We start from the raw sequence: 72,089 nt of genomic DNA on the forward strand, positions 1-72,089 counted from the left end.
GACACGAGGTTTCGACGCAATGAGGGTACAAATAAAACATTGGTGAGAGCAAGTGTTTTCCCCGAGGTGAGTTTGAGAAAGATCTTGCCTTTGCCTGTGATCATTGCAGATGAAGAATTACCCATGTAGACGCATTCCCCATCAGCTACCTCCTCGAACTCAGCAAATAATCCCTTATCAGCACAGAGATGCGTGGAAGCTGTAACGCCCCGTAATTTCGGACCGTTAATATATTGCGGAAGTAATTTATTAATCGAGTAAAATTTGATATTAATGTATTTGAAGTAAAAATAATTCAAAGAAATATAATTTTATTATATTTTGAAGTAAAGTATTTATTTCGATAGTTTCGAAACGTTTAAAAATAGTTTAAACCGTGTAAAAACTTTTTATTTCGAAATAAGGGCATATCGGAGAAAAATGACAACTCTATTGAAAATTGGGCAAACGATTATGGAAATGGGTCGTATGAGTATTCAATTTTCTTGTAATCTCGTGTTTAAGAACTTTGGTCTTGCCGGAATTTGCATTTGACAAGCGGTTCTAATTATTATCGAAACGAGCCAAAACCGACTCGTAAAATCCCGACTAAAACCCGCTCCCTTCCTCCTTTCCTTTCCTTTTCCCGCGGCACCTCCTTCCCCCTTCCTTTCTTTCTGATTTTTCCTTACCAAACACATCTTCTTGAACCTTCAACCAAAAACCACCATTTTCATCAAAATCCAAGCTATTTTCATCATAATTTCCTCATTTCTTGTCGGATTTTCACAAAATTTATATTTCCGGAATCCTCTCTTCGAGATCTACAACCTAGTATGTTTTAATTTCAGATTTCTTGATGTTGGTTTAAGACGATTTTGGCATAATTTCGGTTTTTTATACTTATTATTGTGTTTTTATTGTTTATTTAGGTGAAGAATTGGAAGACGAGTTTGGGGACTCGTATATTGTTGAAGATAGTGGCTAGTGTATATTAGGGTTTGGTATTCAAGGTGCTATTTGCTCATTTTCTAGCTTAAGGTAACATATTTCGAGTTACTCGACGAATAATCGTCACATTCTTTGCTTTTTGTATGTTTTTGTGATTTGTATTTGAGTAATTTGTTTCACATGATAAAATGGGTTGCATGCATGTCTTTTGTTAGTTTAAATTCTCATAATAGTATAGAAATGGAATGGGAACGATTAAGTAATGCTTAAAACGGAGTTAAAATGAACAAAAACGGAAAAATGGAGGAGTGGGGGTGACGGCCAGCAGGCCGGGCAGGCCCGTGCAGGCCCACGGCAGGCCCACGGGTGGCCCGGGTCAGCCCGTTGCTTATTTCGCGGTTTTTCATGCAATATTGGTCATTTCGGGTTAATTAATGTTATAGTTAGTATAAGTCACATATGAGTACACTTTTGAATTGAATCATATTAGTAGTAAAAATTATGTTAATGGTAAAAATTATGTTTGTATTGGTAGTTGCACATGTTAGTATAGGTTATAAAATGAAATTGTAATGAATAGGCTCAAAATGAATTTTATAGCAATAATTGCAATGTTTTGATGATTGTCTTAAAATCGAGCCTTAGTCCCTTTGATCGATTCGATGTCATCAATTGTGTGATTGGTCACCGCAATTTAACCCGCACTGCCGCAGATGGGGTTGCGGGTAAAAATTCGGTTGGATAAAATTTTATATGAATTGGATAATCGGCCTTTTTCTTGTTTTAGGCCATTTATTAAGTCTTAGTTCACATGTGTTGGTTGAATTTAATAGTTTCTTATATTGTAGAAACGGCCCTAGATTCCCTGAAACCTTTAATATTGTTAATAGTGCTAGAAATGGTATTGGTATTAAATACTTTTTGCAGGTTGTTGTGTTTGTCATAGATAGGTCTTTATAGTCTCTGACGAGTATATGTTCACTGCTTAATAGCCTTTGTGTTCCTGACTTGGTGGGTTTATATCCAAGTTGGGGCATGACCTCGTTACTTATTTTGATAGTAAGTGGTCAGCTTAAGTACTAGCCAACCCTTTGGTGGACTCCTTAGGGTACTCACTTTGTTTTAGAAAAATTGTGGGTCTTGGGTGCGGTGGTGTGTATCCGCATGTCTAGGTCTGCGCAGATTATGGGCTAGGGTTGTGTTGTGTCTTGGCCATGTTTTGATAGAACCTCTGAGCCAAGATACCGGTTCGATTACCTTCCCTACCTCGTGGTATAGACTCGAGTTACAGAGTGACTATTGACGGGACTAAGAACTTATGCCTGTCTTTGATATATTGCCCTTTCTTGTATGGTGATTTTATGAATTGTAATAGGTGAGATGTAAGTCGGTTACAATTGATAAAGTTTGGATTACTACTTGTTATATGTTTCACATGATAGTTTAATTTGGTCAGTTTAGTACTCATATGTTAGGATACTTGGTAATTAGATTATTTATCATGTTGTTACATGTTACACTACATGTTACATTAAAAATGACATTTCGTGGCTGGGAGGACTCGAAGTTACTCCCCACTGAATTGTGGCTTTCGTGTTTGTATAAAATGCGATTGACAGGTTGATGATGCTTAGTTGGAGTACACAGACGAGCTAGTGAGCAAGAGAACCTTGGACCTAGTTTGGCTATTTTTGTAGTAAACCTTTTAACTTATGGTTGTGTATATATATTTTGAAGGGACATATATCTCCCTCATTTTCTTTGGTTTGTATTACTATATCCCCGCGACTTTAGTTATGTTATGTAAATTAGGTTGTTAGTCCTTGCAGGTTTTGGCACTTTTCATTTCGGAATGTTTGTGAATGGTTTAGAAAAGTTTTAAAAATTACAGGTTTTATCTAGTTGAACCAATTACAAACATATCCTGTCAGTTTTTCTGTAGAATTTACGTATATATTTAACGCAATTTATAAGGGTGTCACAGTTGGTATCAGAGCTTGTTGCTCCCGACGCACGTTTGTGCACCCTACTTAAAAGCACTTGACCTTTAAATAATAAACTTGAGAGATGGGTAGGATGGGTAGATTTAGGATTTTATGTGGTAGTCTGTTTGTGATTGCTAATTGTTAGGTACTAATTAATTTTCTCTTTTGAAAGATGGCTCCGCCAAGAAGAATTGATGATGCTCTTTTACTAGTTCTTACTCAAATTCTCCAAAACCAACAAAATCAGCAGAATCAACAAGCTCCTCCTCCCCCGCCTCCTGAGGGTACTCCAGGCACCTATACCTGGGTGGCTAATCAATTAACCCGAATCAACACTCCCACTTATGGTGGAGAGATTGATCTAGTTGCTCTTACAGGGTGGTTTCGGGAGTTGGAGAAAAGCTTTACGTTGTATGATGTTAAGACGGAACATAAAGTGAAGCTGGCATCTCACTTCTTAGTACGAGAAGCAGATCGATGGTGGTCCATGACTGGGCCTACCGTTTCATCTGAACCGGGATTTGACTGGGAACGTTTCAAGGAACTAGTGGAGGCCCGATTTTATCCGCAAGAACTTAAACAGTAGAAGTTGAAGGGGTTCATGGAATTAAAGCAAGGAAGCCTTCCTGTTCAGGCCTTCACCGATAAATACAACGAGTTGGCTCATTATGCAACTAGATTGGTGAAGGATGACAATGAAAAAGCCTTCTTTTATCTTGAAAAGCTCTCTCCTAAAATCAAAAGTATGGTCCGACGGGATTCCACCAGCTTTGTTTCAATTTACAATGATGCTTTATGGGCTGAGAATTCCCTGAAAGACATTGAAAATGAAGCTCGTGCAACTAGTTCTAATCTTGGCAAGAGGCCTTTATATCCATCTTCTAGGCCTTACACTCCTTCACCTAGGTTCATCTCTTCTCCCTCTGACTCAAACAAGAGGAGATTTGTTTCTAATGTGCAAGTTAACCGGGGTGGTCAATCTTCAGCTCTTAACGACAATAAAGGTACTAAAGACCGAGTGTGCTATAACTGCAAGAAACCAGCACATCCTGGTAAATGCTTTGTTGATCCTATCATATGCTTTTCTTGCAACAAACCGGGCCACAAGGCTAATGTTTGCCCGGAGAAGAAGGTGACGGCTCCTACTACTCCCGCCGCCCCAAAGTGAGGCGGTGAGGCCGAAGGGTCGGATTTTTGTCATGAGCCGAGCGGCCGAGGCACATCCCGATATCACTTTGGTACATTTTCTATTTTTGATGTTCCTTGTTTGGTACTATTTGATACGGGTGCCTCTTTATCTTTTATTTCAATAAAACTCTCCGATAAATTATCACTTGAATCCTCACATGAAGAAAGCACATCTATATCCTTACCCTCTGGGGATGTCTTTTCCTGTTCTAAAATCTATCCGGAAGTCCCTATTTCTATTGTGGGATCTATATTTCCAGCAAATCTTTTCCAATTTCCGCTTGAAGAATTTGATGTCATTTTGGGCATGGATTGGTTACATACTTATCATGCTCGATTTGAATGTCGATATCAGAAAATAATTCTTACAAGCCCTTCAGGTCACCGTGTGTCTTATCAAATGGTTAAAAGACAAACCGGTACTAAATTAATTTCTGCTATGAAGTTTGTCAATGCGATAAAAAAGGGTCATCAAGCCTTCTTGTGTATGGTGACTACTTCTGATTCTTCCTCTCTACCTCCTAAAGAGAACATTCCTGTAGTATGTGAATTTCCCGATGTTTTTCCTGATGAGCTACCGGGAATTCCTCCTGAAAGGGAAGTTGAATTTGCTATTGATCTTATTCCGGTACCACCCTATTGCTAAAGCTCCTTATAGGTGGCACCGTCTGAAATGAAAAGAGTCAAGGCTCATTTGGATGATTTGATTGCCAAAGGTTTTATCCGACCTAGCTCTTCACCTTGGGGTGCTCCTGTTCTCTTTGTAAGAAAGAAGGATGGATCTATGCGATTATGCATAGATTATCGTGAACTTAACCGGGTTACTATTAAGAATAAATATCCTCTTCCTAGAATTGATGATCTTTTTGACCAACTCCGAGGTGCTTCTACTTTTTCTAAAATTGATCTTCGTTCGGGTTATCATCAAATTCCAGTCCGAGAAGCTGACATTCCTAGGACCGCCTTCAGCACGAGATATGGTCATTTCGAGTTTACGGTGATGCCATTCGGTTTGACCAATGCTCCAGCAGTATTCATGGATCAGATGAACCGTACTTTCAGAGAACACCTTGACAAATGCGTTGTAGTGTTCATTGATGACATCCTGATCTATTCTAAATCTGAAGAAGAACATGTCCAACACCTTCGTGCTATTTTGGAGATTCTGCGCCGTGAAAAATGGTATGCTAAATTCTCTAAATGTGAATTCTAGTTACCTAAAGTGACCTTCCTTGGGCACGTCATTTCGAAAGAGGGCGTTATGGTAGATCCTGCCAAAATTGAAGCCGTTGTTGATTGGAAAAGTCCGACCAATGTTTCTGAAATCCGTAGTTTCCTTGGCTTGGCGGGTTACTATCGGCGATTTGTGAAGGATTTTTCAAAGATTGCTAGGCCGATGACTCAGTTGCTGAAGAAAGAGTCTAATTTTGTGTGGTCTGAGGAGTGTGAAAATGCCTTCCAGGAATTGAAAAAGAGGTTGACTACCGCTCCGGTGTTGACCTTACCTGAAGAAGGAGTGGACTTTGATGTTTACTGTGATGCTTCTAAGCATGTTATAGGTTGTGTCTTGATGCAAAAAGGGAAAGTCATTGCGTATGCCTCTCGACAGCTTAGAGTTCATGAAGTTAGCTACCCGACTCATGATCTTGAATTAGCTGCGGTGGTGCATGCTTTAAAGATTTGGAGACACTACCTCATTGGAGTCCATTGCAACATCTACACCGACCACAAAAGCCTGAAATATCTCTTTACCCAAAAAGAGCTGAACATGAGACAAAGAAGATGGTTGGAATTGGTGAATGACTATGATGCCAATCTAATTTATCACGAAGGAAAAGCTAATGCGGTGGCTGATGCTCTTAGCAGAAAATCCTGTCATTCTTTGAATTCTTTTCAGGAATTACCTCCTGAACTTGCTTTAGAACTTCAAAAATTAGGAGTAAGCCTTGTAAAAAGGGGCTCTCATCATCTTGATGCCATGTCAGCCGAACCTGACTTCCACCGTGAGATCCGTGCTTGCCTTTCTGATGATCCTACTTTCAAATCCATTCAAGCTAAAATTCAACTTGGGCAAGCTAAGGATTGTAAGATTGATGATGATGGGTATCTCCGTTATCATGGTAGAATCTATGTTCCGAGTGCAGCTGATTTGAGAAAAAGAATTCTTGATGAAGCACACCTCTCTCCTTACTCCGTTCATCCGGAGCTACCAAAATGTACAAAGATTTGAGATTGCAATTCTGGTGGCCTAGGATGAAGATTGAAGTTATGGAGTATGTCAGTAAATGCCTCACCTGCCAGAAAGTAAAGGTAGAACATCAAAAGCCCGGGGGTTTGCTTCAACCCTTGGATGTTCCTCTTTGGAAATGGGAGTCTATTTCCATGGATTTTGTGATGGCTTTGCCCAAAACTTCCACTGGGAAGAATGCTGTTTGGGTGGTTGTGGACCGATTAACTAAGTGTGCTCGGTTATTCCCATTAGAGAGACCTGGGGTTTAGAAGTTCTAGCTGGTGCCTATGTGAATGAAGTAGTGCGCTATCATGGGGTTCCTAAAGATATAGTTTCAGATCGAGACCCTCGATTTTGTTCTCGTTTCTGGACTGCATTACAGAGAGCCTTGGGTAGTAAACTATTAATGAGCACTGCTTTTCACGCCGCCACTGATGGTCAAACTGAGAGGACAATTCAAACTTTAGAGGATCTTCTTCGTGCCTGTGCCTTAGATTTCCAAACTTCCTGGGAGAAATGTTTACCTCTGGTTGAATTCTCTTACAACAACAGCTATCAAGCCTCCATTAAAATGGCACCATATGAAGCTCTGTACGGTAGAAAATGCCGTACTCCAGTCTGTTGGGATCAAACCCAAAATGTTCCAATGTTAGGACCTGATTTGGTGACCGAGTCCATTGAACAAGTTAAGATCATTCGGGAGCGGATGAAAGCCGCTCAGGACCGTCAAAAATCATATGCTGATGTCCGTCGTCGACCACTTTCTTTTGAGGTTGATGATCAAGTATTCCTTAAAGTGTCACCTATGAAAGGGGTGAAACGGTTTGGCGTTAAAGGGAAGCTGAGCCCTAAATATATTGGACCTTTCCGGGTGATTGAAAAGATTGGTCCGCCTTTGCTTACCGTTTAGAATTGCCCCAAACCGAGCAAGGTTCACAATGTCTTTCATGTTTCTCAATTGAGGAAGTACATTAGTGACCCTAGCCATATCATCCAAGAAGAGATTCTTGAATTGGAGCCTAACTTGGTGGTTGAAGAAAGGCCAATTCGGATTCTTGAAAAAGCCAATAAACAACTTAGGAGCAAAGTTGTACCTCTAGTCCGTGTTCTTTGGCGTTGTGGAAATGTCAAAGAAGAGACTTGGGAGACTGAAGCTTCTATGTTAGCTAAATATCCTGAATTATTCTCGTAAGGTATTCCTTTTCTTACTCTTTTTCCTAGTTACTAAGCCGTATTTAAATCATAATTAGTAAAGATATTATTCTTAATATAGAATTTTAAACTAGAAGTTTGAAAATGCTTTTATGATTTTCAATGGTTTTAACATTAATGAGTGTTAAATCTTGTTATTGGAGACGTCCCAATAATGGGTTTTCTCATTTATTGGTGTAGAAATATTTTTATATCTTGATATGAATGTGGATGTTCTTGTCTGATCAACGAGAGTATCACCGTTTCATTGAAAAGATACCCATATTTTCTTATAACTATATTGTGAAGATGTTGTTTACTATAATTTCTCCTTCTAAGTTTCGAGGACGAAACTTTTTAAAAGGAGGGGTGATTGTAACGCCCCGTAATTTCGGACCGTTAATATATTGCGGAAGTAATTTATTAATCAAGTAAAATTTGATATTAATGTATTTGAAGTAAAAATAATTCAAAGAAATATAATTTTATTATATTTTGAAGTAAAGTATTTATTTTGATAGTTTCGAAACGTTTAAAAATAGTTTAAACCGTGTAAAAACTTTTTATTTCGAAATAAGGGCATATCGGAGAAAAATGACAACTCTATTGAAAATTGGGCAAACGATTATGGAAATGGGTCGTATGAGTATTCAATTTTCTTGTAATCTCGTGTTTAAGAACTTTGGTCTTGTCGGAATTTGCATTTGACAAGCGGTTCTAATTATTATCGAAACGAGCCAAAACCGACTCGTAAAATCCCGACTAAAACCCGCTTCCTTCCTCCTTTCCTTTCCTTTTCCCGCGGCACCTCCTTCCCCCTTCCTTTCTTTCTGATTTTTCCTTACCAAACACATCTTCTTGAACCTTCAACCAAAAACCACCATTTTCATCAAAATCCAAGCTATTTTCATCATAATTTCCTCATTTCTTGTCGGATTTTCACAAAATTTATATTTCCGGAATCCTCTCTTCGAGATCTACAACCTAGTATGTTTTAATTTCAGATTTCTTGATGTTGGTTTAAGACGATTTTGGCATAATTTCGGTTTTTTATACTTATTATTGTGTTTTTATTGTTTATTTAGGTGAAGAATTGGAAGACGAGTTTGGGGACTCGTATATTGTTGAAGATAGTGGCTAGTGTATATTAGGGTTTGGTATTCAAGGTGCTATTTGCTCATTTTCTAGCTTAAGGTAACATATTTCGAGTTACTCGACGAATAATCGTCACATTCTTTGCTTTTTGTATGTTTTTGTGATTTGTATTTGAGTAATTTGTTTCACATGATAAAATGGGTTGCATGCATGTCTTTTGTTAGTTTAAATTCTCATAATAGTATAGAAATGGAATGGGAACGATTAAGTAATGCTTAAAACGGAGTTAAAATGAACAAAAACGGAAAAATGGAGGAGTGGGGGTGACGGCGGCAAAGTAGGGCGGCAGTTCGTGCAGGCCACGGCAGGCCCACGGGTGGCCCGGTCACTGTTGCTTGTTTCGCGGTTTTTCATGCAATATTGGTCATTTCGGGTTAATTAATGTTATAGTTAGTATAAGTCACATATGAGTACACTTTTGAATTGAATCATATTAGTAGTAAAAATTATGTTAATGGTAAAAATTATGTTTGTATTGGTAGTTGCACATGTTAGTATAGGTTATAAAATGAAATTGTAATGAATAGGCTCAAAATGAATTTTATAGCAATAATTGCAATGTTTTGATGATTGTCTTAAAATCGAGCCTTAGTCCCTTTGACTGATTCGATGTCAGTCAATTGTGTGATTGGTCAGCCGCAATTTAACCCGTACCTGTCGCAGGACTGGGGTTGCGGGTAAAAATTCGGTTGGATAAAATTTTATATGAATTGGATAATCGGCCTTTTTCTTGTTTTAGGCCATTTATTAAGTCTTAGTTCACATGTGTTGGTTGAATTTAATAGTTTCTTATATTGTAGAAACGGCCCTAGATTCCCTGAAACCTTTAATATTGTTAATAGTGCTAGAAATGGTATTGGTATTAAATACTTTTTGCAGGTTGTTGTGTTTGTCATAGATAGGTCTTTATAGTCTCTGACGAGTATATGTTCACTGCTTAATAGCCTTTGTGTTCCTGACTTGGTGGGTTTATATCCAAGTTGGGGCATGACCTCGTTACTTATTTTGATAGTAAGTGGTCAGCTTAAGTACTAGCCAACCCTTTGGTGGACTCCTTAGGGTACTCACTTTGTTTTAGAAAAATTGTGGGTCTTGGGTGCGGTGGTGTGTATCCGCATGTCTAGGTCTCAAGTGATTATGGGCTAGGGTTGTGTTGTGTCTTGGCCATGTTTTGATAGAACCTCGAGCCAAGATACCGGTTCGATTACCTTCCCTACCTCGTGGTATAGACTCGAGTTACAGAGTGACTATTGACGGGACTAAGAACTTATGCCTGTCTTTGATATATTGCCCTTTCTTGTATGGTGATTTTATGAATTGTAATAGGTGAGATGTAAGTCGGTTACAATTGATAAAGTTTGGATTACTACTTGTTATATGTTTCACATGATAGTTTAATTTGGTCAGTTTAGTACTCATATGTTAGGATACTTGGTAATTAGATTATTTATCATGTTGTTACATGTTACACTACATGTTACATTAAAAATGACATTTCGTGGCTGGGAGGACTCGAAGTTACTCCCCACTGAATTGTGGCTTTCGTGTTTGTATAAAATGCGATTGACAGGTTGATGATGCTTAGTTGGAGTACACAGACGAGCTAGTGAGCAAGAGAACCTTGGACCTAGTTTGGCTATTTTTGTAGTAAACCTTTTAACTTATGGTTGTGTATATATATTTTGAAGGGACATATATCTCCCTCATTTTCTTTGGTTTGTATTACTATATCCCCGCGACTTTAGTTATGTTATGTAAATTAGGTTGTTAGTCCTTGCAGGTTTTGGCACTTTTCATTTCGGAATGTTTGTGAATGGTTTAGAAAAGTTTTAAAAATTACAGGTTTTATCTAGTTGAACCAATTACAAACATATCCTGTCAGTTTTTCTGTAGAATTTACGTATATATTTAACGCAATTTATAAGGGTGTCGCAGAAGCGCCGGTATCCAAGACCCATTCAGCAACATTACCCACCAGATTAGCTTCCACAACCACAGCAGCAATGACATCATCAGTCACAGCAACATTGGCTTCAGCAGTCTTCTTTTCAGTGCACTGGTAGGCTTTGTGACCAGGTTTCCCACAGACATAGCAAACAATGGGACCCTTTGGTTTCTGAATCTTAGCAACAGGTTTGGTATGCTTCCCTGGACCATTCTTCTTAGCCTGACCCTGGTTCTTACCTTGACCAACCTTGGCCTTACCCTTACCCTTGAACTTCTCAGTATAAGACGGACCACCAGACTCAACCAGATTAGCATCAACAGCAGCAACAGAAGATTTAACAGATTGACTAACAGGTTTGTCTTTAAGGCGATTTGCCTCTTCGGTCCTCATGTGTCCTACTAGTTCTTGGAGAGACAGGTCCTTTTTCTTGTGCTTAAGGTGGTTCCTATAGTCAGACCAGGAGGGAGGGAACTTTTCTAACAGAACATTAGCCACGAAAATGTCATCTAGTTTCATACCCTCATTCACGACATCAGCACATAAGTTCTCGTAGACATGAACTTGTTCCATGATGGGTTTCCCGTCAGCCATCTGAAATTCCAGCCACTTACCCACAACATATTTCTTTTTCCCCGCATCATCAGCCCCATACTTGGCCTCTAAGGACTCCCATATCAGTTTGGAGGACTTATGAACCATAAATAGGTCAAAAAGGGTGTCGGTCATGTTGTTTAGAAGCTGGCATCTAACAAGTTTATTGTCCTTATCAAATTTCTTAATATCCTCCTCGTTTGACTTAACAGCAGCTTTAGCAGGGGGGGTGTTCTCTACGGTCTCAGTAACAGCAGCCTCTTTAACAGGAGCAGGCGGGTCACTAAACAACACATAATCAATTTCCAGTTGTTCGAAAAACATCAACAGTTTCTGTGACCAACGCTTATAGTTATGACCGTCTAATTTCTCAAGTTTAGTCAAATCAGGAAGGGTTTTTGCTAAAACAGACGACATTGTTACAGCAATTAACAACAACAGATATATATATAGTTTTCAAATTGTTGGAGTAAAGAAGCAGCAACAATGAAAAGCAAAAAAACAGAAGAGATATAACCCGAATCGTAGTGCCGTGGTAATGGAGCCACTGCCTTGAAAACTATATTTCGGTACGACCGTGGTGGCGATCAGCTAGTGCCGGTAGTTCCCCAAGGATAACACTACAGTCTCCAACTCAGTTTCGCTCACTCGGAACTGTGAGACTTGGAACGAAAATAATTACCATTACCCAGAAATTTAAGAGAAGAGGAGGAAGAAGAGAGGAGAGTGATTGTTGATGTGTGTGCTGGAGAGATGCGAGATGATCTATTTATAGCGAAAAAAGATCAACAGCGGAGCCAAAAACTGCTCCACAAACGCAGCAGTCAAAACGGAATTAGTGGAGCATTAACAGCTCTTTAATCGCTCCCACTAACAGTCTTAATTGACTGACTGTTACAAGTTCCAGTACACTGAATGTGGACAGCCCACTACACACAAGCCCAAAAAAGATTAAAAGGGGGCCTTTGGCCCCTCTACCCGAGCCCGAGCCCGGGCCGGGCCGGCGCGCGCGCGCGTGTGTGTTTGGACCCAAACCCACAGGCCCAACAATCCCAACAAAAGCCTCCTTGGTCCACACAATTGGCTAGTGATAGACAAAAGACAATATAAACACATGGAGACCAAGCTAATCCACCGATGTGGGATATCAAATGGAAAGTTGGACAAAGCAACTTGGCTTTTACAGCCATCATTTCCAACAAAACGAATCCCTCCATTTCCCTCCTACGAGGCAAATTATTTCCCTACCAACATAGGCAATATTTAGAGGGAAAATCATCTCCCCCATTCTCCCTTCCCTCCCCTCCCCTTCCTTTCTCTTCCCTCCTTCCCCCTCCCCTTCCTTTCCCTCCTTTTTTCCTATCCAAACAAGGCCTTAGGGTTACATTAGAACATGGGAATGGTGTTGTTTCGGAGTTGAATATTAAGTATTTTGATACAATTCCTGTGACTTCGTCGTTGTGTGTGATGAAATCGGGTTTTTTGTTTGCTGAGTCTGAGTTTGGTAATCATGGGTTGTATCAGTTTCAGGTTTTTGGGGGAGGATCCGGATGTGGAGTCATCGAGTGCTAGTTTGATGGAGTTGGAGACAGAGGAGGGGTTTGAACCCGTTTTTTTCAAGCCTAGGAGGTTTAAGAATCTTGTTAGGGTTGATCAAGTTCAAAGCTTGATGCCAATTATGGATATGAAGGTGTTTAATCTCTTTGAGGAGGAGACCCCTCAGATTTTTACCTTATTTGGGCAAGGGCCTAGGTCGTCTGTTCGAGTTTTAAGGCCTGGGTTGGGGATTATGGAGGTCCACCGCAAATACATCTATGGTGGTCACATTGCTTCGTACATGAGGACATTGGTGGAAGATGAGCCCGAGAAGTATCAGTCTCATTTCAGTGAGTACATCAAGAAGGATGAGCACATTAAACTAAACTTGCGTGAAATTCATAGGAGGAGAACAACAATATCAAAGAAAAAGGTGCAAAAACAAGAAGATAATTCAAGATTGTGGGGAGCATATAACAGAAATTGGAGAACAAAGATTCAAGACAGTCAAAGATCTAATGGCAAACGATATCACACAAGACTTCAAGTATGGTCAAGAATGTTGGGATAAAATATCCACCACAAGATATTAAAGTTGCTAAGTGTTACATGTATAATATTGATGATGTACATGTAACTTTAGGTGTAAATGAATGAAACATTCACTTGTTTTTTACAAATACGTGAAAACACATGAATGTTATTAATTCATTCATGGATAACGTGAAAAAAAATTTATTATTATAAAATCTAACGTATTTCACTAGGCTATAAAAAGGTTGCAATTCCTTTGGAAATATTATCTCACAACAAATATCAAACAAGGTGACTTAGTTTGGTAGAAAATAGCAAGTCGGGTTTGAGGGTGAGAGGCAGTACACCGAGTGTTTTTATACAATAATTTAGGAGGTTACTCTAGGAGTTATATTAGTGGCATTAACTAATATCACTGGAGGGCTAGAGATCGTTATCTTATATTATTGTGGATTTCGGATTGGTATTAATTCGGGACGGTTACGTTGTACTGGTACTATATTATTATAGTGGATTCGATCTAGTCGATTTGGCTAGTGGGTTTTACTTTCGGTTTGAAAGGTTTTGCCCTGGGTTTGACCCTAAAATATCGTCTCATCTTATTATTGCTTACATTTATTTACTTTTACGATTTACTTGTCAATTGGTTGCTTCCGTTGCGCGTGGGTGATTGACGCTAATTTCCCAACAAAGAATTTTCAGATTAAGAGGAGTGTTAGAAATAATAATCTAGAAAATTCTTGAAAGATTAAGATAGTTGCATAATCACTAGAATAATTTAGAGAAGTGGAGAAATTAACAACTTTGTAGTTGCCTCTAGAATATTCTCATACATTACTATAAATATGGGTGTAGGTTCATTTGTAGTGTGTGTAGCCATGACTCCAACCATGGTCTCACCACCAATATCGTCTCCCCAAAATATATCATATCATGTACTCATACAAAAAAAAGTTGAAGATGAAAGGAAGATATTTGATCAACATTAGAGTGGCGCAGCGGAATGCAGTGGATATGATATTCCAATCATGGATGATTTTATTTATATTTTGAATGTGTTTGTATTACATGGTTTTTCGGGGAGGCGATGTTGGTGATATGACCTTCATAGCTCCATGTTGGAGCTAGAGGCTACACGTTCTTTTAACGCCCTCTCACATCTCTGTTTTTTAGATTCAATCCTCTGCCTCAACTTCTCATGTTGATCAAATATCTTCCTTTCATTTTCAATTAAAATCTGTTCCAAAGTTTTCAGTTCGTCAAAGCAAGATTGAGTTTGGAATATCATATCCACTGCATTCCGCTGCCAAAATTCCAACACCTAGGTCGTCTGTTCGAGTTTTAAGGGTTTTAAGGCCTCAAATTCAGATTAAATCGAATGGTCAAAACTGAAACTCTACAATCATTTACCAAAACAGTATGCACATCTTTAATCCCTTCTCATCTTTGTTGCTACCCAAACCCGAGTTGTCATCTTACACCATGAAATATTCCACCCAATGGTAGCGAGGAATGTTTGGACTTCTGATAAGAGTAATCGGACAGGAAAGGAAGACAAGCTTTCCAAGGTGCAGCAAAGCAACAACAGCCAATGGCTACGAGGTGCAAGGCACACCTTATGCACACAAGGCAGGTCGTTTCTACAACAAAATGAGGCCAAGGAAAGGGCAAAAATAGAAGAACTACAGCATTTCTTTTAGCGCCTTATGCACAAGCGCACCATGGCGTTCTAACTATTACCAGCGAGGCTTAAGTTTGAACCAAAATCATTCCTAACATGTGTGCCATCAGTAAAACCAGTAAAAACATATGCTGATCACAAATGTAAACAAATGACTGAGACGGGAAGAGTAGATATCAAGTGTATAACAATGCCATTAAATAATCATCAAGCTTTCGTAATTAACTACCAATACAAAGTAAAACCTCACACAAACATCAAAACTTAACCCTATTTCACTACTAAACAGAATTAGGGAAACGGGGAACGATACCACCAATGGAAAAACGTACTCTTGCACTCGTACATTATTTTAAATAACTTAACATTTCTAACGCGGTTTCATAGAGTACATTTACGAGTAACATTACGACCACCCACAACCCCAAATCAACTCCTAGATACCTCAAAATCCCATCTCTAACCCCTATCACCAACCTTAACCCTCTCATTTTCCGCCATTTGCGAAAAAACCTTAGTAGCAAGCATATTCTCATCAAAATACTGAGCATAAGGGTGTCCTTGAGGTACAAGTCTCTTATACTTCTCAAACTGTTTTTCAGCCTCGTCTTTCTTCCTCAACAATGTATAAATTATCCCTTGACACAAATACGGCCTAAAATCCCTCGGTTCTTCCTTAACCAATTCCTCATATATTCTCAATGCCTCATCGTAATTCCCATCAATAACCCGAATTTGCGCAACTAATAGCTTAAAATCTCGAACCTCGTCCTTCTTATTCTCCTTCTTACATTTCTCAATTGCGAGTTTTATCCTATCCGCTACTACATCCAACTCAGCACCACCTTCTTCGCCTTGCGAAACCGCCATTACTAACCCGTGATACGCCTCCGCACGAACCGGGTCCTTTTCAATTATTTCCTCAAACCCGGTTTTAGCCATCTCGGTTTCTCCCATGTATGTGTACATGTGTGCCCGTAGTAACATCCATTCTTTCTCCTCCGGTTCAAGCTCAATTAACCGGTTCAATACCTCCACCGCTTTCGCTAGCTTCTTGTTTTTGATTCGAACTTCCATTAGTGATTTCAAGACAAGCACATTATCAGGGTTTTCCGCAACGAACTCTTCGAGTTTCTTTTCCCTCTCTTCGTCGGAGATTTCGCTGGAGATTTCCTCGACCGCCGGAGGTGCGGTGGTTGCGATGGCGGGGAGAGGTTTGTGTGAAATTCCGGCGAGAAAAATTGCGGCGGTTGTGACGGCGACAGTAATTGGGGTTTTGAGAAGAGTGAAAGGGTTTAGGGATTTGGTTTTGGTTTTAGGGTTTTCTGCAATTGATTTTGAAATTGAATTTTTGGATGAGGATTTGATAATTAGGGTTTGAATTGGGGGTTTTGGGAATGAAATTGAAGTGGGTTTGGAGAAATGTAACGGTCGGCTATGGTGGAAGGAGAAAAACGAGGGTTGAATTTGTTGTTTGAAGGTGGATTTTGATAAGGTATCCATTGTTGAGTGTTGTTTGAGTTTTAGGGTTTGAGGAGTGATTTTGGGGGTGAAATTGATTTGGGGGAAAATGAGGGATTGAGTTGGTAAATTGGTGAGGGATTTGGGGGAGGAAGTGAAATGTTGAGTACTTGAGTGTGTTAAACCCTAATAAAGTCGACGAAATCAATGTTAGTCGATCAATGGCTGAGAATTTTCCAACTAAATTAATAGCACTAGATTTTATAATACCGTTTTATTATAAGTTTATTGAAAAAAAATCCATATAAATAAACTTTTTACCGTCATTTATTATATAGAAAAAAAATTCATATAAATATTTTTTATATAAAAATGAATTAAACTGAATTTATGATCATGAACTAAACTGAATTTATAAACCTGACACATATTAACAAAATCGTTAAAGAAATAATAATGTTCTAAGCACCATTTTTTCATGTATGATGCATTTATTTTTATAGGTGTATCACATTATATACGCTTAAATATTGCTCAGAAAGTTAATAGACACCTTTATTTTACCATTGCATCACACAAAGGTACTCGTGTTTTTGAGTTAAAACCTTAAATTTGTGTCTTATCGATGTCTCAAATAACTACGTCAAAACTAATTGATGTTAACTCAACTCATAATTATCATAAGATTTAGTTTGTTTTATATTCTCATATTAATTATTCTACCACATTACTACAAGCAGATTTCAATGACGTGATACATCACAATATCCAATATGAATTTCTATAGTTATTTTTAGCACCATAAAAAAGGTTTAAGGTGAGTCTAAAGTATAATATAACCTCCAAATTCCAATAATTCAATATCCAGTTGATGTAATAAAGGATTTGGTATAGTGACTATTTACATAACTACATGCGTAATCCAATTTCTACCCTATGTTATACTCTGAGTAGTTGTTTGCAAATGATATAAGCCAACTCGCCGAGCCTTAAAAACCGGTTTGATTCGTTACCCGATTTGCGCCTGGTTGAATCGATACCGAGTTAAAGCCTCATCAAATCGATACAGGGTTTGAGCTCGATCAAACCATTCTTGAGTCCAATCGATTCGAGCCTAACTCAACTCATATTGATCTTAAGCTCATTAAGGCTAGTCTGGAACTCTGTTTAGACTTTTTTTTTTTTTTTTTTTTTTAATATATTTCAATAGTTTTAATTAATTTTTCAATTTAAACTATGTTGTTGCATTTACATTTTTGAATTATATAATCATGCCTATTTTTCAAAACTGGTACTTTTAAGTTAAATTTAAAACGTGCGCAAATAAAAGGAACATAAAACCGGCCAAGTTCAGATTATTTTTTCCAAGTCACTCCATATTCCTAGCCAATCTCAGGATACCCGAACTCGAGCTCAAATTCAATATTCCAAGCCAATCTCGAGCCCATCCGAATGCAAACACAGCTCGTTTCGGTTACAAAAACTCATGTTTCATCTGAGACAACCAACCGTTCACAAAGGGTCACATACCTGAATAACTACACAAGTACACATCACAAAATCTAAGATGCTCTACATTGATCTTCACTGAATATTACAGAGAATTGACATTAATTAATTAATGGAAGGAATAACAGCAGAAGATTTATCAACAATTGGAGGAATTGCAACAGTTTCATTACTACATTCCTTCATCCCAACTCATTGGTTACCTTTTTCTATTGTCGGTCGTGCCCAAAAATGGACCCTTTCTCGTACCCTTTTAGTTAGTAAGCTTTTTTCCTTTATATTTTAATTAATTTTATTTCAATTTTTGTTAATTTGATTTGTTTTATAAGTTTGGATAATGGGTTATTTTTGTTTTAGCTGATTAAAGTTTGTAATTGATTGTTTGATTGATTGATTGATTTGTTAGGTTTTTTTTGGGTGAATTGAGCTTGTGATTTGGTAATAATTTGTGGGTTGGTTTTGATTCATAGAATTGGTATGTTTTTAGTGTGGATCTATGTGGGTTTGAGTGTTTTTTTGGTTTGGAAATTGTTATGAGATCATGGGATGTGAATTTGGTTGGATCATTGTTGTTCTGTTGTATGTTATTCCGACACTTCACTTTGGTCGTGTGTACAACACTTGGGAGTGTCCGGCACAACACGACACTTGTAGCTGAGTCAGAGTAACATAGGTCCCATTTACTGTTTGTGGTGATTGGAAGGGGAAGATAATGTGGCATAATTGAGCTAAATTGGGGATCTGGGGGTTGAAGGAATAGCCATTTTTCGATGTGTATAGATTTCTTTGGCGGTTATTAGTTATTTGGCTATAATCAATACCTCAATGCATTAATAAGTATAGGTATCGGTATTCATGTGAGCCGTGTAAAGGGTGTTGTGGGTTATGAATGAATGAAGTCAATACCTCAATGCATTAATAGGTATAGGTATCGGTATTCATGTGAGCTGTGTAAAGGGTGTTGTGGGTTATGAATGAAGGCTTCATGAAGCCTTATTTTTTTTTGGTGTTTTTCTTTTTCCATCGTTTTGTCAATTGTCGATGGTTGAGCTGAGTTTTCCAAATCGGTAATGTTAAATGAGATTTAGTTTGGGGGCATGAAGGTAGCTAACATTTTTCTAGTGAAGGTACATTTTTTGGTTTGTTAATAGATGATGGAATATAGAGTTTGCTGTCTAAGTAGTACTCGCCTCATCTGAGGGCCGGGTACCATTAAACTAGAGAGGTTTTTTCGTATCTTCAGTTCTGACTTCAACATGATTGCAGTTGGCACTTTGGCAGCCATGCTGCAAAAGGTCATTAGTCTTGAGAGATTCGAGAATAGAAATACTATTACCATATGGATGAAGGCTCTTTAACTTCAATAATGGCAATAGTGTGTATTTGAAGAACTGAGAACAGTGTGGAATTCTTTCGAGAATAGAAATACTATTACCATATGGATGATAGGCGTAGTTGAAGAACTGAGAACAGTGTGGAATTCTTTCCCCTTTTATAGGTGGTGAGTGGTGACACTAAAATTTTGTGAATTGGGAGAAAAAAAAGGCGTAATCTATATCTAATGAGTGTCTTGTTTTTGGGTGGAATATGTTTATGTGCTGTATATCATAACTGAAAGCATGTCCTGAAATGGGATGAGCCGTTTTCATTTTGGGAAGGCAAGGCTATGGCCATTGTCCGATAGTGGGAGTATATAATTGATACTAGTAACATTGAACTAGTTAAGTCTTCATTTTAGCTGCTTCGAAGCAGTTGTGGTGACCCTTACTGATTTTGAATCATATTCTTGTGTATTGAATCAAACACGACCGTTCTTACTCGTAGTAGGAAATTATTTGGGAAATGCGTCATGTTGCTAAAGGTTCACTTTCTGCATTTCTGTATCACTATGACCAAATAAGCCACGAGACTTCCTGAAAAAATGGTGATGAACCCCAATGCCTTGTTTTCACATTTATATGCTAAGTATATTATTATTCTTTGGATTCATTGACCAAAAAAGTAATTCATTTCTCATTGCGCAGCTGTATTTGGAGCGTTTTTGCATGTGTTTTCTACTTCACTTCTAGGTATAACAGCCATAACAATGGCAAATACCATTGCGGGGGAAGAGACCGTGCATAAACTTGCTTCTCTTTTACTTGTGGTTCTCGGTGGAAGTTACATTATGTTGTATTTAACCGGAAGGGGTGGTCATAGTCATTCTCATCAACAACCCATGGAGAAAATGGCAGTTGCTGGGCTTGTACTGGTTCCGGCATTATCACCATGCGCAACCACACTTCCAGTGTTCTTGGCAGTTGGCAATTCTAAATCAATGATGATCCTAGCCATCATAGTTCTGTTGTTCAGGTAATGTTTCATCACTAAATAGTTCCTATGTTGCTCCGACTCGGTTAGAATTATTCAACACGGGTACGTGTCCAAGTGTCGGATTCAACTTTTTTACGAAGAAAAATCATGTTTTGTTCTAAAATGCAATGTCCGAGTCTCTTGCTCATGTCTGAGTGTCGAGTGTCCAACACGGATACACGATGTAATATTTAAGCTTCCGAGCAACATAGTTAAGTACCCCCGGTAAAAAAAGCCAAATTTAGTGAGGTAGTACATTCTTAAGCTGTATTAGGGGATCCATATTGATTTTATCGAGTCAGCTGTCGGGCAAGATGTCTCTTTAGCGTTATTCACATTGGGTGGCGGGTGCTACCGGGGTCAACTCTGTTGCTTGCAGGAGAAATCAGTGATGTGTGATGAGTTGAGGGCACATTACGGTGGAATGTTATCTTTTGAGGTTCTAATAATCACGCTAGTGATCGGATCCCACTAAAAAATATTTGTAGTACATAATTATATAAAATTTGTACGATTTATGTTATTTGTTGTATAAAATTGGGCAAAATGCGCCAAAAAGAATGTAGCTTCCCAATGTTCGTGGACTCCAGTGATCTTGCATTCTACAAAATGCATCTACCACCGAGTCAAACCTATACTTCTAGCGAGGGATGGAATTCGTCATAATTGTGGGAGGAATAACTCCTAAGCTTCTCTCAGCCCATTCCTATAGCTCTCAATTTGATAAAAAAAGCTTAATAAACCTGGATTTCCCGTCATTGTTTTTGAGTCCTATGCTGGCGAATGAGCTTATTAGTGGGTGATTATGTTTTCGTGCAGCACTATAACCGTGATGACCTCGTTGGTAGCTCTCTCCTTCTACGGTGCAAGCCAGCTTAAGTTTCACTGGGTGGAGCGGTATGACAAGCTGCTTGTGGGTTCTGTTCTATGTTTGGTCGGAATCTTAACGTTACTTTTCCATGATCATGACCATCATCATCATCATGGCGCTCATGCTGCGGGTGAGCAACTCAACCGGAAGATTTTAAACCTTTAGTTTGGTTCTCCCTGTGAAATCTTGTGTATTAGTCTGAGTGTACTGCGAGGAAGTATAAATTGTTGTCATAAGAACGAAGAATCACTAGATGTAATCGACATTGCTGATTAATGGACGTATCATTCTACTTCCACACTAATTCTCGTATTCTTTTTTAGTTGGGATGTTATTCGCCTATTGTAGTATGTAGATGGCGGCCCCGGTTCATAGATTATACATCAGATGTAGTACCAATACTCGTATAAATCAGCCTATTTATAAAAATTCTTCAAAGAATTTTTAAATGGCCGTACTCGGTGAGGAAATTTTATGAATTTCTTGAAGTTTACCAGAAAAGTTGTTAGATTCATGAAATCATGAATTATCACCATCTTTAGACAAAAAGGTTTGAAGAGGAGAATACGAATTAAGCAAGTATTAAATTTCAAAATACAAATGATGAATATAAATATTAGAGTTATTTCATGGAAATAATCCAACCTAAACCTCATCCTCTCATATTAATCCATCCTAATGTTTAACTGGGAATAATCTTAGCTATTGCATCATTTAACTTGTACTGAACTTGGTCCTTTTTTGACCTGATACAACCTGTTTTCCAACAGGTCACATTTGGTCCACCACTTTTCTATTTTTTTCTGGCTCTTTCCTCATTTCTTTTTCCTTCTTCAATTCTTCATTCTCTGTGCAATTTTTTTTTTCTTGTTCTTCTTCTTCCTTATTGTTGAAACTCCCAGATTTCAAGAAAAAAAAAAAAAAAAAAAAAAAGAGAACATTCAAGTATTCAACCCCAAATTCATAAAAAATCCAGAAAACCCTAGTTAATTAATTAATTAACCTAATTGCCCAACACATAAACCCCAAGTTCATAGGATTTGCTACAATTGAAATAGCACTTGAACTCAGCATCATTTCCTTGCGAAGAGTTGATAAACAAGACACCCACCAGCATGTTTGTATACCTAAACATCTATACTATTCTCCTGCTTCCCTATTACCCACTCAGCATCATTTCCTTGCAAACTAAATTATACTGCCACATAAACGCCAGCACCATTATCAGCCACCACAAAACTCATTCCCTAACTTTCTCACCACATACAATTAGAGGTCGTTAAGGTTACCATGGTCCATGACTCTAATTTGAGCCTTTTGCGGCCATATTGGCCCCCATGGATTGCATATCAACCGACATCAGAAGCCTATAAAAATATCGAGATAGAAACCAAAATCGAGAGTATACCAAATCAGTATCCTTTGCAACCGTGCCAGCGAGAATGGTTTTGGTGGTGGTTGTTGTTAAGTGTTTGATATGACTGATGACTAGTTTGGTGATTAGAGGTAATATTGGTGATGAAGGGTGTTGTGGGGGTTTTGATTTTGGGTGTTTGGTGATTGATGATGGAGAAGATAAAGGAGTGAGAGCATCTCCAACGATGCGGATGAAATGCAGCGAAAAATTGAGGATGTGAAAAGTGGGGCTTCCAACCATGAGGATGTATCAAAAAGTGGCCTCATATTAACGAGGAAGAAAGCGCTCCGCTGTTTGTAGAGGAACAAAACGCTGCGCGTAGAAGGCCCACTTGCATCAAATTGCATTCCACACCATACTTTACAACTTGCATTTAATTGAACATATAACACGTATCAAAAAGTGAGTATTTTAGCAATATTTTAATTGGTGGGTAGGTTAAAGTAAGAGAGATAAATAATAAAATAGATTGAGATGAAGAATAAGAGTAAATTATGGTTGGAGGAGTAAAATTGAAAAGTTGAGGAATAGTGAGGTGGATGAGTAAGAAGTGATAAGAGAGAGTGAGAAGAGGAGAAGAAAAACTCATGGTTGGAGATGGTCTGAAGATTGAAGAGGATGCAGTTTAGCTAAGGTTGACTAGTTAAGGGTTACATAGTCAAGGATACCGGTTCTTCAGGTTTCCATTCCATGGGTTTAATAAAAGTTAAATGATGCAATAGTTAAGATTATTCTCAGTTAAACATTATGACGGATTAATATGAGAAGAGGGGGCTTAGGTTAAATTATTCTCATGAATTAACCCTAAATATTAACCTGGAAAAATTACTATTAACCTCGAAAAATACAACAAACTCCAAAATACAAATGATGAATTCTATGTAAAATGGATTCTTCTATAAAAGAGATCCTGAATTCATATATACAAAGGAAAAAATAGTTATTAAAAAAAAAAGAATCCATTTTTGAAATAATGGTCAAAAATAAAATATTTGTCGTTTTGGGTCGGTTTTGAAAATATTTGTCAAAATGGTGTCCACGTAGGCTCGGGATTTCTGGACCTAAAACACGCCACTACAAATGGCGTGTTTATAATGAGTAGGGAAAGAAATTTCATTAAAAAATGGACTAAAACAAACACGCCATTGGGAATGGCGGGTTTCGGAGGGGAAACACGCCATCCCCTATGGCGTGTCTTGTGTAATTTTTTTTTTTTTTTTTTTTTTTTTTTTTTTTAAGTTTAGTCAGTTGAGTAAAAAAATTGTTGTAAAGACACGCCACTACTAATGGTGTGTTTCCTTCACAAAACACGCCATTAGTAGTGGCGTGTTTCAGGTCTAGAAATCCCGAGCCTACGTGGACACCATTTTGACAAATATTTTCAAAACCGACCCAAAACGATAAATATTTTATTTTTGACCATTATTTCAAAAATGGACTCAAAAAAAAAAACGGTTTTATGCCCCGTATTCACTTGATCACTTGTGTAAAACGGTTTTATATTAGGGTTTTTTGATAACTGCTACCACGTATAATTCAGATTTTACCAACTGCTACCAAAGTAAAATTTCTTTAAAAACTGCTATCAATATTGTTGGTTCGGATTAAAACTAACTACTAAATCAGGTTAGGAAGCAAATAGAAATGATCTCAGCCATCCATTTCCAATTCTCATCTTAAGTTCTATTTTTTCTTCCTTTAATGCCCTTACCCCCTCCCTTGTGTGTTTCTAATTCATTCTTCTTTCATTCATCTTAAATTTCACTAATTTCAATTCTCATTCTCACTCACTCTCTCTTTTTTCAATTCATTTGACTTCATATTTCAACTTTTTCATCTTCAATTTCACATAAATTTTCTATCTCATCTTTTTTCTTCCTCCATTTCATATACCCATAGTAAATTATCAAATTAGGGTTCTTAATTTTTTCGTTTTCTAGATTAGCAATGTCGAATGGGGCAATGGAATTGACAATAATTAATTGTCAACTCCTCACTTTACTTGCTCTTCAATCATTTTCTCACCTTTCGCCGATATCCGTCTCCTTCTCTATTATGGAGTAACCTATTGCAGGTGAGGTGGGTAATATTGTTGCACATTGTTCCGCAATATCTCTTCACTTATTGAGTTTCCGCTCTTACTTTTATGCTTATTCTACTCATGCAAACACCACTCTAGCTTAATGAAACCCCGTTGCACCCATTTCCAGATACGTAGCCATTGGGAATGAACCCTTCCTTAATAGTTGTGGGGTGCCAACTGGAAAAAGGGACGAATTTGGGGATTCTGGGATTGGAAAACATTGGGTTCTTCAGATTGGATTTAACTCTAATCAAGGATTTAGCTGATTTGGAGAATAAGGTTTAGACGATTTTAGGTTGCAAAATCCCCAATTTAATTGGGAGTAAAATGAGAAGTTTAAAGGATTGTGTTTAGGTTGATTAATGGGTGATGAGTGAAGTAAATAAATTAAGTAGGTTAAAAGAGGGATAAGTTTGGGTAATGGGATGATATGAGTGAGGAGAGTGTAAAATATGGGTAGTATTGTCTTTTCATGCGTAAATAGGAGGTTCGTGGTTATTGGGTAGTTAGTTTTAATCCGAACCAACAACATTGGTAGTAGTTTTTAAAGAAATTTTACTTTGGTAGCAGTTGGTAAAATCTGAATTATATGTGGTAGCAGTTATCAAAAACCTTTTATATTATAATGTCTTATGTTTTTTTTTTTCAACACTAAACTAATTGGCGCCAAAATAACATAAAATCTAAAAACCTCAGCGCCAAATACCCAATTTACTTCTCTCCTTTACCCTTTGTCGAAAACTAGGGTTTCGAAAGCACAAAATACGATCGAAAATGCCGGAATTAAACTGGAAACACCACACTTTGATTCAATCTCTACTCTCTCGCGGTCCTCTTACTTCCATTGAATTTCACAAGGTTTTCGAAGGAATCACCGGAAGAAATCCAGGTTTTTTTTTTTCCTCTTCATTAATTCATCATTTTATCATCATAATTCATAATGTTCCTGTAATTTTGAACTATATGATTTGTAATTTTACAATTAATTTGAAGTTTAGAATGTGTAGGTTTATATGAGAACTTGTTCAATGATTGTTACCATAATGTTCCGTAATTTTCGAACTGCTTGAATTGTAATTTTATGATTAGTTTGAAGTTGAATTTGAAATTCATTGATTTCTAGGTTTTGCGATAATTTGTCCAATGATTATCATGTTTCTGTAATTTCGAACTACTGTATATGAATTGTGATTTTGTGATTAGTTTGAAGTTGAATTAAAATTCATTATTTTCTAGGTGTGTACGAGGATTCGATCAACGATTATCATCATATTTTTCTGAATTTATGATTATTTTGTTTTAAGTTGAGAGTTCGTAGTTCGTTATTGTGTAGGTGCATACGAGAATTTGTTCATGATTATCCTCCTAACGTTTCAGTAATTTTCGAACCGTATGAAATGTAATTCGTTATTTTCGAGGTGTGTACTAGAATCTGTTCAATGATTAGCATCATAATGTTTCTTTTGAACTGTATGAATTGTGATTTTTTGATTATGTATTTTAGTTGAATTTGCAAAATTGTTGTTGTGTATGTACCTACGAGAATTTGTTCAATGATTCTTTACTGAAGATTAACATTGAGCTAGGATTTGCTCAAAATGAATTGCAATTTTATGTTTAGTTTGAAGTTGAATGTGTTAAACGTTATTGTGTAGGTGAGTATGATAATTAGTTCAATGATTATTTACTCAAGATTAACAACAATGAGCTAGGTTTTGCTCAAATGAATTGTGATTTTATGATTTAGTTTGAAGTTGAATTTGTAAACCGTTATTGGTGTAGGTGCGAACAAGAATTGGCTCTTTGATTATTAACTGACTAACAACAAACAGCTAACGGGCGTGATTTTATTAGTTGTAAGTTAAAACTTGTAAATCGTTATTGCGTAGGCATGTACGGGAATTTGTTCGATGTTTATGTACTGAAGGATAAATGAAGAGCTAGCTTTGCTCAAAATAAATTGTGATTTTAAGATTACTGTTAAGTTTAATTTGTAGTCCGTTATTGTGTAGCTGTGTACGAGAATTTGTTCAATGATTAAACTGAATTGTGATTTTCTAATTAGTTTTAAGTTAAATTTTGTTAATCGTTAATGTTTAGGTGTGTATGAGAATTTGTTTCAATGATTATTTAATGGAGATTATGAAAGAGCTAGCTTTTGCTCAAAGTGAATCGTGATTTGATGATTAATTTCAAGTTGAATTTGTAAATCGTTATCGTGTAGGTATGTACGAGAATTTATTCAATGATTATTTGCTGAAGATAAATCAGGAGCTAGCTTTTGCTCAAATTGAGTTGCGAGCTTGTAGAAATCAGTATGATGGTAAAATTTATTATGGCGTTGTTAATAATGTTGCTGATGAACACTCGAAGCTCGGTACAAAGTACTCCGTTCCTCAGATTGCCTTCTACAAAGGCATTGTAAGCTTGTTCCTTCACTTATCTCTATTTAATGTTCAAATGCGTGTGTTTCAAATTAACGTGGACCTAGCCAAAATTGTGAACCTCATTACACTTGTGTCTCGGTATCATTTAGGTTCATGTCTTTATTATTGTGTGTGGTCCAGGTAGTTAATTTTTACCAAAAAAAATACAATTGCAGTCATTTACTGACCCGGATGTATATTTGTGAACAATTCTATGCTGAAAGCCAAAGCTAAGATATAGATGTTGAGGTGGTATAGAATGTGAATGCATCTTATGCCATCATCATTAATAGTGTAATACTAATGTTGGAAACTAAAATAAACCAGATAAATTTTTATATTTACGTTTCGTCAGTTTGAGATAAAATGAGCTGGTGAAAGGGTTATATGAAAAAAGCAATATAAGTAAGACGAAGGATAAACAACATGAAGTGAACAGTATTGTACAACAATTATTTGTTAGTTTGAAGGGTGATTTTTGTTGGTTGAATGTCTGGGTTGGTGGTTATGATTTGGTAGATGACATTTTGAATTGATTGATTGGCGTCAAATGTCAGAGGAGGATTGTGGTGTTGTAGATTTCTTAGAAATGTAATGTTTAGATTTGTTATAAAATGACAGATTGAAGCAATTGTGCAAGATGCTGCAGGACAGGGTTGCATAACTAATATTAGCGCTCTTCATGTAAAGTTGGACAACCCGGTGCGTGAACATTTCTTATCCTGTACTATCGTTCACAGTTTACACAGTAAAGTTTATAATTTCCTTCACACTATTGTCATATAGTCATATACACTTCATTGGAGTTGTGCACTGCATAATTTCTGGTACATATGCTGGCCGAGGGGTCATATATTGTCTTGGGATTCAGTTGGTCTAATGAACGAATGACTCGTCTTTTACCCTTTGTTTTATGCAAAAATTGTGAAGGTGGAAAGGATGGGGGTTGGAGAAGCGGGAAATGGAGGGAGGAGAAGGAGAGGGAGAATGAAGCAAGGGTGTTAGGGTAAATTGATCTTTCTCTCTATATTCGCTTTTAGACCAGTCTTAGAGATGGAAAATTTGTAAGAGAAGGTTGATGTGGACTTTTACATGGGCCTGATTTGGTGGAGATTCGTAACCAAAGTGAGAGAATGGCAAATTCATTTGTATGAACCAACAAGAAAATGCAGTGAACCAAACTCCAAAGTGAATAGATTATTACATTCCAAAAAAAATTCATGATGGTTTAACTTGATGGAAAATAAGTTCACATAATAGGCTAACCAGAACAGTCGGATGTCCATCTTCTGGAGTAGATCTTCATCACTATAAATCAATGTATATAATAGTACCCAAAAACAGGAAATGGATCCTCTCCATTTCCTGTCTCTCCATTTCCTCTCACAATCTATTTGAATAATAATTTCCCTTTCACTCTCATTTTCCCTTTATTTTTATGCGTAAATTTAGAACCGTTAGATGTTGTCAAAATGCGATCCAGGCCATTAGTAGGTACTTGCCTCTCCATTTCTTTTTAGGAAATGGAGAGAAAATGGACTCCCCAAAAATATGCATCTGCTGTGTGTGCAGTAGCATTAACTTTTTTTCAGTGATTTAAGTAGTTCAAGTGGAATTAGACGAATTTTTCTGTCGGTTATTGCTTCTCAGCGAGTCAGCCTAGTAATTATGATAGATTTTTATGTACTGGTTCTTCCTTTTCTAGTTCTGTTATATGCATGCTTATCCGGGATTCAGAGTTTTGACAAGTGTTATGGTAACAACTAATGAGCAGGTTGCAAGCAGTTCACAACCACAGCCAGGGTCTCAGTCACAGGAAGTACCTGCTGCACTCCGCAATTTTTCATTGTCGCAGAAAGAAAAGACTCTCGAGGAGCTTATCCGTGATGGATGGCTGTCCAATGTAGATGGTAACATTGGGTTCGGTGTTAGATCATTCCTTGATCTCCGAAGTTGGTTCCGCAATAATGAGATTCCTGCATGTGAGGTTTGCAACGAGGCTGGGGTGAAGGTAATTATCTTTCCTTATCCCTGCCTTTGTCCCCCACTCTTCTTTTTGTTTAGGAGTATACAACTGTAATGATTGTTGTTCCATCTACTCTAGAAAACCAACGATTTTTTTCTTTCTTTAAAAGATGTTTGATACTTTGATATTCTGACAACTTAATGAAGTAGCTTCATACTCTTGTGTCAGTGAGAGATAGTAAACCGATTACTCAAAAATCGGAAAAAAAAAAAGATCTGCAAGCTTACGTTGAAACTCGAAAATTGAAACTAATTTGCCTTAATGCTTGCATGAAACCTACATGCACTGTCTGACGTATAAGAACAACCTATTAACCTTATAATTGTGTTAGGAATATACAAGGATTTAGGTTGGTGTTAAGCATGAGACTGCCGCATACAAAACTCCCTGGTTTTATCATAACATCTTTGGCTGTTCTCACATATTTTGCATCCATATTAACGCAGGCCGAGTCATGTCCCAATGAAAATTGTACCGTCAGGATTCACAAGTACTGTCTCATCAAAAAGTTCTCCCAGAAAAAGGTGATCACATCTTGCTCTTGTGTAATTTGTAACTAGTGTGTGTGTGTGTTATAATCCCATAACTAACAACCAAGTCATTTTCCAGGCTCAAAAAGTGTGTCCTGGTTGCAAGGAAGCATGGCCATATGTAATTACGAAAGCAGAAGCCGTGGACGATGATGAGGATGATTCAAATGTAGAAACAGAGCAACCACGTCCGAGGAAGAGGGGAAGGAGCTCCCAAGCTAGCACACAGGTTTCCGATGCTGTTTCCTCTAATGCAGCGAAGTTGAGGAGATCTTCTCGATTTAGGTAAATGTCTCAATGGTAGTTGCAGGGATTTTTCGGATATTTTATTATTAGTTGCACCGTGCTGCGTGAATGCTAGTTTTCATTTTGGAATTTGGAGACCACCTAAACGAAACATCAGATTGTAGCGACCAGGTGGGGAATTAGCTAGGTAATGCTGTAAAAATTAGCGGGCATTAATCTTCTAGGCTGAACTTTTAAGGGATGACCATCCTAGATTCCTAGTGTATATTTAGTTGGTGTACTTTCTTTTGTGTTTTGTCTAGTTATTTCCGTGTTGACCTGATACCGCTCTCTGCGACACGGTCTTTTATGATTCTGGATCGGTAGAGGTGAATTAGATATTTAGATCCTGCAGGGCTTATTGATTTTGTAAAGGTCTGAAGGACTATGCAGTGTTAGTTTTGAATTTACTCACGTTTGAGTATCCTGAGAACACGTTAATGTCATGATGTTTTATTATTTTCCATTTATTGTCAGTCATTCATGTATTTTCCATAATGGATAGGAAAAAAAGAGGGAAATGAAGGGAAGGGGGAAGGAGGAGTGGGAGAATTGAGGAGGTGATTTTCCTTCCAAATCTTGTCTATATTGCGGGGAAATAATTTGCCTTGTAGGAGGGAAATGGAGGGATTTATTTTTCCTCCCCTCTAAAATTCTTCTTTCCCTCTAAATTTTGCCTATTGTAGAGAGATTTTGATTAGGCTTGAAGGAGAGAAAATGGGTTCCTCCAAATCTCTTCCCTTTCATTTCACTCCAATTTAAATACCCTACTCCCCTTCCTTTCATTACCTCCAAAACCCTCAATTTAAACACACCCTTGAATTCCGATTTGGTCACCATATTAGCTAGAACTTTTGACCACGAAAGTGAATTATGTGAAATTAAACGTGAAACCATGAAAACTACAAGTGCCTATGTTGACATTAATGTGGAAAGTAGTTTGATCATTATTCCGTATGCTTCTCTAGGGCTGATTTCGATAGATAGGAAAAATGTAGTATTTTTAGTAATTGTATAAGCAAGACTTGAATCCGCCGTGATAAATTTAAAGGAAAAAGAGTCTCGTAACTTCCGCACACTCTATCTCGTCATCCATTCTCACTTAACTGCAAAAATAAAATTTACAGAAGTAAAAGAAATTGTGGTTACGATCCCTCCCATTAATTTGTAGTATGAAACCTGGAATACTTGATCTAGAACATTGAGAACAGGTGAAAAAATTCTGAGACTAGTTATTTTCTCAACGGAAAAAAACGACGACCATACCGTCGGAAGACAATACTACCTATACAATCTATACACAGCAATTTTACACCACCACTCGAAACAAATTATTGATCATAAATCGAAAATAGATTTAAAGACAAATCATCCTCACTGCCAAAGACACAAATGACCATATATAGCTATCAACATACCAAGCCGTATTTAGACAACCTCAACCACTAGAAAAATTGACGTTGCCATGATAAGACCGCCTACAAAATCTTAATGCACATGGATAATCTGTCAAAAAGAGGCCATAGTTGGCATGCCATAGGGAAAAGAAGGCATGCCCATCCCACCCATAGGTGGTGGAGCAAATCCGCCACCCATTCCGGCACCACCTCCCATCCCTGGCATTGGTGGTGCTGGTAAAGCAAGAGGGAGCAGCTGTGCATACATGTTCTGCAAGTCACCATTTAGAAAAGCACGCGTTATTGGAAGTTACGGTATATAACAATGTAAAGTCATGGTGCCTTCTCCTTTCGGCTTTCTTGTTTAAGTAAAATCTCATACAAGGCGGCTTTACACTGAGACTGATCCTTTAATTTGTAATTAAATGACAAATAAATAAGTGTCCAAAGCGTGTGAAGCCGCAGACTCAACTTTTTTTCTTTATGGAATATACTAATGACTCAATGTACTACGAAAAACCGTACCTGCTGTGCAACCGTGTCTTTCTCCTCTGCCTCTTTTGCTTTGACATCTTTTTGCGCCTCAAGTTTGTCTTTAATGAGCTCATCTACCTTGCCCGTGTACTCCCGAATGAACTGCAAATGAAAATAAAAATAATTAGGAAAAATGTGAAGGCAGAAATATTAACAGCAGAATACGAACTCCATTCACCTGTAAGAGATACGGGAAGGCAAAATCGGTCATATTGTTTAGCCATCCAAGTTCCAGTACCACATCAGCTCTAATCAGATCGTAACAAACAAAAAGACATGATGCAAAACACTCTTTCTTTCCCTGCAGAGGCATTAGACACATTAGAACATGTTCCGACAAATTAAAAGCAAGCAACTCACGTACAAAAATCATTCACCAGAAAGACCAACTCAAAAGAAGATCCCACATGACTTATACCTGCTCAATGAAATATACAAGTAACTCTTCGGCAAGTTCACGATCACCAGATTGGGAGGCAGTCTCCATAGCATCTTTGTAAAGATTGTCTCTCTTCGACAATGCGATGGACTGCTTCCATCTGCCAGCCTTCTTGTAAATGTAAGCTGCAATACGTCTCATTTCAAGCAAGTCATGTTTCTCAACCTGTTTTACATGAACCGAATATTGTATTAGATTGACATTTGACATCAAGAGTCAACACTCAATTTCCCGAGGAAAAAAAAAAAAAAAAAAAAAGTCGTCGCCCCATATATATTCTCAAAATACAGGAAATCATCCTACCTTCTGAGCAAGGCCTATCTGGTCAAAGTTATCATGTAAATCAATTGACTCGTGAAGCCTGTCATAGTCCTCTTCTTCCAGATAGATTTCATTCAATGCTTCGTTCACTGCAGCTACATTATTGCTTTGGACAGCGACCATGTATGGCTTTACAAGTGGAAGTTGACCCGCCTAGAATTCGTGCAGTAAAAGAAAGGATCAGATAAAGTAAAACACGTAAATCAATGCCATTTATACTGTCACTCAACTTCAACTGTGACAATTTTTTACCCACTATAATAATAGCTACAACTTTAAAAAAAATTGGTAATATGAAAATAGTTATTTTGTTAAATCGAATTGACCAATAGTACATCGACAATTTAATGTGGATGTAGTAGCAATGGTCAAAGTTGAGCACTAAAGTCGGATGGGAACTAAGATAAATAAGACGTAGGTAGTAACAACTAACAACCAAAGAAACTACACAACGGAAATGAAAGAGAGGAGAAAAAAAGGCACCTTTCTCATGATATCCACGACACGTGTATGGTCTACACGAAGTGCAAGAACATTTAGAACATCATTAATAAGGTCCGGATGTTCTTGTAGGTAGAAGTGAACAGCCTTATAGTAAAGCTCCACATTTGCAACTTTAACAACAATATCTTTGAACTGCATATGATCCCAAGCCTCCGGAGAATGGTTCATCACGGTGGTAGCAGCATTGTCAAACTCATCATATTGAATGTACAAATAAGTAAGTTCCTTCCAGTGTTGTTGCTCATCACAAGCCCTAATCAGCTTGGGTATATTAAGCCTGGTTGCGAATAATTTGATATGCTCCATGAGCTTTTCGGTACGAAATCTGGCATATAGGACACCCAGCTCAGTGAAGATACCCATATGTGCACGTTCCAATCCCAGCCCACTCTCCATTAGAGATATAAGTTCATTAAAGCATCCTCTGTTCTGATAGTACTCGCTGACCTCTTCCAGATCATCCACCTACAATTAACAAAAATTCATGATTGAGAAAATTCAACATAAATTTGCTACTTAGAGTATATTCCCTCACGCGTTTTTGAGCTAAAATGAATGGAGAATAAATAATAAGGGAAATTTAAGGGTACGTTTGGATTGGGGGATTTGAAGGGAAAGGGAGGCGAGGGATTTGGAAGGATGAGAAATCCTTTGTTAGGTTAGCAAAATGAAGGCGGAGGAATTAGGAGGGGAGGGAAATTGGATCCCTCTATTTCCTTCCTCCAAGTCAAATTATTTCCCCTCCAACAAAGGAAAGATTTGGAGGGAAAAATGGCCTCCTCTATTCTCCCTCCCCTTCCCTCCTTCCCCCTCCCCTTCTTTTCCCTCCTAATTTAGTAGTATACAAACAAGGCCTAAATGAAAAATAAGCTACCTGTATGATTACATTAAGACCACAGATCTGAGCCAACCGAAACTCCTCTGCATCCACACAAGCAAAGCATACTTCCTTCCACGTCTTTGCACTGTTGGCCTTGCGAGCTGCATCAACAGCACCTTGGTATTGTTTCAGCTTCACTAGTGTAACAGCGAGCTTGGCCCAATTGGAAACAAAAGCATAAATTATCTTTGCCGCCTCGTATAGAGCTTCATCATAGAGGCGATCACCGACATTTTGGAGGTTGGCAACATTAGGCATAAGAATAAATTCTTCGACGTCACTGAGTCGATCAATTTTCGCATATGCATATATAAGCTCACTGTCAACCCTGGGCTCCTTGACGTTTTGCCTAACCATTAAAAGATATTTTACCAAATCATGGTAAACATCTGCGTCTCCAGCGGCTTTGATCACTACCAAGAATTGAGTCGAATCCTCAGCCCGTATAAATGACTCGATAGCATCACTGACTAAACCCTCCCTAAGCTGGGCCTTGGCAACCTGACTCCATACACCATCCTCTTCAACACGAAAAGCAAATTCGACGGCACGGTCAACACTCCGAACATTGTCTAATAGAACATCTACCGCCTGGACATTTAAGTTAAATTTCTTAAAGATGGCAAATGCTTCCTCAAACAGTTGTGCTTCCACTGCCACTTCTCCAACTGCAGGTCCATCAAAGTTGTCCAACCTATTGATATAATCCATAACTCTCGACGGATCTGCCTTAATGGCAGTAAGGATGAGCAGATTTTGCAGATTGAAATTGCCACTGAAAGCAGAGTTTTGAAGTACGATCTTTTCCAGAAGCTCAATAAGCTCATGGGGAAGATCAGCAGTCATGAAGGCTTTAACGGCAGCAGAAACCTGCTCAGGGCTCTTGCTTTCAGGCAAAGCAGTTGAGACAACTTGATCAATTAACTGTCTTTTGTACTCGTTCTCAGGACTTAGAACTTTTTCCCACAGCTCACCATCCATTCTTTCCACCACATACCTGGAGGAAATCGGGTCACCAATAGAGTATTAAACAGGACCTCACACAGACAAAGCATCAGTATGGTTGTTAATGAAAAGTCAAATATGAAACCTACCGAGCCTGGAGTTTGAAAAGAGAGTTCTTGTTTGTTACAATAACAAGCTCATCGTCACATTGTCCGCGTCGGTAAGCAACAACAGCAAGAGTAGGATCCCTCTTTTCACAATACTTGCCCACAACACGGGAATCATAGTATGGATTTGTTGTAAGGAAATGCTCCGGGTTGTTATTGCTGTCAATGATAATTTTACCCAGTGCATTGTGAACGTGTACATCTGTGCTACCCTCACTAACAAGGTGCTCCAAGAACTGTGTAAGCAGGCGCAATCGATTTCTGTTCAAAAAAACAATAACAGGCTATCATTGGATAGGAAAAATCACACAGAGTACCGGAAGATTATTTAATACAGAGATAACAAGGACCCACCTCTTCTCACATTCTTCCACAAGAGCCTCCACAGGTAGTAATGAACGGACTGAAAGTATGAGGCCTTTAATAAAATCTTCAGGACATTCATCATCAAGCAACTGCCCTACAACTAGAGGAGCATTGCCAGGATTGACCTGTAGAACAAAACTCATCAGTTAACACGATACCAGGCATGATTGATAGGGTCTCAAACAGACTCTCAAACAAGACAGTTTACCTTTTGCACGTAACCTTCAATATAGCGGAGCATGCTATTCTTATAGAGATAGTGGGTCAGATCTGGTACGAACCCAAAACGGTCACAAACATTAATCAAAGGCCTTGCATCTGGAAGTTTGGCTTCCATCAAGAAGTTTTTCGTCTTTTCAGGATCATAAAAGTTGGATTCACGAGTTACACGTTCCACTTCCTTAATCTGCCCAGTCTTAGCAGCTGCTTCAATGTACTTGAAATGAATTTCTGGATCCTCACTGCAAAAATAAGATAAAATAAAATAAACTTGGTACATATGCATTTGCAGTTGACATAAATTTCTGATAAAGTTTGTTAATGAGTATCCAAGAACTTACCTGGAGCTCAAGTATGAGCCCAAGAAAAAATACATTCCTTCATAAGATTTGAACTGTTCAAAGAGCTTCATGCAACCATCAACACCCAGCTGCTCACAGTATTCTTTGGCAACCTGCAAGAACCATGAAATACTTAAAGTCAGTCAGCTTGAAGTTATGAGTAACAGAGAAACAACTCAAGGACGCAAAATTACCTGCACAATGATCTGCAAATTGCCCCTCAGATTAGCAAGTAAGAGATCCTTCATGCACTCAAGAGCCCACTCCTTCGAAAGCGTGCCAAAAAACTCGACAAGTGCCTGGAGAAATATGACAGGTTTAGAGAAGACCTCAAATACATTGACAGAGAAAATAATTTAAAATTTGAAAGCCCAAACCTGAGGCTCGAGGGCATGTGTATTAACCACAACACGCTTTATATCAGACAACTCGCTATAATGCTGCATGTGTGAAAGCAAAATTAATCCGTAAGAATATCCAAAAAAAGGTGAAAAGCACTAGTAGAACAAAGACACAAGTTACCTTAAGAGCCTGTAAATACAGACCAGCTTTTTCACAAAGTTGTGCAACCCGGGCACGATCATAATGGCTGAACATGCCGTTAGCTAAGATGGCATCTGCTACATTGGGAAATGTAACCAGATTTATTTCCAAAACCTGTTTGATTCGTGATGTGTCAGCAAGATACAGGATACAGCTAATAAGATCCATCATGAAATAATCCATGAAAAAAAGTTCTCACTTTTGTTTGAAGGTAACCATGTTCTGGCAAATTGGGCTTGAGGACATCTAGCAGGAATGCAGTTGCCTCACGAATCAAGTTTCTCTGAGAGAAGAAAGCAAACAAGACAATCTCTTAATGCTAGCAATTTAAAAGCCAAAAATATGGACAAGGATTTCAAAGAAGCATCAGTTCTGATATAAATAGGCAGCAGCATCAGATTTTCTACAGAATGAATGACTGCAAAAGATAACAATACAACAAAGACATGAACATTACCTGAAAGAATAGATCCGTAATAGTATTGTAATCGAGGGGGCATCCTCCTTCCATTTGTGACATCATCAAAGCAAAATTGACAGCTCCCTGTCATAAAGCCAATTGTACATGAGTATAACCAAATCACGATCATCATCTCTCACATCACTCAAAGTATACTTTATTAACCTGAGGATCAGTCCGCAAAATTGTTTGCAGAAGAAACAAATAATCAGGAGTGTACCCAACCTGTAGATATCAACCAAAGTTGAGTGTGAGTAAGAGATACATATATGAAGGATCACACCTATATAATAACACGTCAAAGGGTTCCGTGAACACAAGAAATTGGACAAGTTTATGGATAGTAGCACATCAACCTATAAATATACAAACACTCGACACGTCAGAGTAAGAGCTACAGCAAATTTGAAGTACTCTGATCTACTCTGAAATACTTTTTAAAAGTCGCCAAAAAAATTTTGGCATAATTGCAAACGAAAACCAGGTTTACCGTGTGACTTCTGTCTATAAGTGATGGTATCTACATGAGATAACCATCCGTGTGTTACCCCACCAAAAAAAAGGTAATTACTGATCATCCTCAAGCAGCACAACAATGTAGACTGTAACATCCATCAGATCTAAAGTTAACTTGTTTAAAATAAAAGTAAGCTCTCAGAAAGAGGCAAATAATGAAATAGGCATAGGGTTTCAAAGGATCAAATGTTGACAGTACAGCAATTATATTACGTATATGGATATATAATAGTAAGAGCGCGAACCTGCTTTGAGTATATGAGAATTTTATCAAACTCCCTTCTTTCAGCGAATGCTGCCATAACCTTTGGTGTGACCCTAGCGTTAATGTAGATTTTGAGAGCAAGGTCAGTATCCACAGTCTGCAAGGCCACGGAAGATCAGAAAAGCCGAAAAAATGATCAAAAAAATTGCCCTAACATCCAGAAACATTGCTGAAACAAGTAAACAACAAAAGTTGGAAAGCAAAAGCAAGTGTTGATTCAAACCAACCTTTACAAGATCCCCAAGCTCCTCACTGCATTCAAGTTTGTCTTCTGCCACCCAATTCTCCAAAAGATTCTTTTTATTTTGATTAACAACTAGTCTAGACAACTCCAGCGATTCAAAGGAATTGAGTTTTCCTTTCGTTAACAACGCTCCAAAGTACTGAAATAATGGAGGAGTTTGTCCAGCTTGCACAGGAATACTCTGAGTTTATCAGAAAAGAGTGATCAGAGTTCTGGCACAATCACATTCAATCTAACGTTTATAACTTGTTTCCACAATCAGGAAACAGGCCCATGAATAATTATTTAATTAGTTTCATTCGCATCAATCTTTTTAAGTACCAAATGAAATACAACAGCAATCTCAACAAAATATTGCGCACCAGGGGAACCCACTATTCAAATAAATAGAAGTTTACCTGGAATTTGGCGACAGTATCTGAAGTTCGTAAAATACCCTGTGGAGACTCGGCGGCAAGTTCAGCTGCCTCCTTGTATTTGGTTTGAGCAAATAATTCTTGAAAGCGCTGGACAACCTGCAACGAAATCAAGTAATCTCGGTAAAACAATAACAAAATACTGAAACAGTACACTAATATAATCGCTTGATAGAAACTTTCATAGGCATAAAAAAATGAAACAGGAAAACAATTTCATGACTTATCATATAAAAAGTTAAAAACTAGACAACTTGCTTAAAATCCGACCCAAAATAAAATAAATAACTGACTAGATTTGTTGAGACAGGCAAATTTGATATGACCGTTGGCATGAAGTATAATGTATATATGTACTACTGCGATGAAGTTATTATTTCCAGCTCAAACGCTGTTGGTAATAAGCATTTAAATTGGTAAATCCAGACTTGGAGAAAGTAGAGACCATACAGTCAAGCCAAAAAATGATAACCTTTAACAGCGAGTAAAATGAGGTTGCTTAGTTGTCAAATACAAAAAAAAAAAAAAAAGCTTTTCATCTTTACTGTAGATACACTGTATTTCACACAATTAGCAAAGTGAACTATCAACTTGAATCCACTAAACTTACCAGATTTTCTGCACCAGGAAGGTTTCCTCGCTTTGCTAGATTAACCGCCAGCTCCAAATTGTTGAGCTACAAATAACAAACGAATTCATCAATGCCAAAAGTTGATTGCTTCAACTTAAATATCGTAAAGTATAAAAATTCAAGGCATTCTACCTGGCCACTAATGAAAGGTATAATTGTTGCTTCGTTAACAGTGGCTAGTAAAACCTGACCTCGTCTGTTAACAGCATAAAAACCACCAGCTGAGGATGCTTCTGATGTTAAAAATATTGGATCTGGACTAATTCTATTCCTATATACTGCACTAGCAGTCTCCAAGTCATACACAAATAGCAGCCCAAGCTTTGTAATCACATAGATCAAACTGTACTTCTGAGAAATCTGCAAAATACAGACTTGTCAGTTACTGACTCAACTAAGTTATCAAGCTACTACTCTGCGGCTCTCTACGAAAGAAAGTCATAAAATCTACCTGCATTGAAACTGGGAAGTCATCAGCAAAATCAGGCGGGAAGAAAAGATCCGCTTGTTTCTTACTAAATCCAGATTTTCCTGAAACACGTTTTTTCAATTTTAATCCATGAACCAAATAAAAACTAGCATCTAAAAACTGAACAGCTACCTATTTAAAGAATGGGGAACCATCAATATCGCAAGGTACATGAATAGACATAATGAAGGCGTATATATGATGAGAAGCTTCCTAGTTTTCAGTTCTTTATGCAACTAAAACAAGGAACACCAAGACCGATCAATCAATGACTTCATTTTTGTATCACTAAGTTGCCTGTATCAGTTAGGTATTTAACTTCTCAGAAACAACAGTAAGGTAAACTTTATGAGGAAATAACACCACGTCCGCACCTGCCTGCGCACCAAGCTCAATGATATGCAACTTTGAGGTCACTTGTCCAGTATTGGAGGTCTTGGTAGCAAAGGATATAAGGGTCGAAGGACTTTCATTCCCTTGAACCTATAACACAAATAAAATAAATTAGACACAAGCAGATAAAAAACAAATACGAAACTACTCTACTGCTTAAACATTAGAGTTAGTATCTAGCTGAACATATGTAAGCACCTTCCATTGTGCAAATGATGCCGCGTGAGCTTCAAGGGCTTGACTACGCTGTAGGTCCACTGAATATAGTTGCATATTTCCCTTTACCAGTTGTGGCCTCTGCATCACGACAAAGAATATCAAAATTTGTACAAAGATGGCAAACCAAGAAATAAGAAGGATTCAGCCTGAACCACCACCACCACCACTACTACCAACAACGACAACAGAGCCTTAATCCAAAATTATTCGAGACTGATGAATCATCCCAAAATAAAAGGATTCGCCATTTCAATCTTTCATGAAACATAAGATATAATGAAAATACATGGCATGCAGTTCAATGAAATAAGTGATACAAAAATTTAGATCAGTTGGTCAGCAAAAATAATGGATTTCAGTTCTCTTTGTACAAAACTTAGCAATGTCTATATCATACATGAAAAAGATCTAATTCCACTTAAAAATGACCAGGTACCATGCACATTAAGATCATACCAGATTAACAGTGGCACGTTTCATGCAAGATACCAATTCAACAGAAGACTGAATAATCACAAAATTCTGAAAAATATAAGACGAGTCTCTACCTCAGGAGAGCCGGGGGCAATTCCAATTAGAACTAACCATTTCTCCAAAGGATCACAACGATAATTGATTATTTGGTTGTTCACAAGATTAGCTGTGCGCTCAAACATTTTCACAGGTTCCGAGTCACCTAAATAAATTATTAAAAAAAAAAAAAAAAAAAAAAAAAAAAAAAAAAAAAGGGCATCCAATAAGCTTAAGACAAAACATATCTTTAACTGAAAGTAAAAGATTTCACCATCTACAAAGAAAAAAGGCATTACCTTCAATAGACCAGTGATAAACAGAAGACTGTGTAACAAGACCTAATATCTTTGGGGTAATCCATTTCCAGAAGACAACCTACAGCCGCAAAAAAAAAAAAAAAAAAAAAAAAACATTATTCAACATTTACAAATTGAGAGTATGATAGTGAATAGCAAGTACGTAGCCAATAAAAGCTGGAAAAAAAATCTAAGAACAGTACTGTCTCGGGCATTTGGTGGGACTTGATCTTAGCTTTTGCGTCAATGTTAAATATTTGAAGGTGATCCTGAGTGGTTCCTGCTAGTTGAGCTACATAATAGAAATGCGGCGAAAGTCAGATTTAAAAGACCCGTGAGAAATAAAAACAGAGATATCATTCCGATGCATGTTTGATTATCAACACTTGAATAAGTGCAGCGGGTCATTAGTAGGAAAAAAAAAAACAAATAAAAATAAGGTACATTGCAATGACTGAATGAGCTTGAATAACAAAACTCCAAAGCATCTACGACGGTAAAAAACAAGCCAACAAGGACATAAGAGAAATCAATATACAAATTTATAGACGCTATCAAGAACGACGCAAACTATCAGCAAATATCAGTGTCAAACGCATATTCAACCAAAACTCACGAAGAAGATTAAAAAACTATAATGTCACAAAATAAGCAAGAAAATTAAAAGTGCAGTCTCACCTTTAAGGGCAAGGATCCTCGCGTTAGGGTTCATCAAAGCAGAATCAGCTGCCATAGGCCGTCTTAACGGCTGCATAGGCATGCTCATATCGATAATAACGATGCTATTCTGCGGCGAGGTCTCTCGAACACATATGTATTTATCTGACTCCATCGTCACGTTAGTGAAAGTGATAAATTGCGGACTTATCCCTATGCTTGGTAACTGCAATTTCAGGAAAATTTCACCCACTCAATTTCACTACACTTCACACAATTACAGTGCTAAATCTCTACTGGTTACTGACATTCCATGCGAAGTTACAAGTTAAGGATAAAATTCACAAGATGAAAAACAACGGTTTGTTAGTGATGTTCAAATCACAAATCTCACTCTCCAGTCATTCTGTTGAAAGCTCTAAGCAAATTCAAGACTTAAACTTGGCGATCTATGGTATCTTCTTTGACAATTGAACTTAATGGGGAAATTAAAACTCTACTAGAAAGTAGAGCGAGTTCACAAAATTATAACGCCAGGGTCAATAATCACATTCGCTCCATTTCACACAACTAGGACGCTATATCACTGCTATTTACTTCCATTCCATATTAGCTCGTGGAATGCGGATCAACTAGTGAAAAATAAATTAGGGTTTGCTAGTGATATACTGTTCAATTCACACAATTAGGACGCTAGTATCACTGCTATTAGTTTTCTTCCACATTAGCTAGTGTTAAAAAGGTAGGGTTTGTTAGTGATACTGTTCAATTCACATTTCTCCGCAGTCTACTGCAAGTCCTAAGCATATTAAACACATAAAATCAGTGAACTACGTTATCTACTTCGACAATTGAAGTTTAAAAGCGCAAACAACAGCACTAATATCACCGACGATGTACACTCCACTTCACACAATGCCTAAAATCGCTGACAAATGTGACAATTACTTCTGTTCCACAAGTAGTCCTGAATTACGGAACAGATTCAACCAGTGTGACCTTTGATAGTGATGATGCTATCTACTTTGACAATCGAAGTTAAAACGCAAACTACAACGCCAATATCACTTACCATTTTCACTCCACTTCCACAACAACAACGGCAACAACGCTAATATCTATACAATTACCTCTTTTTCAAAACAACTCATGAATATACACAAAACTCAGCGAATTATGCTATCTACTAAGACAATTGAAATTAAAAAAAAAAAAAAAAAAAAAAAAAGCAAACAGAGGTTACTCCGACACAGCTGCAACTGTCAACACGACACGCAGCCAAATTGAATCGTCGAAGAAGCAACAGACGCAAACTACAACGCTAATATAACTGATGAATTTCACTCCACTCCAATTCACACAACTACAACCGCAACAACGCTAATATCTATACACTTACTACTTTTTCACAACAACTCGTGAATTATGGATCAAATTCAACCTGTGACAACTCTGCTAGCGATATATACAAAACTCAGCGAATTACGCTATCTACTTAGACAACTGAAGTTAAAAACGCAAACAAATGTTCCTCCAATACAGCTGCAAGCGTCGGACACGACACACAACCAAATTGAAGCGTCGAAGATGCAACAGACGCAAATTACAGCGCTGATATCACCGATAATTTCACTCCACTTCACACAATTACAATTAACAACGATAATATCACTATTAATTACTTCCACTCCACATTAACTCATGAATTACGGATCAAAATTCAATTAAACGAACAAAAATTAGGTTTTCTAAAATGTTCAAATTCACAGTTCTTAAGTCATTATACTGTAAGTCCAACGCAGATCTAACGCATAAAATCAGCGAATTACGTTATCTACTTCGACAATTACAGTAAAAACGCGCGAAATACAAATTTGAAAAAACAAAAAGTAGACGGAATAGAAAGGAGGGAGAGTAGTAGTACTGTAAGTGCTTCCTTCATAACGATAGGAGCGGTAGCGGCAGCCATGGCTGCCTGAGTTGAGAACTCACGAGTGACCGAGTCGAGAAAGCGAGTTGAGCGTTACGAGAGTTTTCGTAACAGTCGACGGTGAATGCGGAGATTTTTGGAGAGAAATGTGAGTGACCGAGTGGACTGTCGCCTGGGAATGTGGAATTGTGAGGACTGGGGATTGACGGAATTGATGACAATTATATTATACTCGGTATTTATTTACATAATCGTCATATTAGCGTAGAGATTTTATCTTAGTGGTTAACGTAGAAGTATATGTTACTGACGGATTTTATGATACGATTATATTTATGTAATTGCCATAATTATTATAGAGATTTTATCTTAGTAGTTAAGTAAATTATTGATGGATTTTATGATGCGATTTATATTTACGTGTTGGTTTGAAATTTGTACATTTAGAATGTAGAGGTAAATTGTGAAGATCTTTTTTTTTTTTTTTTTTTTAAGGGTTGGTTTGAAAATTAATACAGTGGAGTTTTGGAGGGTAGACGTGAGGAGGTAATTCTTATTTTCTTAATATTTAAAATGGTACATAATAAAAATGGTCTACATACATACTCTACAAGACTACAATAATAATCCCCTACTCCCTCCATTCAACTCCACATGGCCCTTTTCTTTTTTCACGTTTGCCAACGCGCGTTTTACGCGGTAAATATCATTAGCTACGTATTTGCAAAAATTATAAAAGTTATATATTTTTAATGTCTTTCGTAAAGACGAATCAAACAAGATCCCACATGAATATATTTTCACTTACGTATTGAGAGAAAATCGATATTGAATGCTCACTTGTGAATAGTGTGTAAAATAGAAAAGGGCCATGTGGAGTTGAATGGAGGGAGTATATACTAAGGGGGCGTTTGGTTGGGGGGAATAAGGAAAGGGAAAGAGAATAAAAATGGTTGATTCTTTTTGTTGTTGTTTGTTTGACACAAAGAAAGGGTAACCCATACCCCTCCTTACCCCCAAAACCATTCTCATCCTTACCCTCCCCTCGGCAGTTCCCATAACACCATAATCCCTTCTTCCTCCTACTCCCTATTTTCACCACTCCCACCAACACCCACCACACCCTCTCACACCGTCAACCACTCCCACCTACACCCTACACCCACCACACCGACACAACCGCCACCAGGGACGCGACACAACCACCACCAGCGACGCCGCCTGTCCACGCTACCCCATATCCTCAACCACTAAACACCACACCAACACCTTCATTAACTCTCTCACCCCTACCAACCACCACCAACACCTTCCTCGGCCACACCACTGCAACCGCCCGACGCCGGCCACACCAGATCTGGTGTTTTAAGCGGTGGGGGAGGGGTTTTCGAAGGGTTGTGGTGGATTTTTTAGAATGAATAAGGTGTTTGGGGTCGGGATTGTGGTGTTTGTTGAGGGCGTGAGGCGCGGTGATTAGGTTCGCCGTGAGGTACCGTGAGAAAGATCGTCGGCGCCGCTACTTGTGGTGGTGTCGGTGTAGATAATGGTGACAGGTGGTGGGTAATGGTGGTGGAGGTGGTGGATGTTGGCTTTTAATTCCCTTTTCCTCTAATTGTCAACCAAACACCCAAGTATAATATGGGTGATCCCATTCATTTCCCTCTCTTACCCTTTCTTGATTTCATTCTCTTACCCTTTCCCGTACCAAACGCCCCCTAAATGAATAGGAAAAAAACTCAAAGTTTTCCCGCCTAAAATATTTCCCCTATTTTGATATAATCTCTTTTTTTTTCTTCCTATTTCAATATAATTCCCCATTTAAGATTTGCTTCTAGGTTTTTTGATCATAAAAAATTTTGTTCTCGATAAGATAAGTTGTAGTTAAAAGATATGCTATTAAAAAAGTTATAAAACAATATCATTAAATCTGTGTAAAAACATTTTTTTCATTAAAATACACATTTCATGTTATGAGTATTAGTTAAATTGTTTTTTTTTTCTCTCAAATCAAAATATAATGATGAAAAACGTTAAAAAATAATGAGTGGTTAATTTACGCTCTGTAAATATAGTATACTAAAAAGTAAAATTCTATAAATACCGTGCATGTATTGCACGGGGCCTATACTAGTTTGATTACTAACATCATTATTTCTGAAATTATATATATATACTACGGAGTAATAAGCACTAAGGTCAAATATATCGCAAGAAACAGTCTCCTTATAAAATTATAGAGATTTTATCTTAGTAGTTAAGTAAATTATTGATGGATTTTATGATACGATTTATATTTACGCAATTGTCATAATTATTATAGAGCGTTATCTTAGGAGTTAATTAAGGTAGTATTATAGGAGTAAATTTTTTGAAATAGAAAATAATAAAAGGAAAAATAAAGAGAATAATGTAACTAACTAACTACGAATACATTTTTTACTAAAAACAAAAAAAATACGAGTACATTTTATGTGAGACTTGAGTGGTTTCATAATGATATTATTGTGAGCGCCGGGTGAAAAAATAGTATTAAGGCAGAAATATTGAGGATATTTATATAGTAGGTTTGAAAAGCTAAAATAAAATATTACAAGGTGACTTATTTTGAAAAATTCACTTGTATGTTTTGTTAGGTGACAAGATTTTGTATAATGAAAGATATCACTACAAATCATCTGTCCCATTTCGTGTCTTATCATTTCTCCTATTGACACATAAGCACTTTAATATATATATATATATATATATATATATATATATATATATATGTATATGTATATATATATATATGTATATATATATATATATGTATATATATATATATATATATATATATATATATATATATATATATATATATATATATATATATATATATACTATTACCATTTCTATTATTTAAAGTGTGATGTGTCAAGATCTTAAGTTGATGGGATACAAGTCATACAACTTACAAGATGGAACATAAAAATGGGACAAGAGATCTCAACTCGAAAGATATAACCGAATAGAAGCAAATGATAATACTGTTGTTTTATATAGGGGGCTGATTTATATCGACGACGTTTTTCATAAAAAAGACGATGACTACCCTTTTGACTTTCTCTCTCTAAAAAAATTCTCTCAAACTCAACTAAATTAAAAACAAAAAACAACAACAACAACAATTAACAATATGTCAGCCTAATTAGTTGATGACATTAATTTTGTAAATAACATATAGCTAATTGTTTGCGTAAATCTGAAATTTATACCCCAAGGTTGAACCATGGACCAAACTTTGAGATCTAATGTTCAGCCATGGACCAAACGTTGGAAATCAACGTTTGCCATGGTCCAAACGTGGGAAACCAACATTGGCCGTGGTCCAAACGTGGGATTCCAACATTTGGACCACGGCCAACGTTGGTTTCCCACGTTTGGACCACGGCAAACGTTGATTTCCAACGTTTGGTCCATGGCAAACGTTGGTTTTCAATGTTTGGTATGTGGTCGATATTGAATCTCAACATTTAGTCCATGAACTAGTTCATTTTTAAAAAAAAAAAACCGTGTTTAATACGTTTATTTGCCGATTTTTTAAATTTATTTAAGTTTTCTAGTCGATTTGCGTTAATTTCTAACATCTTTTAATTGGTTTAATGCAATGAGAGATCGAAATGTAGTTGATTTTTAGTAGAATTTGAGAGAAAATTGTTTAGAGAGAGAAAATAGTGTAATTACGCAAAGGGCATTATCGTCTTTTGGAATGAAAACGTCGACGATATTTACTAAAACGTCGACGATATTTACAAATCCGGTTTATATAATCATTAGATTGCTCTTAACCGTAAACCGTTTTGTATGCAAGTTATTATTCTGTAAGACCGTCTTATATATTAAGTGTGTAGAGTAGATTTATTATATACAAAAAATAACCCATTAAATAACAAAATGATTAATTACAAACTTTGTGTTACTAACGTTTTCGCAAACCGCAAGTCTGTATTTATATATCTGAGTTAGGTTAAATACAGTATTACTGAGTTAAGCTGCCAAAAGTTTTAGAACAAAGAAATTTGGAACTTATTTTGACAATTGGGTCTTTAAATACTTCTTCCAATTTATTTAATTTTTTACATTCCATTAAAATATTTCTCACATATTAGTAAAACAGTAACTCTCCTATAGGACCGTCTTATACCATAGGACGGGCCAATAGTGAGAAATACTGATAATTAGCCCAATGAAATGAACTGGTGTAAACAAAAACCTCACTCCCTTAGTTTTATAAAAGTGTAAACCACTGCCCACCATTGTCAAGATTCACATACACCACCGTAGTAACCACCTCTATCACCCTCGACACCAATAACTCCACCACCTTTTTCGTACCCGCTCACCCTCCACTATCCTCGCACAACTAAGTATCCTTTCTCCAATTTATTAACATAAAAAGGAAGAACGGCGGACAATTAAAGAACGGAGATCACCAACGATGACGGATTCACGTGTGAACGACAAAGAGCTCCTTCCTCCAATGAATTGATCGTAAAAGCATCGGGTTCGAAGATAAAAATTTTAATTTACGAAAACTAATTGTATTAATCGGAGCATTCATGTTTTAAATTAATAACCCCGTTTTAAGTTGAAAATGATGGGATTTGCAATTAAATTTAAATGCTCAGTAAATGGTCTTCTTTCTGCTCAAAGACTTAGGTTGATAACTAGTAAATTGGAGTTCAAAACTTGCAATTTTAATGTGGAAATTGCATATTATTTCTTGTTCCCTTTTACTTTATGTTTGTAAATATTTTCACTCTAAAAAACCACTAGTTTTAGTTATGATAATTGAGTGTTTTACAAGTTTAATTTCCTGTATGAAATATAATGAAAGTAATTTGACAACTTAATGATAAAATCATATGAATTTTCTGGAAAAAAAAAAGGTAAATTGACAACTTAATATTTTAAGTAAAAGACTCACAACCTTAAGATTAATATACAGGGAAGGTTTTGCGTAGAGTATTTTATTTACGGGGAGCGAGATAGTTGTCTGGTTGATCCGGACGACGTGACTTTGGGAGAGCTTTTGGAGCAAGTTTGAAGGTGTACTGTCTAACAAGTAGAAGGGGAGAAGAAAGGTTTGAGAGGAAAAGAAAGATTAATAAAATAGACTGGACTTTGTGGAAATTGGGCCCGTCTTACTCTAAGAGTAGTCTTAGAGAACAATTTGTGTTAGTCAAAAAATGCAAATAATCACGTGAATCGAAAGGATATAAAATATGGGTTGTATTTGTGGGTCAAGGTCCAATACATTAATTGATTATGGGCTCACGTTTTGACATTTATCCAAATAGGTGAGCCCGTGGGCCACTATAGTCAAGTGCGCGCTCTTTTCGCCTTTTCTTCCCTTTTCTCTCTTTAGGTTTACGTGAATCGTGATAAACTGGTTAATATAGAAAATACTTTTGTAATAAAATTAATAAATTTGGTAAATAATTTATCACATTAGTCACTTTAGTAAATAACCCGAGATATTACTGATGGGGCATATTCTGCACCGCTGACCAAATCAACATATTAAGCAAGGTCAAAGATATCCACAACAAGTCAACGACTTAGACAGACTAGCCGATGCAACCCATCGGCCTGTCACCTGGGGTCTCGGCCTGACAACCAGCCAGCCGGGACACATATCCGCGTACTCATATCCAAGACCCTCTGCCGGCCTGCCACAGGTCCATCGGCTGAGGGTAGAACGGTCTTTCCACCTGCTAGCCACTTGGCCACTACGTGACAAAAGGTGAAAGCCTATAAATACTCCTCAACCTTCATTGAGGAAAGGATCCAAAAATGAACCTAAGAATCACTATTCATCTGGTAATATCTTTCTTATCTCTCTACAATACATCATTAGCCAAGTAATAACAACTTATCCCTCTAAGTTTACTGACTTGAGCGTCGGAGTGAGTACGCTTGACACAAAGCCAAGCCCTCAGTTCGTTCATTGTTGCAGGAGAGGCCGAGAGGAACGATAGAGACGAGGAATCCAACTCAAGACATCATTCTACAAGCCACGGGTGGTAACAATACTTGCTCTGGAATTACACCCGGAACAATTGGCGCCGTCTGTGGGGAGAGACACTAGAAGCTAGTCACATTCATTCCCAAACAAAAACACACAAAAAACCCACCCCAAAAGCCAAGAAGATGTCGAAACAACAAGAGGCATTCGTGACGGACGAAACCGAATCCTACCAAGATGATACCGGCCACAAATCTGGAGTTGTGCAACCCTCCGCCGGTCAAGTGATTCAACCGGAGTACGGGATGCCAATAATACCAGACACACCGCTGCCTGCCGACCAGGTCACCATCATGGGGCATGTGGTTGACGCAGCAAAACTGAAGATGCTCCTGGACCTAATTAGGAGTACGCCGGCTCACACTGTCACGCCGACAAGAGCGGCGGAAACCGTCCAGGAGACCAGGGCCCAAAATGTGACCCCAAGAAACTTGAACGGAGCATTAGGAGAAACTGACCCTGTCAAGACACCGGAGGAGCCCAAAGTGGCCGTGGTAGACCTAAGTCCTTATCGCACTCGCGAGAAGGCAGCGTCGCCGCGGCACGAACGAGGCACACCCCGGAGGAGCGAAAGAAGCCCAACTCGTCAGAGTTGGAGAAGAAGCCCGACTCGCCAGAGTCGGAGGAGAAGTCCTTCTCGCTACGAGGAGAGAAACCGGACTAGGAATGCGAGGAGCCGATCGCCGCGTGTCGTTCGACATGTGGTCAGGCAGCCCCTCAGCGCCTACGTCCTAGAAGTCCAGGTGCCAACTAAACTAAAGTTACCACCTATAGCATACAAAGGGGAAGGAGACCCGACCGACCACGTCGAGGCTTACGAGTCTCACATGTCAGTATGGGAGCAACCTGATGAGGTTTGGTGCCGAATCTTCCCAACGACACTGCATGGGATGGCACAGAGTTGGTACAAGGGGCTACCCGACGGGTCGGTATCTTTATTACGCCGACCTAAAGGACGCATTCCTAGCCCAGTATTCCTGCAACAAGAGGAGGGCCGTGGAGACATCGGACCTCCTGACTATCAGACAGGAGGGAGGCGAGTCTCTCCGAAGCTATGTGAAGAGGTTCGACGCCAAGGTTAAGCAAATTCGCGAGCTGAACAGCGAACTGGCAGCCTTCGCGCTGATGAAAGGCCTCCCAAGGGGAGACCTAAAAAACGAGCTCATCAAATGCGGCGGCATGACCTTTGACGCCGCCAGACAATTGGCTGATCGAGCCATTAAAGTGGAGGACTATCACAAAACCTGGGTAGGCCCTAACGAGGCAAAATCCTCAGAAAAGAAGAGCCGCCGGGAGGACAACCCGGATGAAGGACGCCGTGGCAATGATCGGTCACGGTCTGGTGAAAGACGCCGTGACAATAACAGGTCACGGTCTGATAAATCTGCCAGGAAACAGGACTCGACGGGCGCCGGGTGGAGTTCGGGATCGTACCACCAGAGGCGGTATAATGATAAAACCCCCCTCGTCGTATCGGCCGCCGAGGTCTTCGCCCTGAGCAAGCACGAGGGCCAGAAGTGGGAAAGGCCCCCCAAGCCGAAGGGAGACGGTGACACGAGCCAGTACTGTGAGTACCACGGCCACACCGGCCACCTTACTGACAACTGCCGGCATCTGAAGAATGCCATTGAAGAGCTGATCCGGAAGGGGAGCCTCGGCAAGTACGTTGCCAAAAGCCAAAAGAGACCGACGCCGGCGGTTCGGATAAGAAATCCGTCTTGAACGGATAGGAGTGATCCATGTTGTCATCGGGGGCAACGAGAACGGAGGGTCCGCTCATGGGCACAAACGGCACCTGAACGAGCTATATCAGGCCATCAACTTTGTGCCCAACACAGCGATCCCCGCTTCCAACATCCCCGATATGACTATTGGAAGGAAGGACTACGGAGGAATCATCGCTCCTCACAGCGACCCACTTGTAGTCAATCTGGACATATCCAACCACCTGGTCAAGAGGTGTCTGATTGACACAGGCGCCTACAGGAGTGCTTCCTCAGCCTCGGTCTGAGAGTCAAGGACTTAAGCCCCTGCACCAATCCACTATACAGCTTCTCTGGGGCCGGCCTGGTACCACTGGGGTCAATCAGACTGCCTATGATGTTCGGCGAAGGGAATGCGGCTAAGAATGTCCTAGCCGAGTTCGTGGTCATTGACGGCTCGTCCGCCTACAACGTTCTCATCGGCCGAGTCACTCTGAGCGAGACCGACGCAGTGATGTCCATCCGGGCCCTAACACTGATGTACGTCTCGGACCGGGGGGAAGCGCATAAGCTCGTCTCCAAGGACGAAAAGGACAAGGTGGTCAACGTCCAGATAGCTGCCAGAGGATGCAACATGCAATCCCTCAAAGTGGCAAAGAAGTCAGAGAAAGGAAAAAGTCCATCCTTACAACAGGAGGGCGACCTCATGTATGCAACTAGCGGCTGACTGGGAAGGTGTGCCTTTGATGAGCCATTAGGACGCTGGTAATCTCGGGAAAACTTTGTGTAACGGCGGAGGTGTCCGAGATAGCTGTGGGCACCCCAACGCATGTTTATACCTAATGAAAAATCGTCCAAGTCTTCCATCAAAGTGTCCATTTTTTCCCCATCAGTCATTAACAGGAAGAAGATGCCAGCTCACACTGTCACACCGACAAGAGCGGTAGTCTCCATAAAGAAGCAGGCGCCGTCGCAGTCACCCCAAGTAGTAGACGCCACGGCAGTCACCCCAAGAGGTAGACGCCGCCGCAGTCACTCCAAGTGGTAGACGCCACGGCCGACATCAAGAAATAGATGCCATCTCACACTGTCACACTGACAAGAGCGGCCGTCTCTATACAGAAGCAGGCGCCGTCGCAGTCACCCCAAGTAGTAGACGCCACGGCAGTCACCCCAAGAGGTAGACGCCGTCGCAGTCACTCCAAGTGGTAGACGCCACGGCCGACATCAAGAAATAGATGCCGGCTCACACTGTCACACCGACAAGAGCGGTAGTCTCCATAAAGAAGCAGGCGCCGTCACAGTCACCCCAAGTAGTAGACGCCACGGCAGTCACCCCAAGAGGTAGACACCGTCGCAGTCACTCCAAGTGGTAGACGCCACGGCCGACGTCAAGAAATAGATGCCGGCTCACACTGTCACACCGACAAGAGCGGTAGTCTCCATAAAGAAGCAGGCGCCGTCGCAGTCACCCCAAGTAGTAGACGCCACGGCAGTCACCCCAAGAGGTAGACGCCGTCGCAGTCACTCCAAGTGGTAGACGCCACGGCCGACATCAAGAAATAGATGCCGGCTCACACTGTCACACCGACAAGAGCGGTAGTCTCCATAAAGAAGCAGACGCCGTCGCAGTCACTCCAAGTGGCAGACGCCACGGCCGTCATCAAGAAATAAGACGCCAGCTCACACTGTCACATCGACAAGAGCGGCCGTCATTACCAATAAGCAGACGCTGGCTCACACTGCCACACCGACAAGAGCGGCAATCACCCTCAGGAAGCGGACGCCGCGGCAGTTACGACCAACACAGTTGATACTCACAGGAACGATCAAAACGCCTTAAAAGCATTTAAACACAGTTGGGATGCGCACTCTAGACTGCCTCGGCCAGGCCGAGGCGGAAACAAAAAGGCAACTCAGACGAAGACGAAAAAAGACCTCGGCCAAGCCAGAGGCAAAGTGAGGATGCTAAGTACAGTTGATACGCTCAACTATTAGCGCAAGGAAACTCAAAGCGAGGTAAAGACCTCGGCCAAGCCGAAGACGAAAGAAGCAAACTCTTATTAAAAATAATAAGTTACAAGTAAGGAGAATACAGACGACGGCCGTCCCCATAAGGGTAAGCCAAAACACAACCTACCAAAGTTGTACAAAATACAAGGAAAAGAAAAACAAAAGATTACAGGTCATTTGTAGCGCCAAAAACGGCAGGGAGGGAAGGCTTAATAATTGGCTCCCGAACAGCTGAAGCTATCCGAGACGCCGGGTGAGCCTGGTGACGACCGCCCGTCTCCCTATGCATGTTGCTGCTTGCCATCAGCAGCGGTAGCAACATCTTCTTTGATGGGCAACCCAGCGGCGTTCTTAGCGGCCCTCGGCCCGGCGACTTGACCTTAGCCTAGCCTCGGCAAAGATCACCGCCCTTGCCCTCTCGGCTTCCTCCTTGGCCGCCTTAGTCTTCTCAAAGAAGGGCGCACTCTCCGCGGCCGCCTCTTTCTCTATCTTCACCCTCACCGCCTCCTTGGCCTTCTCCTCCACGGCTTTCTCCTTAACTTCGAGCTTATCGTCAAACAGCTCGTCAAATTTACCCCACGGAAAGGAGCCAGCAAGAGGGAAGAGCTCCTCAATCACTTCCCTGGCAGCTTCTTCGGCCAGATCCCGGAATTCGGTGCACATGTTAGGGAGCATGGTGGTTTGGAGCATCTCAATGTCCTCCTCCTTTTGTCTAATAATGGCCTCCTTGCTCCGAATCACCTTCCCCTGGATTTGAAATTTGCCCCTAAATTCATTCCTTTGCTGGAGATAAAGGTCGGCGTGCCTCGAACAAGGTCACACTTCTCCAAAGTGACTTTGCAACTTCGGCCGCAGCAGCCTCGGCCTTGGCTCTCTCTCAAAGAAGGACCTCCTTTTCGGCGTCCTCCCTAAGTTTTCTCTCGGCCAAGAGCGCTTTCTCAACATCTCCCTAAGCCTCGCTTATTGAGGAGATCCGGCCTCGCCTTCGCGGCCACCTTCTTAGTGGCATTAAGCTCAAGAGCGGATTGAGCCACGGCCTTCTCCTGCTCTATAATACGAGCACCGGTCAGCTCGTTCCATCTCGCCAGCTCCTCGATCAACCTCGCGCTTTCCGCTACAAGCCGGGAGGGGGAAACCTTCTGGGATGAAGAGTCAGTGGTGACGTTTCGATCACCAGCCTGCAGCCGGGAGGGGGAAGCCTTCTGAGATGAAGAGTCAATGGTGACGTTATGATCACCAGCCCGCGCGAGCTTCTCCTCCACTTGCTGCTCATTAAGAGCGACGGCCGACAGCGGCTGATCTGCAAAATTTAACGAAAGCATCAGTATCAACATACATAGACATGCCAGAGAGCCCGTCATCAGCAGCGCCTAATGAACCGGCTAAATCTGAGCCACGGAACAAGTCAGTACCATGCTTGGCCTTCTTGGCCGGAGGACTCGTTCTCTCGCCCAGCAGGCAACGACAATGGGGCGGTAGAGGCTGTCCCCTTTCTCTTACGGACAAGGGGAGACCCCTCCTCATCAGAGTCCTCTTCATTGGTGATATCAACGATCTCCACCGTTGCCTTCTGAACAGGGGGAATGGGAGGTGGAACTGATGTCGACGCCATCGCCGCCGAAGACCTTGTTTTTCGCGTATGGCGCGGCATGTGACTAACAACCTTCGCCTGGGCCTCCACCACATTCAAGATTTTCAGCTGCTAATCCATGAGATCATTCGGCGACGTCCTACGGTCATGGGATAGAGCCTTGGGATGCAAGTTAGCAACGGTTTTATCTTTGTGCAGCCCCATTCTCCGAAGGATATCCTCAGACAGGCCCGGTCCAAAGTGGTCTGCGAAGGAAGCAAAGCAAGGGGTAAGTAGAAGAAATAAATCGAAGTTCGAAAAACAGGAACATTGAGAACGGTGATGGGCCTCACACCGACCCCACTCACCCTGTGCTAGGGCCGATATGAGTCCGACATGGCAGAGCGGCTCATCCTGGAGGATGATCTGCGTTGGGGGAATCCATCTTCTCGGCACCCCACTCTTGTCCGCCTCAAAGAGCCTCATCGCCAGCTTCTCATCCTCCTGAAGAGAGACCTTGCTGGCATCCATCTTGAGCTTTTTCCGGGTGACCCATCTGTCGTGCTCCGCCTTAGTCTCACACCGCAAATTAACTTGGTGCTGAAAGAAGCGGGGCAGCGGATAGTCATCCGACACCTTAACGTACACCCACCGACCTTGCCAGTCTTTGCAGGAAGAAAGTTTGTCAACAGAGACATAACCCGGCTCCGTTTGCACACTGCACCATCCGACGCGGCCAGAGATTGATGGCCGGAGATGATGAAGCCGGCGGAATAGATTCACCGTTGGGGCCTCTCCCTTGAAGAGACAAAGCCAGACAAAGCCGACTATGGTCCTCACAGCCAACGGGTGCAGTTGGGCAACAGCAACGTTCATGGCCCTAATGATGGCCATAACATACTCATTCAGCGGAAACCGGATCCCGTACTCCAAGTGCCGCATATATACGCCGATGTGACCCGGGGGAGGGCAACAGACCGCCTGACCCTCCTCAGGGATAACAATTTTGTATCCCCTGCCAAAGAAAAAATGGCCCTCGAAAAATGTCTCGCCGGAACAACTAGCGAGCTTATGTGTCCAAGCACGGTCAAGGCGGACCTTACAGGCGTCACCGTGATCCATAACGTACTGCCTCCGCTCATTGGGACGAGCCTTTTCAGCATCATCACTAAAATCGTCCGCGTCAGGATCGACTTCGTCGTCATCCTCCCATTCCTCCAAAAACTGAGGATCAACTTCGGGAGAAGGAGACCTAGGGCCCCCAAACCTTATCGGGATAGCCTCTAGTATCCCCTCCCCATCAAGACGCGACGGGTAACCCCCGGCGCAGAAGTGCTAGTCCCAGCGTCAGCAGAAGACATGATAGCAATGATTATTTAACAAAATAAGAAGTGAGGAAATTTGTTTGTTTACCTTGAAGAAAAACACTCGCCGGAGTAACGACTCTGAAAATTAGAAGACAAGCCCTTGAAAGTTTAGAGAGAAGAAAATTTTGGGGAAAAGCCCATGAAGAAGGACCAATCAGAGAACAGCCCATGAAGCGCCAGCCAATCAGCAAGCAGACACGTGTCAGACATGCAACCATGGAAAGTCAATCGTCGCAACAGTCAAACGTCAATCAATGCAACAGTGATCAAGCGTCTTCAACACGCCCCTTCATATCTCTGCCCATTCATCTTCCTCAACAAATTCCTAGGTATCTGTTCTCCGCCGGCCACGTGATCAACCATGATAGGGAGCACCGGCCTGAGGGCAATCAAAGACAACCGGCACTCTCAACCCTGGACTCGACCAGCGTCACTTTCTCTTCCACATCGGATGCCCTTTACACATCCATGCGGAGGGGGGATATATATGGTACGGCCTAATAAGAGCCAGGCCGAGATAGAAGAAGCCGATACAGAAATTACTTGCGCAGAATATACGCTCAGCATACATCGGAGCCCATACCACGGCATAGACTACGCTGGGGGCAAATTGATGGGGCATATTCTGCACCGCTGACCAAGTCAACATATTAAGCAAGGTCAAAGATATCCACAACAAGTCAACGACTTAGACAGACTAGCCGATGCAACCCATCGGCCTGTCACCTGGGGTCTCGGCCTGGCAACCAGCCAGCCGGGACACATATCCGCGTACTCATATCCAAGACCCTCTGCCGGCCTGCCACAGGTCCATCGGCTGAGGGTAGAACGGTCTTTCCACCTGCTAGCCACTTGGCCACTTGGCCACTACGTGACAAAAGGTGAAAGCCTATAAATACTCCTCAACCTTCATTGAGGAAAGGATCCAAAAATGAACCTAAGAATCACTATTCATCTGGTAATATCTTCCTTATCTCTCTACAATACATCCTTAGCCAAGTAATAACAACTTATCCCTCTAAGTTTACTGACTTGAGCGTCGGAGTGAGTACGCTTGACACAAAGCCAAGCCCTCAGTTCGTTCATTGTTGCAGGAGAGGCCGAGAGGAACGATAGAGACGAGGAATCCAACTCAAGACATCATTCTACAAGCCACGGGTGGTAACAATACTTGCTCTAGAATTACACCCGGAACAATTACTGCTTAAAATTAAGCTTTATTCTATTATTATTTTTATTTTAGTTTAGTTTATGTGCTCCTACATAAAAAGTAATATTGAATTTTGTATAAGAGATAATCGATGATATATATATATATATATATATATATATATATATATATATATATATATATATATTGTCCAACTTATTTTGAAAAGTTAGGAAATATACATTCAAATAACTTTCGCCACCTACCATTTCCTATACTTTACTTTCAAAAGTATTTTAAATTGTTTAGGTATAGCCGTATAGGATAAGGTTTGAGTTGTTAACCTTAGTTCTCGACCATCAAGATAGAAAGATTGTTAACAAATAACACAAAACCAAATTTTGCAATCCTTACAAGACCTATTTTACATTTAAAATTATGTACCTTTTTTATCCCAGTTATTTTACTTATCGTTTATATTTATTGTGAGACAAATAATTGGGACGGAGGGAGTAAATAATAGAGTTCACATGATTGCGTACATAAGGAGTACAACACTAGTTTTTCACGAGTCAATTTAGTTTATCACAAATTCTTGTTTGTGACGGCACATATCCGTCACTACTCTTGAGTGACGGATACCATTTTACCTCACAAAGTATCCACTTTTTCTCTCTCTACAACACTATTCATGTGGTCCCATTTCTCCACTAACCCATTTTATTACCATTTTAACTCACAAAATATCCACCACAAATGGTAACCCGTCACAAGGGAGACCAATTGCTAGTTTATATATGGCAAAGGACGATTGCTTCTTTAATGAAATTACTATGTGCACGTGAAAATATGTATGAAACATGCAATATGCCTAATTTCAATCGTAATATCATGCACTAAATAGTTGGACGGCTTAATTAAAGATTAAACTTGCATGTTCCTTTGTTTCTTAATCGTCATTTCTGACATTACATGTAAATATCTAACCAAATTCTACATCGTCACTGTGATAACGCAAGCAAAATAAAGACTTTGATGCGTCACATGTTAAATTGCTAACTAATGAGTATCATGCGTAAAAAATCAATATGTCATGGTACACATGGTGCAAAAATTGCAAACATATGTAGGTGCTATACTTGCAAACTTTCCTCTCAACTTCTTTGAAATTCGAAATTTTTATTTTAGGATCGTTCCATTAAATTTTTTCGAAATTAATATTTGACAAGTCTATTGTTTTTATACAAGAAAATGGACTTCGTTTAGTCGTTTAAAGTGTGATATACATATTCCTTCATTTGTGTTCGATGATTTATAGGCAAGCTGATTAGAAAGCCTGAAAAAAATGTAGGAGACATCGAAACGAATGGTCCTAAATTAACCAAGAGCATCTCCAATGGTTATCCAAAAAGACTTGCTTGCAAATAAAAAAAATTTCAAGCTATTTGCTTAACCATTGTAGCACTTTATATGAACTAACTTAAATTAAGCTAGTAGCTCCATGCCTTCATGGAGCTATGGCTTAAATGGTCCTACAAGAAAAAAAAAATCTTAATTAAAAGGACACACGTGGGTCCATTTAAGCCACAACACTAGTAGCTTACCATTGTGGTAATTTCTAGCTTAAAAATATTGTAGCTTAAAATTTTTATGTGGCAAAGGTATGCTAGTAGCAATTAGCTTACCATTGGAAATTAGAGCAACTCCAATGAGCAACTACGATACGATGTAGTTTGATTTGCCACATCGATTTTTCAAGATACGCTGCTTTTCAATAACGTACTGCTCCAATGACGGACTACAACATATTTTAGCTTGCATGAGTCCACATTCTTAATTTCATCCAATAAGATTATTTAGGTTTTTTTTTTAAAGCCAAGTCATATAGCTTGACAAAGCTACTCTTGAATTTTCTCACTCCAATGGTAAACTACATGCTTATAATTTTGCAAATATTGCAAGCAAGTTCCTAAACATGAACCATTGGAGACGCTCTTTGTAACACCCCCATACTCCGAGTGCCTTACCAGGACCACTCAGGTATGAAGACATCACCATCTCGGTTGCCCGAGGCATGATAATCAAATAGACAAAACAGAAACAACATTTATTATAAATACTTTAACGAATGAATACAATCCTTGAAACCCAAACTGAAAGTACAATACATTATTCCAAACTAACTGTTCTCAACTGAAATGTAAATAAATACTAAACTACAGCGGAAGACTCTATCGTCATGTCGTGGCCATCCTGCCTATCCCAAAGACTCATCTCAATACCGCTCAATATCTCGCTCACCATCCCCGAATGGATCACCGCAGTTTACAAAACAACACCGGGTCGATGACTAATCACACAATCAAAATAAATAACAACAATAAGACAAACAGACAAACGAACGTCACACACACACAACCACATCCAACCAACCGTCTCAATCATCGATCGTCCACCTGGACTGGACCTACGCCGAGTGGGGGACCGCAGCTGTTCCCACCTAAGCCCCGCTCATCGTACGAGCGATAACCCCGTCCATTAATGTGCACATCCCCTTTCGTGGCGGGTTCCACGAAGGGCGAAACTAGGGCGTGAGATCACTCCCGCAAGTGACCCCACTCAGCCGAGAACGCATCTCGAGAACCATCACAAACACAACCACAATCACAATCACAATTACAACTACAATCATCATATCAATCAACTAACTACAGCACATCACCAATATCCCATTATGGGACTAATACTGAGTAGGAAATCCTACCTGGAAAGCACAACACGCAGACGGTATCTACAATTTGTCTCAAAACGCCTCTTCTATGAATTCTCCTCCTAACATATAACACATAAAGGCTACTATTCAAATACTACTCATAACAATCCCCAAATCCCAAATTAGGGTTTCATCAATCTTAACAAAACGGTATATAAATTATATTAAAAGCTTACCCTCGACGCAAGGAATCCAACGACACAAACTACGATGCAATCCGACCGTCCGAACTCTCGGAATTGTCAAGAACGCGATTAGGAAGAAGACAAGTTGCTTTCTCTCTTAAACAGGTTTTAGGTTTTGTAAAAAGTGATTTAGAATAAAGACGAATTGATTTAAATACCTTAATCGCGTAATTAACAAAACCCGAGAAAAACCCCGATAAACCGGGACACTCGATCGAGTACCCAAGGTACTCGATCGAGTACTTTCTACTCGATCGAGTGCCTGACTACTCGATCGAGTGCCCAACAGTCGAAACTATTTTATTCTGCAACATACCCTTACTCGACAGAGTAAGGGCTACTCGATAGAGTACCCCCAAGACCATAAATACGGAGTATTACAGTCTTCCCTCCTTAAAAGGAACTTCGTCCCCGAAGTTCAAACCACTACCAAACAAAGGTACTCCCATAAGCTTCCCGACTCGAAGGTCCAAAATAAACACAACGTAAAACATGCTACTAACCCACTTATCCCGACAAACATACCGACACAACATATACAAGAGGGTGTAAAAACTCTTAAAAACTCTCGCGATCATCTCCTACCCCCCTAAAAGAAACAAGGTTACGTCCCCGTAACCATACATACCTGATCAAAAAGGAAAGGGTAACGCTCTTTCATGATATCCTCCGCCTCCCATGTAGCTTCCTCAGACTCGTGGTTAGACCAAAGGATCTTAAGCAACACTGTCTCACCACTCCTGGTCTTTCTAACTTTTCGGTCTAGGATCGCTTAGGCACCTCAAGGTACGATAAAGACTCATCCACTCTAAGCTCTCGCCTCCAACACATGCGACGGGTCACTCACATACTTCCGCAAGGTGCGATACATGAAACACATTATGCACTCTCTCCAAAGCCGCCGGTAAAGCCAAACGATAAGCCACTTCCCCAACTCGCTCTACGATCTCATAAGGCCCTATAAACTTCTGACTTAGCTTGCCTTTCTTCCCAAATCTCATAACTCCACGCATAGGAGACACTTTCAGAAGAACCTTGTCCCCAACCTGAAACTCTATGTCCCGACGATGTAGATCCGCATAACTCTTCTCGTCGATCCCGAGCCGCTGCTCTCATCCGTTCCCGATCATCTTAACTGTTCCACCATCTCATGTACCATCTCTGGTCCTAAAACCACTGCCTCAGCACTATCGTCCCAACAGATTGGACTCCTACATCTCCTCCCGTACAAAGCCTCAAACGGTGCCATACCAATACTAGTGTGATAGCTGTTGTTGTAAGAAAACTCTATTAAATCCAACCTCTGCTCCCAGCTACCACCAAAATCCATCACACAAGCTCGCAACATATCCTCAAGAGTCTTGATTGTTCTCTCAGTCTGCCCATCATCTGCGCAGGATGAAATGTGTACTCATCTTCAAAGTCGTTCCCAACGATTCCCGCAACTCCTTCCAAAACCTTGAGATAAACCTCGCATCTCTGTCAGACACTATGTCCTTAGGGACTCCATGTAACTTAAGCACGTTCTTTCGATAGGCCATAGCCAGTTGTGCCTTAGTCCATGTATCTTTCATTGGAACAAAGTGAGCTGACTTGGTCAACCGATCCACTATCACCCAAATCATATTGTTACCTTGTTGACTCTTAGGTAAACCCACAATGAAATCCATGGAAATGGATTCCCACTTCCACTCAGGCACCTCCAAGGACTGAACCTTACCTTGTGGTCTTCTCTGTTCCCCTTTAACTCTCTGGCATGTCAAACAACGGACACAAACTCATTTGTCTCTTTCTTCATCCCAGGCCACCAAAACGTTTTCTTCAGATCTTTGTAAAGCTTGTCTCCACCTGGATGAACTGAATATGGTGTGCAATGCGCTTCTGTCATGATTGTCTTTTTCAACTCCTCGTCATTAGGAACACACCACCTACCATCAAACCTCAAGCTACCATCTGTATGTATCGAAAACCGGGACACTGTCCCTTTCTCTACTCCAGCTCTCCACTCCACTATCTTAGGATCCAAAGCCTGTTTATCCCGAATGTCATCATAAAACTCAAGTCGCATCTTTGTCATATCACCCATGGCATCTCCTTTCTGCATCATATGAATCCCAAAGCTCGCTACCTCATCCCTCAACCTCATCAAAGATAGAGCTGTACACAAGGAATGTACACTCTTCCTACTCAAAGCATCAGCAACAACATTGGCCTTCCCTTCATGGTAGATGATTTCCATGTCGTAGTCGCCAATTAACTCCATCCACCTCCTCTGTCTCATGTTCAACTCCTTCTGCGTGTAGATGTACTTGAGACTCTTGTGATCCGAAAATACCTTAAAGATTGCTCCATAAAGGTAGTGCCTCCAAATCTTGAGAGCAAACACCACTGCACCCAACTCCAGGTCATGAGTAGGGTAGTTCTCCTCATACGGCTTCAACTGCCTAGAAGCATAGGCAATTACTTTACCATTCTGCGTCAACACACATCCTAACCCATTCTTCGAGGCATCCGTATAAACCTCGAAATTCTCGCTCCCTTCAGGTAATGCCAAAACAGGAGCTGTGGTCAAACGCTCCTTTAAGGTTTGGAACGCCTTCTCACAACTCTCATCCCAACGAAACCTGTTCTCTTTCCTCATCAACGCTGTCATCGGTCTAGCTATCTTGGAGAAATCCTTCACAAACCGCCTGTAATACCCAGCTAAACCCAAGAAACTCCTAACCTCAGCAACATTCTTTGGTGCTTCCCACTTTGTCACTGCCTCAATCTTCGCCGGATCCACAGCTACTCCATCTTTAGAGATTACATGCCCCAGAAAAGCAACTTTCTCCAACCAAAACTCACACTTAGACAACTTAGCATACAGCTCATGATCTCTCAAAGTCTGCAACACTATCCTCAGATGCTCCTCATGCTCCTCCTTAGTCTTAGAGTAGACTAGGATATCATCGATAAACACTACTACGAACCGATCCAAGAGCGTCAAGATCCTATTCATCAAATCCATAAACACCGCCGGCGCATTGGACTTCCCAAATGGCATCACCACATACTCATAATGGCCATACCTCGATGTGAAAAAGTTTTGTCTTCGGTATGTCCACATCTCTAATCTTCACCGATGGTATCCCGACCTCAAATCGATCTTAGAAAAGACCGTTGCACCACTCAACCGATCAAACAGGTCATCTATCCTTGGCAAAGGATACTTGTTCTTTATCGTCACACGGTTCGACTCCGTAATCTATGCACGACCTCAAACTCCCATCTTTCTTCTTCACGAACAGTAATCGGTGCTCCCCAAGGCGATACACTTGGTCTAATGTACCCCTTCTCTATCAAATCATCCAACTGCTTCCTAAGTTCCTCCATCTCCTTAGGACCCATACGGTACGGTGCCTTAGAGATTGGCCCCGTCCCTGGTTTCAACTCAACGGTGAAATCTATCTCCCTCTTCGGTGGCAACCCGGAATCTCCTCGGAAAGACATCTCGCATACTCTCCCACCATGGTATCTCCTCAATGCCGGGCTCTCTATCCGGTCATCTCTCACGTGGCACAAAATCAGAGGACATCCCTTCCTCAGATACGACTTCAAAGTGACAGCTGCAATCAACTTAACTTTGGGTCTGACTAGAAACCCACGATAAGACACACTTACACCCTTAAGACCTCTTAACGACACTCTCTTTTGATGACAGTCTATCTTAGCCTTATACTTCCCTAACCAATCCATCCCAACTATCATCTCAAAACCATTAAAAGGAAACTCTAGCAAGTCTACAGGGAAATCGACTTGCCCAACTATCAAAGATACATCTCTAAACAACCTCCCACACGATACGAGACTCACTGAAGGTATGAAAACTTGCTCCCTAACGGACTCATATACTCTTAAACCCAAATGTTTTACATGACTCAAGACACAAACGATCGAGAAGCCCCGAATCAAACAAAACAAACGTAGGAATACCATTAACAAGGAATGTACCGGTGATAACGTGCGCATCCTCCTCACCTGCCTTCTTGTCCATCATGAACAACTTGCCACATCGGTCTTCCGCCCACCTCCGGGACAAGATTAGCTGATGCGATCGGCTTAGCACCCGACCCTTGATTGTTGTTGTTGTTGTTCATCGGTGTCTTCTGATAAGAATTACCGCCGTTGCGGTTGCCTCCACTCGATAGCTCGACCTCCCGGTTTGGCCATGATCCACCGGTCTGCGTTGCTCGCAAAGCTCGTGCGGGTCTCTCGAAAAGATCTCGGTGCGCTCGTGCACTCATGTCTCTTGTGGCCTACGCCACCACAACCAAAGCAGTCACTCCCCAACTATTACTCACACTCCCACGACCTCGCCCAAAGGAAGTTCCAAAGACTAAACCCAACCAGAAGAAAATCCCTTAGATTGATTGTGGTTGCCTTTCTTGAAATTAGATTGGCCACCACCCTCGCTCTCCGACTTCCTCTTCTCTCCACCGGACCTCTCCTGAGCCATCTCCACTAGTCTCTCGGCTCTCCCGACCCTCTCATATGCTTCCTTCACATCGGTGAGGACTCCCACGGGTAACTTATCCATAATCTTCGTGGTTAGTCCACTCTCAAACCTCAAAGCCAAATTCTCATCACTCAAACCCATGTCCTCAAAGATATCTGGATTTCTCATTGAACTATCTCGTAGTACTCGACCCACGGACATCTCAGCAGTCATCTTAAACTTATCAAACTCCTCCCTCAACTTACTCCTCACATGTTCTGGTACGAACTCCTTCCTCACAGCCCTACGAAACTCCTCCCAAGGTATAGCAGGTAACCCCTGGTTGGTATACATCTCCTTGGCACTCACTTTCACGGAATCCCACCACTTGCCAGCTGCCTCCCTCAGATAGAATGCAGCCTGATCCACTCTCATCTCATCCGGACAGCGAACTAAATCCAGTATGTTCTCCATCTCCCTCAGCCAACTATCAAGGTGGTTAGGCTCCTCAACTCCCTTGTACTCCTTCGGGTTAAACCTCGCGATATAGAGGCTGACTTTGGCATGGTCAACCTCCTTCTCCTTACTCTTGTCCTTGTCCTCATTCACTCTCTTCAGGGTCTCTGTAAGAGCGTCTTGGTGTTCCAACATTTTAACGATGTCATCCGTAGTCATAACCTCAGCTCTCGCGTACAAAGCGTTTCTCTTGGGCGGCATCTTGAAGCTATAGGAGAAAGGGATAAACATAAACACGCGTACTAAACCTCAAAACACGAACACGCGTTGCCCAGAACCCACTCGATCGAGTATCCAAACCCACTCGATCGAGTAACGGCCTACTCGATCGAGTGCCCCCATGTACTCGATCGAGTACCCAAACTCCAGAACCAAACAGACCTTCTGATCTCTAACCCACTCGATCGAGTATCTAGGCTACTCGATCGAGTGACCCCCTACTCGATCGAGTACCCCTAGTTACTCGATCGAGTGCCCCAAAACTCGATTCTGGTCCAAAATCGTCAAAAACCTATCCGATCGAGTTAGTCTCACTCGATCAAGTATCACTAATACGTAAAAGCTACCCGCATATTACGTCACATACTAACATGTTAAATTTTATCTAAATCGCATGATACCATAATCAATATGCTACGCATCCATTCTACTTATCAATAAAATCAAATCATCATGCTATAAAAGCCACATTGTAAACACCTCAACATGCTATCATCTAATTAACATGTTCCACATATCATTTTCTTTCACATGCTCAATTTCTTATTTCAACACCAAACAACCATCACACTTTCTTCACATTGTTGCATAAGTTAAACAATCACATAGACGACTCAACAAACACGTTCCCATGTGACCGGTTCAAAGTTGTAGGGCGACCCCTTGCGACTTTAGGACGTCTCCCAAGCCTTTGCACTAGCTCCTACAACATTTACCCCGGGTTCATTTTAATTGACTCCCTATGTTCATTAAGTTCATTGGTTACAGGTTTCAGGATCGTCGCTCTGATACCATTTGTAACACCCCCATACTCCGAGTGCCTTACCAGGACCACTCAGGTATGAAGACATCACCATCTCGGTTGCCCGAGGCATGATAATCAAATAGACAAAACAGAAACAACATTTATTATAAATACTTTAACGAATGAATACAATCCTTGAAACCCAAACTGAAAGTACAATACATTATTCCAAACTAACTGTTCTCAACTGAAATGTAAATAAATACTAAACTACAGCGGAAGACTCTATCGTCATGTCGTGGCCATCCCAGCTATCCCAGTACTCATCTCAATACCTGCTCAATATCGCTCACCATCCCCGAATGGATCACCGCAGTTTACAAAACAACAGGGGTCGTACTAATCACACAATCAAAATAAATAACAACAATAAGACAAACAGACAAATTTGAACCGTCACACACACACAACCACATCCAACCAACCGTCTCAATCACCGATCGTCCCTTTGGACCGGACCTACCGATGGGGGACCGGCCGTTCCCACCTAAGCCCCGCTCATCGTACGAGCGATAACCCCGTCCATTAATGTGCACATCCCCTTTCGTGGCGGGTTCCACGAAGGGCGAAACTAGGGCGTGAGATCACTCCCGCAAGTGACCCCACTCAGCCGAGAACGCATCTCGAGAACCATCACAAACACAACCACAATCACAATCACAATTACAACTACAATCATCATATCAATCAACTAACTACAAGACATCACCAATATCCCATTATGGGACTAATATGAGTAGGAAATCCTACCCGGAAAGCACAACACGCAGACGGTATCTACAAATTTGTCTCAAAACGCCTCTTCTATGAATTCTCCTCCTAACATATAACACATAAAGGCTACTATTCAAATACTACTCATAACAATCCCCAAATCCCAAATTAGGGTTTCATCAATCTTAACAAAACGGTATATAAATTATATTAAAAGCTTACCCTCGACGCAAGGAATCCAACGACACAAACTACGATGCAATCCGACCGTCTGAACTCCGGGAATTGTCAAGAACGCGATTAGGAAGAAGACAAGTTGCTTTCTCTCTTAAACAGGTTTTAGGTTTTGTAAAAAGTGATTTAGAATAAAGACGAATTGATTTAAATACCTTAATCGCGTAATTAACAAAACCCGAGAAAAACCCCGATAAACTAGGACACTCGATCGAGTACCCAAGGTACTCGATCGATCCCCTACTCGATCGAGTGCCTCGGCTTCTTCGATCGAGTGCCCAACAGGTCAGAAACTATTTTATTCTGCAACATACCCTTACTCGACAGAGTAAGGGCTACTCGATAGAGTACCCCCAAGACCATAAATACGGAGTATTACACTCTTACTTAGAAAAAAAAAAAAAGTTCAATCCAAAATGACTTAAATATTATGAAATGGTTTTGCGATATTAATCAGTCGATTGTTAATTGTCCAAGGTCATTTCGTTCAGAAAAGGTTAAAAGTGGTTTATACTTTATAGGGTAGTTTCGGCCTTTCGGGTAAGAGTCTGTTAATTAGTCTATCCTCATCTTGACTATTTTGAGAAAAAACCCTCCTAAAGTCCTAATGTTACAGAATTTGGCGATTAAAAGTGATTTCTATAAGATAGTCTTCTGTTAACAAACCGTATCCCAATCGTGACTATTTTTCAAAAATCCACCTCAAGTTGTTCTAATTAACCTCATATTCCTCTGTCCCGGTCATTTGTTGTCCTTTTCCATTTTGGGGTGTCTCAGTCATTTGTTGTCCTTTCTATTTTAAGAATGAATTTGATGAGTAATTTGATCATTCTCATTCAATTTGTTCCACTTGTCATTTAGTTATTGGTATTTTCCTCATTTCTTGGTCTTTGTGCCAAAACGAAAGGACAACAATTGACCGAGACGGAGGGAGTATCTTTGTGTCAAAATCACCCAAACCATCTATTAAAAATACTCAAACAAGAAGTGACCATAAAACGGAAAGCAACACATGTGATAAGAGACATGGGCTAACAAGGGAACCAAAGGGCCATAAGAAAATATATTATGGTTGAAACTTAGGGAACTACTCAAAACAAGTGAAGTGGAATAGAATGAATGCTAATTCCGCAACTTGCGCTTATCTTACACCACTACTTATGAATACGATCAGATAAAACAAGATAAATACGAGTACAACTTACAAGCATAGCAATTTGTGGTTTAAGTTGAACTTATCTTCTTTTACTTGTAACTTGGCTAGTTGTGGGATTGGCGTCTTAATATGCCCTTTTCACTTCTCCAACGGCCAAAACCCGGCCTATATCTATCCGTCGCTTGGGCAGTGACGGAACGATGGAGCTAATCGGAGTTACCATTCTTCTAAGGGATCTCAGGAAGAAAGAGGCGGGGAATTATCGTTCCTTTAAGCAACGAAAAAATGAACTTGTTTGAGTTACTTTTATTATATCAAAGTTATTTTAGTATTTCATCTGTTACAATTATTTGTTAACATTTTTTTTTTCAAGAAAAACAATTAATTAATACGAGTAAGTAATTTATCTTATCGACTTTAGTCTATATTTTATACTGTAGTCCCCTTAGCTTCAATGTTTGGTTCCGTTATTACATAATGTAAAGCTAGGCCTAATCTCACGAGTAATGTTTTCTTACACCAACAAAAATATCAACATAATTGTATTTAAGACGAGGTATTGCAGTATATCTTTTAGATTCATTTAGAATTTGAACGTGAATTTAGATGCGTTTTTTTTTAAACGAGTCACAACTCACAAGAGCATTAAAATACGCCGCGCGTGCTCTCACGAAGAGGTAAACGGCTGACCAAATAGTTTGCTCCATTCCCATGGGCAAGGATCGAACCTCTGACCTCATGGTTAAGGGATGAGGTGAGCAACCACCACACCAAACACATTTGGTTATATTTTCGTCACAATTAAAAACCTAAAATATCTTCGATATATCAGTGAATTTATGTCATGATTATATATCCAAAAGATATACTTCGTAATAGCTAAATTAGTCTGGCTTGATTGGGGATTGGCTACTCTTGAATGTATCTTTCACATGAAATAACATGGTACATGCAATAGGACAAGTCGTTCAAATATTTGGATTTGGTCATGTGTTTTGTGATTAGCATAAGCCAAGTTGGTTCTTTGCATTTTTCCATTAAATTTTGCGGCGATTGCTTACAGTTATTGGGGTGGCCAGGTTGGTCTCTTTAGAAGTTGTCTTTTAACAAATCTTTGCATACGCGTTAATGCTAACGACATCAAAACATGATATGTCTCTTGGTTTTGACTTGTGATTAACGGGCAATTTATATGATAACGAAAAATCTAATTGTGCTTATTAACTACCGACTTATCGAATACTTATTGTGATGTTCGAATCATTAAAAATCTAATTATAGAAACAAATAATTACTAATTTACGGACATATTTAACCAAAATAGAACCAGATTAATGTAATTGAAGTTTGACACTGACTCACTGTACTTAATCCGTTTTATTACCGTGGCTTAGTTTTTGTTACACGGTTACACCTAATTAGGTCTGTTTTGACCAAAGACTACTTCAAGAGTCAACCCGCGTGCAACCACCCATGCTAATCTGCTACTAATTGTCGTTTTGACTTGAAGGGAATTAAATCGAGGGGATGGCTCATAAGGAGGTAAAAAACAATGCACTATGTATCGATCTAACATTTTCTAACGTCCTCAACGTTGATTTTGTTGTTAAAGTGATCAAATGATGGAATTGTAACAAAAATTTAAACGTAAAGAGACACGGAAAATATTCGGAAACAATGTATTTTCATTTCTTTTATCAAATGAAAACATATTACCAACATTTGTGGAACAATACAATCTCAAAAATAAAATCAATAATAGTACAAAATCCTTCATAACAGTTCGTATATCTTTCTCTGTTCTCATCACTTCCCGACACAACCTACCGTCATGAAAATTGCACCAAGCAGAGTCATCTCCGCCGCTAAACATATTCTCAATTTCCATCTCATCAATTTCGGCGCTTAATTTAATCCACGTAAAATCATCCTCGTTCTCGTCCTCCTCCTCCTCGGCCTCCATGTCACTTTTAATTTCCAAACTTACCCCTAACCTTGACCCAATTATTTCCTCCCCACTCTCACCCAACTCACAACATTCCTCCCCTACACTCCTCACCTCAACCCACCCATCACTTTCCCACAACACCCCAAACTCCCCTCCCAATTCACCAATCCTAGCCTGAGCCGAAACCCGGTTCTCATCGTCACCAACCTCTCCTTCCGACACATCACCCTCGTCATCCGAAAACCCGACCCACTCCCCCAAATCAAAAACACTCTTCGGAGAACCTCCCCAAACTACCCCTCCCGCTACCGGAACCAAAAACGGATGCTCCAACAGCTGATCACAACTCCACCTCTGCCCGGGATCCCTGACCAAGCACTTCCCCAAGAAATCGACCGCCACCTCGGACAACCGGGCAGGAAACTCGGGCAGCTCATTAGAATAACCAATTTTATACAACGTGTGGGCCCCATTATCCTGCCAAGCTGGCAATCCGGTAAACATCTCGATTACCGTGCAACCCAGGGCCCACACGTCCGCCTCACTCCCCTGAGCTTCTGCTCTTACCACCTCTGGGGCCCACCACAATGGACTCCCACGTGGCGCTCCATCGTGACCGTCACCGGTCCGTTTAGCTGAACCAAAATCCGCAACTTTCGCAACCCGGTTTTCCGGCCCCACCCCGGCGACAAGAACATTACTTCCTTTCACGTCACAGTGAACAATTCCATTCGCGTGTACCTCACGCAACGCCGATACCAAGCACCACGTGTACGATCGGATTAGCTCCACGTCAACCACCTTCTTTCCTCCACCAGCCACGTCACCGCCCGGCATGTACTCAATGAATAACTCCTTAGACGACGTCGTTTCGCTGTCACCGTAGTAATCCACAATAAACGGCGAAGCCGTTGAGATAGAACGAAGTATCTCAATTTCATTTTCCAATGCTTCTATTGAGGCAACACAGCCCTTCCGGGCTGATTTTACGGCGAAAGCGGGGACAGTACTGTCCACGCCTTCGCCGTAGTCTCGGAAACCGAGGGATACGGTTCCGTAAGAGCCTTTGCCGAGGAATTTGCCTCGAATACAAGGTGAATTTTGTGGGTTTAGTTCCATTTTTTTTTGGGGTTGCTCTGTTTTTTTTTTTTTTTTTTTTGGTTGTTGTTGTTGGAAGGTTGACATGGACCAATGGAGTATATATAGGGGATGAGAAAAAATAAAACAGCATGAAAAAAATAGAAAAAGGAAAAAGATTTATTATTGATGATTAGTTGTAAAATAGGAGGAATTTTTGAGGTGACGTAAGAAATATTCCCGGGAAAGTTGGTTAAACTATCGTTGTGGTACGTATACTAGTCCTCTACGATCAAGTATTGTTTCCTTGCGTCTATTCTTGTATTTCTCAATTCACATTTTCTTATTTAATTTAAAACCGTTTTAATTTATGATGTTTTTTATATCTGATTAAAATGAAGGTGAGAATAAAATGAAGTTGTGAAAGATTTTGCATTAAGACGTTTTTAAGTAAGATCAATTGTTGTCAATCAGTTGATCTCATGGGAAATTATCTCTAATTAATTACTCGTAGAATAAAG

General features: G+C 39.9%; 5 protein-coding genes across 5 annotated transcripts; 2 read left to right on the forward strand and 3 right to left on the reverse strand.

Annotated features, from left to right (window-relative positions):
- Positions 1–15,139: 15,139 nt before the first annotated feature.
- On the reverse strand, positions 15,140–16,597 carry LOC141615267 (protein SLOW GREEN 1, chloroplastic-like). The gene has a single exon (XM_074433696.1). It carries the CDS (start codon positions 16,470–16,472, stop codon positions 15,429–15,431), a length of 1,044 nt encoding a protein of 347 aa, XP_074289797.1. The 5' UTR covers positions 16,473–16,597; the 3' UTR covers positions 15,140–15,428.
- A 1,279-nt stretch (positions 16,598–17,876) lies between these two features.
- On the forward strand, positions 17,877–21,460 carry LOC141615279 (uncharacterized). The gene is made up of 3 exons (XM_074433703.1): positions 17,877–18,199; positions 19,964–20,291; positions 21,111–21,460. Exons 1-3 carry the CDS (start codon positions 18,052–18,054, stop codon positions 21,325–21,327), a joined length of 693 nt encoding a protein of 230 aa, XP_074289804.1. The 5' UTR covers positions 17,877–18,051; the 3' UTR covers positions 21,328–21,460.
- Positions 21,461–25,348: 3,888 nt separating this feature from the next.
- LOC141615294 (uncharacterized) lies at positions 25,349–30,368 on the forward strand. The gene is made up of 6 exons (XM_074433708.1): positions 25,349–25,551; positions 26,887–27,083; positions 27,710–27,790; positions 28,863–29,099; positions 29,561–29,638; positions 29,724–30,368. The coding sequence occupies exons 1-6, from the start codon at positions 25,437–25,439 to the stop codon at positions 29,931–29,933; spliced, it is 918 nt and encodes a 305-aa protein (XP_074289809.1). The 5' UTR covers positions 25,349–25,436; the 3' UTR covers positions 29,934–30,368.
- Positions 30,369–31,059: 691 nt separating this feature from the next.
- Positions 31,060–43,894, reverse strand: LOC141615304 (clathrin heavy chain 1-like). Its single transcript, XM_074433715.1, has 30 exons — positions 43,589–43,894; positions 41,686–41,890; positions 41,211–41,299; positions 41,008–41,086; positions 40,747–40,874; positions 40,178–40,276; positions 39,961–40,069; positions 39,569–39,648; positions 39,250–39,477; positions 39,097–39,162; positions 38,469–38,585; positions 38,054–38,251; positions 37,807–37,923; positions 37,211–37,270; positions 37,043–37,129; positions 36,785–36,868; positions 36,565–36,699; positions 36,420–36,482; positions 36,237–36,341; positions 36,043–36,155; positions 35,691–35,943; positions 35,471–35,607; positions 35,099–35,377; positions 33,999–35,001; positions 33,104–33,589; positions 32,603–32,773; positions 32,279–32,464; positions 32,039–32,161; positions 31,852–31,962; positions 31,060–31,597 (listed from the first exon to the last, which is right to left on the reverse strand). The coding sequence occupies exons 1-30, from the start codon at positions 43,631–43,633 to the stop codon at positions 31,439–31,441; spliced, it is 5,115 nt and encodes a 1,704-aa protein (XP_074289816.1). The 5' UTR covers positions 43,634–43,894; the 3' UTR covers positions 31,060–31,438.
- Positions 43,895–70,158: 26,264 nt separating this feature from the next.
- LOC141590421 (mitogen-activated protein kinase kinase kinase 18-like) lies at positions 70,159–71,667 on the reverse strand. The gene has a single exon (XM_074411016.1). It carries the CDS (start codon positions 71,608–71,610, stop codon positions 70,159–70,161), a length of 1,452 nt encoding a protein of 483 aa, XP_074267117.1. The 5' UTR covers positions 71,611–71,667.
- Positions 71,668–72,089: the final 422 nt, after the last annotated feature.

The sequence above is a fragment of the Silene latifolia genome, chromosome 1 (assembly GCF_048544455.1).
Source record: "Silene latifolia isolate original U9 population chromosome 1, ASM4854445v1, whole genome shotgun sequence".
NCBI lineage: Eukaryota > Viridiplantae > Streptophyta > Magnoliopsida > Caryophyllales > Caryophyllaceae > Silene > Silene latifolia.

Coding starts and splice junctions, on each gene's coding strand:
- LOC141615304 (XM_074433715.1), bottom strand. CDS start 43,633: ATGGCTGCCGCTACCGCTCCTATCGTTATGAAGGAAGCACTTACA. Junction 37,271..37,806: donor TTCTCATATACTCAAAGCAG/GTTCGCGCTCTT, acceptor TGATATCTACAG/GTTGGGTACACTCCTGATTA. Junction 35,944..36,042: donor GGCTCATACTTGAGCTCCAG/GTAAGTTCTTGG, acceptor TTATTTTTGCAG/TGAGGATCCAGAAATTCATT.
- LOC141615279 (XM_074433703.1), top strand. CDS start 18,052: ATGGAAGGAATAACAGCAGAAGATTTATCAACAATTGGAGGAATTGCA. Junction 18,200..19,963: donor TTCTCGTACCCTTTTAGTTA/GTAAGCTTTTTT, acceptor CTCATTGCGCAG/CTGTATTTGGAGCGTTTTTG. Junction 20,292..21,110: donor ATCATAGTTCTGTTGTTCAG/GTAATGTTTCAT, acceptor GTTTTCGTGCAG/CACTATAACCGTGATGACCT.
- LOC141615294 (XM_074433708.1), top strand. CDS start 25,437: ATGCCGGAATTAAACTGGAAACACCACACTTTGATTCAATCTCTACTC. Junction 27,791..28,862: donor ATGTAAAGTTGGACAACCCG/GTGCGTGAACAT, acceptor ACTAATGAGCAG/GTTGCAAGCAGTTCACAACC. Junction 29,639..29,723: donor AAAAGTTCTCCCAGAAAAAG/GTGATCACATCT, acceptor GTCATTTTCCAG/GCTCAAAAAGTGTGTCCTGG.
- LOC141615267 (XM_074433696.1), bottom strand. CDS start 16,472: ATGGATACCTTATCAAAATCCACCTTCAAACAACAAATTCAACCCTCG.
- LOC141590421 (XM_074411016.1), bottom strand. CDS start 71,610: ATGGAACTAAACCCACAAAATTCACCTTGTATTCGAGGCAAATTCCTC.